The sequence below is a fragment of the Panthera onca genome, chromosome D2 (genome assembly GCF_046562875.1).
Source record: "Panthera onca isolate mPanOnc1 chromosome D2, mPanOnc1 haplotype 2, whole genome shotgun sequence".
NCBI lineage: Eukaryota > Metazoa > Chordata > Mammalia > Carnivora > Felidae > Panthera > Panthera onca.
Window position 1 is genome coordinate 13,157,389 of NC_138349.1, and position 72,089 is coordinate 13,229,477.

A 72,089-nucleotide genomic window follows, 5' to 3' on the forward strand; every position below is an offset into this window, starting at 1 on the left:
AGGGCAGAGAGAGAGGGAGACAGAATCGGAAGCAGGCTCCAGGCCATCAGCCCAGAGCCCAATGCGGGGTTCAAACTCACGGACCGCGAGATCGTGACCTGAGCTGAAGTCGGACGCTTAACCGACTGAGCCACCCAGGCACCCCCCTGGTGGAGGTTTTCTAACCAAAGCCTAGCTCCCCGGGTTCAACGTCAACATCGCCTCTCTGCTATTTTGAGCAGTACGGTATTAGTGGGGGCTGCTGGGTGCCAGGGGAATTTGGCTTCTTCTTAATATGTAATAATTGTCATTATCTTTCAATTACTTAACAAACAGTGAAGCATGGGGCCATGGTATTTCAAAAGAGTCTCCTGGGAGTAGGACTGGAGATTTCCAAACGTTACCCAGAATTAGCTGGGAGAGGGCAGCCCTCTTAGGACATTCCCAGGGGAAAATGCATATATTATGTACTAATCACTCGGGGGGAGCCATGCTTATTTGCCTTTTCACCTTAAGCTCTGACTTCCTGCTAAGAGAGATATAGTTAACCCAGAAAAGGATTTGGTCAGGTCCCTTTTTCTGTTCTCCACCTAGCAGGCCTACCAAATAGTTTGGCAGAGACAAAAAAAAAAAAAAAAAAAAAAGTGAGAAGAAAAAAAAAAATCAATAAAGGAAATAGAGAGGCACCTGGCTGGCTCAGTTGGTAGAACGAGTGACTCTTGATCTCGGGGTTGTGAGTTCAAGTCCCACGTTGGATGTAGAGATTACTTAAAAATAAAATCTTTAAAAAATAAGTATCGGGGGGGGGGGGCGGAGAAGTTAAATCATTTGGTGTTGTGCAAACCCAAACAAACGAAGAAAACTGGATTGGATCCCCTTGGATTCATGGTAGCTACATTCTGTTTTGGGTTTGTCAATAAGCAGGTGTTGTTAAAATATTATGAAGAAGATGCTTGGGGCAAATTAAGCAGAGCTTATTTTTGTTGAGAAATACATTCTTTCCCAGTGCAATTGTTAATGTCTTAAACAAGCACTGCTTCCTATGAGAAAGTGGGACCAAAAAAAAAAAAAAAAAAGACCTTTTAGTTTTATATACAAGATTTGATTTAGATTTAATGTAGGATTGCAACGTTGAAAGGAGCTTTGGTTTTTCCGGTGGCATAAGAGCTAAAATTAAATTTGGGTTTAACTAAAAATCCTCAATGCATAATGAGGATTAAATGGTAGGGATCTGTCTGCCCATGCAACTTTTGATTTCATTTTGATTGGCGTTTTGAACACTCAGGACACAGTTAATTTTCAGGAGCAGAGACCTCAGGTACTCAGCTTACTAGCTTTGCGTGGGTCTTTATGCCAAGTGAATAACTGTGCACTTCTCGTAGAATCAAGGACTAAAGAAGTAAAGGGGAGAGGAGATTACCCTTTCAGAACCCCGATTCCCACTAAACCGAAGGCAAACCCTTTGTAACTATTGATCAGAAAATAAATCCTCTTTATTATTCTACAGGGAAACCTCTTCTCCCTCTGCTTTTCTTCAACTCTTCCTGCAGATACGTGGTTTATACAGACGTGGCATTGCTTCTCACAGACCTGTCAGTGTGGAACTCTCTGACCCTCATTGCTCAATGTTTTCCCCTCCTCAAAACAGGAAGTGAAAATATCCCAGCTGACAAGTTACACATTTCTGTGAAAAAAAAAAAGTTCCAAACCCTTTATCCCTTTCAGTTCACCCAGGAAGAAAGAGTGAGCTATGGCAAGATCGGTCAACTCATTGACCGATAGCTCACGTGCGGTATCTTAGAACAATGTTTTTAAATCTATTCAAGAGGCAATGATGTAAGGTACTTCAGGTTTTTTCAATGAAAAACTAGAGATTACGACTCTGGATGGGTTCTGAACACTTTTTGAGGGAACATAATTTTCCTTATTCACTCAACTTTGCTCAACTCACAAGTCTTTGCCCGTGTTTACTGGTGGTGGGGGGAGGGAGTGATGATTAGCGCATATGTTTATGTTATTTTAGTCGAAAATCCATGTGCCATTGGTAATGAATTGAAGGTTAAGTGACAATTTTTCTTTACAGCCACTCTTGTCGAATAGTCTTGAACTGAAAACTGGATTAACCTTTAATTACCCTCGACGATCTCTCAACCCCAAGACAACATTACCTCTCCTACCAGTAGCATTTGCATATACAATTTAATGAAGGAAACATCTGTTTGCATATTCGCTATCATTAATACTATGCAGATGAACAGATATTCACAACGTGATAGGCATTCGTGCTAACGTCTCATTTTCTTTCTTCATTTCTAGTCTTTCTTCCTCCACCCACGGCTGCAGCTGGATTTGGATTAATTAGAATTAAGGGCTGTCTAGAGCCAACAGCCTTGTGTAGGTAGGTGCACAAATGTCATGTGATCTGAATGCCTGCAAAGCCACATTTTATTCAACTGGGGGAAAACACGGCTGCGTCCCACAAAATGTATACTGTATAGGCCTGTGTGTGTGTGTGTGTGTGTGTGTGTGTATGTACTTGAAACAAAACTATGTCTTTCCCTCTTTAATCGAAGTTAAAAAAAAAAAAACGCTTCGTATGTCTGTTTTTGGAAATACTTGCTTTCGTACACAGCTTTCCTCTCTGATGGCTATAGCGAATGCTTCCTATATGGAGTTTCACGATTTTACCGCTGACAAAGCCCTTGGAGGCCAAGCCAATCAAACCTTTATTTTCTAGCCTGGCTACAGAGATTTGTCTGCAGTCCCCTTAGCGGCTAGGGAGAGAGAGCTGAGTCTGGGGGGCCCGATCCTCGTGCTTTATGACTGAATTGTGTTGCCTTTCTGTACGAATGAAGTTTCAAGACACAACAGGAAGTGACTCCAGTTTCATAGAAATCCTATGTGGTTACCACTTGAAGCCACTTTAAAGGTATCCAGATAGGTATTACATATAGAAAATGCATGGTGTAAACACAACCTTTATCAACAAACCTTATATCTTGTACACATGTCTTGTGATTCTTGCCGATGCAAGGCTTCGATTTTTGCACTGGTCCTAAGATAATGAAAGATTCCTTAAAGATTTTCAGGGCTTTAATTTCACGGTACATTTTTCAATATGTTTTTCAATCTGAAAAAAACCCGTGCTGCTCCTTTATGCTTTTTAAAGTAAAAAACTCTCAGTTCTAACTTCATTTCACCGCCTTCTGATCATAAGCCTTGAGCCAGGCACTGCTACCTTTAGAACTTCTGGCTTCTCAGCATATGCTGTGGAAATGATTTTACAGAGCTCTTCTCCATGACTGTCTTGTCTCATAGGAATGGAGACAATTCTTGGCTTTCATTAGTGAATCTATCCTCATTAATTCAAACTAAATGATGGTGGTGGCGAGGGGGCAGCCAGATTAACTAGTGAGTACTTTGAACCATAGACATTTTTTATGGGAATGTCCTATTCTTACTTCTATGGATGTTCTGCAATTAACGCGGGGCTGTGTCTCTAAAGGTCTTTAGGGCATTTGATTAAATCAATTGGTTTGTGATTTCATATCCATTATTTGCAGGCAAAGGTGTGTTATGAAGCTATAGGAAGTGATTTGTTCTCTAAGCATTTCACGTTCCCCTGAAACCTTACCTCCTTATTTATACACTATTCAGCTACACTATCTATAAAAATAGAACACATTTCTTTAAAAAAAAAATAAAAGGTAGAGCTAGTTCAGAGAGCATCTGGGTTATCATTTCCAAATAAATAAGATTTTTTTTAAACCACATTCTCCAAGTAGAAATGGACACGATGACGGACATAATGTGACTATTTGATTTAAAAAGGCATTTTGGGACACCTGGGTGGCGCAGTCAGTTATAAGCATCCGACCCTTGATCTCAGCTCACGTCATGATCTCTCGGTTCGTGGGACGGAGCCCCACATGGAGCTTTGTGCTGATGGAGACTGCTTGGAATTCTGGCTCTCCTTCTGTCTGCCCCTCCCCCGTTTGCGCGCGCGATCTCTCAGAATAAACATGAAAAAAGCAAAGGCATTTTGAACACCCGATGTGAAGAGAGCACTGATGGGGGGATGAGGTTTCTGTTGAAGTACAGTCATTCTGTACAGTCATTCTAGAAGCTCCAACTCCTGTTGTCTGGCCCAGTACCATTTAAACACTAGGTGATTATATCTATATCTATCTATCTATCTATCTATCTATCTATCTATCTCCACACTATAAATGCTGTGTGTGAATACCTGATACACACTGTAGATATTCAACACCAATAGACATTTGTTGGGTGGATGGATGGATGGATGGATGTGGCAGCATGAGACATCCTGACTCTGTTAGCCATTTCTAGAGTCTAAAGGAGCACACGATTTCCAATGACCTGAGTACCAATACGAGTTCCAGGGCAAAGTTTTGCAAAGAGCCTTGTCACTATGATTCAAGGCTCCTAGCAGTAACTGTTTTATCACGCTTCTTGTGGGCATCCAATGTGGGTTCCTAATCACTCTAGAACCGCTTGGGTCACAGTGACAATTAAGGTGTGTGTACTGGGGGGATTTGTAAAGAATCTATGCAAAACTGCATTTAACAGATCATTCAAATTCAGAAATTAGTTCCCAGCTCCATGGGGGCCTATATATTTTTTAATTGATGCTGAACCTTGTTTCTGTTGTGATTTTATGTTAGATTTGACCCATGGGTGCCCTCGTGGGTTTCTGGTCGTGTTCTAGACCCTAGGGTCTATGATACATGCTCTCAGGTGTGCTGATGTATGGGTCAGGAAGGCATTAGGAGGCGCAGCAGTTTCCCTCGTGGGATGCTAAGAGCACATCTGTCCATCCAGCGGTTATACAGGCTCCTGCTGTAACTGCACTTCACCGGCTTCTGACCTAGTTAGGTCAGAACTCCTGGCAAGCGATCAAGCTTCCGGTTGCATTAGGAAAGTGGATGCACGTACGCCTTACTGAGATGGACAGGAGGTTCTCTGGGGCAGGCCTTGGGTTTCCCTGGGCCCATCAACATTGGGGCGACACCGTCAACATTACATGGAGATGAGGAAAGAAAATGCTAGAGTAACATGTTTCGATCAAAAAGACAAGAAACAGAATAAGCATGACTAGTACTTATTATAATAGATTGAAATCAGTACATGTGTATAATCATAAATATACATACACCGGGGATGATCAAATCTCTTCTTAGGGGTGGGGATACCTGACCGGGAAAGTCTGGAGACCTGTTGTCTATGAGAAGATGCACCATATTTCCCAGGACAGTTGAGTCAGGGGGGGGGGGCTTGCCCACCTTGTTGTCAGTCTTGTCTCCTACTTCTTTCCTCCATTTCCCCGCCCAACTTTGAGGTCCCTGAATATGCTGTGCCGTGTGTCCCTCAGGGCCTTCTATCTTTTCAGTGTGGGGTTCTCTTTCCTTCTGCTTAGGGCATCTTTATTTTACTTTTTTGTAAGAAGTCTCCTGTATTTGTTAGGCAGCTTGGATCTTTCCTTCGGTGGGTGCTACCCACACCCTTCTCATGTCTCTGTTACAGCCCCTCAAGTGTATATCGCCCTTATTGTCTTCTGAGCCCCAGGAGGGCGCAGATTGTTTCTCATGCATTTGTATATGAATGCTTGCTGAACGAATGAAGGAAAGAAGTAGGACTGGGAAAAATCTTCCCGGACAACTAGCTGCACCTGTGACTCGTTTAGGTCACCGGGAGGGGTCGCTGTTGGCGCTTCCTGTAATGGAAAGAGCCCAGCTGTTGGGACTTTCCTGACACGTTTTCTCCCAATCGTGCAATCTAACCTCAGAACCTCCTTCCCCTACCCCTTCTCTCACCCACTCACAGGGGAAGGGGAGAAAGCTGGAGCCAGAAGACAAGCCAGAGCCTCTATGACAAGAGGTTTTTGTGCCTGGGATACGCCGGAAGATAAAGACTGGGAGCCTCTGGCGTAGTCTGTCCTTGCTGGATGGATTCGCAAATGCTCCGGGAGAAGTTGTCGCTGCCTTACTTCTTCCAGACCAGAGAGGCTGTTCTGGAACAGGCGGTGGAACATGAAAGAGGCTATTGAAAACGTCAGTGACTGGGAAACAGCAACCAACACCCACGAGCAGATTTTGTGAGGCATAAAATCACATCGCTGCTTCTGAACGCGGCCCGGCCAGGGACTCATTTGGCTTCCCTTGGAAAACTGGCTAGAAAAACGCACCGAACGAGGCTAGAGCTTTGTATTAACCATAATGTCAGAGAACGCATTGCCATTTGCCTTGACAACTTGAGTTTTTATTTATTTATTTATTTATTTATTTAATATATGAAATTTATTGTCAAATTGGTTTCCATACAACACCCAGTGCTTATCCCAAAAGGTGCCCTCTTCAATGCCCATCACCTACCTTTCCCTCCCTCCCACCCCCCCATCAACCCTCAGTTTCTTAGTTTTTAACAACTCGACTTTTTAAAAGACAAGTAATTATGTAGGAGTTGGTGAAAATAAAAAAAAGGGGGGGGTACAGACTGTCTCAGTCTCATCCTTTAAAATGGCTATTTTTTTTTTACTTTAATTCAAGGATTTTTTTTTTTTATACCTTGGTAATAAATTAACATTTCAAAAGTACTTTTACCTGCTGAGATGGTTCATTCCGCTAATATGGGTAGCTCTGTGGACTCGAATAATTAGTGTAAATTGCCTTTGAATAACACAGAGCTGGGAACAACTCTAACTTGCTAAGGCTTAATGCCCCTTCCCTACAGGATGAAGAGTCCTTAATGGGGCCTGGAAAAACAACTAATACCTACAAATCAAAGGAGAAAAGCCGTTTTTGATGCATTTGTCTGAGAGCGTGAGTTTTAAACTAAATTGTTAACACTTCCTCCCTGCTGAGGGTCATGGATTAGCTAGGCTGGGAGATTCTTTGAGAATCTTTCACACTGACCAGGGGAGGTAGGGGGGTTCCAAATACAAGTGTTTTCCTAACCCTAATCCCTACCTCCCTGACCAGGACGGCTCTGCATTTCCCTCTAATTAGGTGAAGAATTAGGAGGTGGGATAAATGTGTTCAGGGTTGAGGATGAAGTGATTAGTTCACTCCAGACCATGATAGCGATTTCTAGGCGCTGCTTAGTTCCTTTCAAGATAACAACTTTTCTCTTTTTCACAAAAACGTATTCAAGCAAACCTCCAACATGTATGGATGAGCAGTGATAATTATCTCTGGGCAAACAGATTGACAAACTATTTTTACTCTCCTCCGTATTTATTTAATTTTCATAACGTTTTTATCCCGTCGAGGAATGTCTAGAAGTAGCTTTTAATCGGACCCAAGTATTATAATTATTTATGCAATCTGAACAAGATCTAATAAACTAACCCCCCCCAAAATGTATTCACATTTAAATGATCCTTTCAGTAAAAGGGGGGGGGGAGAGGGACATGTTGCTTTAGGACCTGTCTGCAGTAAAACCATTTTGACACTTTTTCTGCATATGAATAGATACTACCTTGTATGCCTTTTTTTTCCCTCCCTGAAGATCTTGTAGATATTCTTTACTGTAGCGTAATTCTAAACTTCGGGCTGATTAAAGCAGTTACTGAATAACTCTGAACTCTGGGGGTGTTAGCAAGCTTCATCCATGATGAATATCGCAGGGCTACCTAGACCTCTAAATCAGTTTCTACATGCGAAAAACCCGGCCAGGGACCGAAAAGAACACATCATCTTTTACACGCAGGCCATCAGTTCCAGAATCGCACCCACCAAGTTTCCCCTCTGCTTGTGCCCTTTTCAGCTCTCACTTGGAGACTGAACATCTTGCCCTTTTGTCTTACCTGGTCTGAATCTTGTGGGCCATAAACAGAACCTCAGGGTAAAGAAAAGCGATAGCAACAAATGACAAAACACAGCGTTCTACCTCCTTTCGGAGCGCGTTGGAAGGCCCGAGGCATGATTCCCCTTGGTTCCGTTGGGAGGCTGGTGAAAGGCAACGATCTAATGGTGACCTTTGGGAACAACTTCTCCCTATTTCGTCCCCTTTGGACGTTCGTCTCTGAGGATTAGAAATGAGCCAGAGCAAGATAGAAGGGAAAAGTGAAACTGTATAGATGCCTGCGTCCCCACCTCCGGGTTTGAATTCTGAGTTAGCCTCAGGAAGGCCCATCAGATTATTATTATCACTGTTATTTTAAACCAAGCTTCTTTTAAACTGCATATGTTTTCCTTTCCAATAGTACAAGTAAAATATCATGGCTGGTTTAAGGTATGATGTCTGCATAATGCCCAATTGCGCTGTATAAGACAGATCACACTACATTAGCCAGGATTATGTTGCCTCTTGATCTTATCAGCTTTGCTTCCTACGCTACGAAAAGATCTAACACACTGCTGGTTAGCAGTTTGGCTTAGACAATCTCCACAGTCATCCATCACTGTCCCTGGTTAGCAGGAGGCATTAGGCACAAAGCTAGGGGACATGACGCAGCTGACAGGCTCTTCCCAAGCCCACTCTCTAATTTCACATTTACAAGGCTCTTCTTATGCTTGTCCTTCCTTCCTAGTGAAGCTTTCTTTTCCTTCGTAAGAGGAAATCGATACCCTTCGCCTTCTGAAATCTGATGCAGACTGTTGGACGTCTCAATCGTTTGTTTGCTTGTTTTTAAGTCCTTAACAACTGTAGATAAGAGACGGAGCAAATGTATAAGGTAAAATATAGTCCTGAGCTAAAAAGAGGGTAGTAAGTCAGATGCCCCAGGGAGAAGAAACTAATTAGTAGATTAAATCTGACCAATCCCATCTTCTGGATAAACCCCGGGCCCACAGTGGGAATCCTCCGCAGAAAGAGTGCGGCCAGTGGCGCAGTTGGGACTTGGCGTTTTGGTTTTTCATCGAATTTGGGATTTATTCCCAACTTCTCCATTTCTGCTTTAAAGTGGCTCTTTTACACAGCCCCAGGAGTTAGCGAGGACATCTGGATTCCGATCCACTCTAAGTCAGAACAGAGGGCACCAGTCCACCAGTGACGCGGGCATCATGGACAGCCTCATCCGGAGACGGGAAACAGCACGAGACCGGAAAACAGAAGCCATTCCCCTATTTGTGGTCACAACCTGATCGGATCGAGCATTACTGGGGCCCCCAGTAGAAATATCTGTGCGTCAAGTAGTAAACTTGATAATTGTAAGAATACATTTAATGCCGCGGGAGAGAATGCCAAACCAGAAGATTAACATTTCTGTTACATAATTACGAGTTCAAGGAGTTCAGCCTCTTATCACTTTACGGTGAGTCTAGAAAAGTAGGAGTGATCCTCTTTAAGTTGTAATTATTTAAGTGAGATGTGAGGTCCGGCGGCCTTATTCTTACCCTTCCGGGCTGGCAGACGTTGGTGTGCAGAATCGGTGCGAGAAGGCACAGCACACCATCACAGGGAGACATGTTTGATTATTCTTTAAAACCAACTAAGAGAAGTTAATCTCATTGAACTTCTTTTTATTCAACAAAAGAGTTGGATGTTTCCAAGTCTAATGTGACTATGATGTTCATTAAATGGACTTCTTTACACCTTTAAATGGATTAACGGCACACCTTCACAGTCTAATTATTATACATGTCATTCAAAAAAATCACAGATCTAATTCAGGGGATGATAAAGGCCTTTCTTTTACAACTCTCGGAAAGACAGTGCAGTAAATGGATTTGATTTTTATCTGTGTCACTTTTTTTTTTTTTTTTAAAGGGCACACGTTGCTTCTAGGAGGTAGGAGGGGAGGACGGTACTGAATGTGCAGAGTTTTTCTGCCCTAGTAATTTTAGTTTGGAGATTTAGGAGCCCCCCATGCCGGACTCGCTTGCCCTTCTGGACTCACTGTGCCAGGTACCTTAGGGGTTCCTCCCGCCTAAGCCTGCTCAGCTAATGACTTCAGTCTGTCCAAGACAGCTCGTAGTCAGATAAGCGATAAATTATGCACGGCCCCCTTTTAGTCTTAGGCCTTTGGGGCTTCTCGGAGTTCCTTTACCAGGACCTTTCTTGAAAGCAAGAGAAACGCTCTCACCAGGCCCCTAGAAACAGCAGTTCAGTTAACACGTACACATCCTATATCAACTATCTTTGGACCTCTACTTGTCTCCTTTTTTTTTTTTTTTTTTTTTTTTTTAATCGGGGGAACATTAAACTTGTTGCACTCTGGAAGTTCGTTGGTGTCCCAAGGATGTCACAGGCCTTGCTTGGCTCAGGTGGGTACAGAATGTTCTAGATGCTATCAGAAATAGGCAGGGACATTTCTTTCCTGAGCATTCAGCCTAAGAGAGATTAACATGTAATTCTGTAAGTCGAGAAAGTCTCTAAATTGTCCATAGGAGAGGGGTTAGAGCTGGCGATCTGGTTAGACGTTGATTCTAGAGGTCTTGCTTTGAGGTTGTGCTTGCTTAGTGAGCTCTCACCCTATTTTTCACTCATGTCGTATCTTATATGGAGTTGTTTTGGAGTGGTAGACGGAGATGTGGGGGGAGAAATGAAGCACCTGTCTTTCTCTTGGGGTCATCGCTGGACATCTCCCAGTCCGGGCTCCTCCAAAGGAGGCTGGAAGGGGGAGGGGGACCCAGGCTGGGTCACAGGTGGGAATGTAAAGTGTGTCTTTGGAGCATCCTTATGGCGTAGTGGAAGGAATGTACACTGTGTCCGTACTACCGGGTGGGAAGGCCAGTGCTCCTGCTTCCAGAGATGTGAGTGGCAACAAGTTACTCACCCTCTTTAAGCCTCAATTTCCTTATCTGTAAGCAGGGATAATTATACCCATCTTACCATGTTCTTGTGGGCATTTAGAAGCAGTAAATATTTGAAGGGTCTAGCACAGTGCCTGGCACACAGTAGGTGTTCAATAAATACAGGTCGCTGTGTCCTTCCCTATCCTCCCCCTCTCCCTTGCTCCGTGCCGCATATTAACCCTCATAATCAGTCTTAGCTAGGTCTTACCTCATAAAGTATAACAGCTCAAAGCCTACCTGTGTTAGAGGTCTTTGCGTTTTGAAAGGAAAATCCTCAACGATTCATTCTAAATCCCCAGGAGCAGTGGAGCGATCGCCAGCCTGGGTGGTCTTTGGGCGGATGGAGGCTCTGTTGGGATGGGCAGAACCACACCACCCTCAATTCTCACAGCCAGAAGCCCCACTTCTGGCTCCCTGGTCTCACTCACGTCCGGTACCTGGAACTCCGTCTGGGGGCTGCCCCGTGTGTGACTTGGTCCGGATTGTGAGCGAGGCTGGTGTGGTCCCGGGCTTAGCACGTGCCGTCCCCAAGCCTGAGCTCACACATGGTGCTCCTGCCCCCATCTCTGCCAGCCCTCTGTTCTCCTTTGTATCTGGCATCCCCCAGGATTTGGCAGCAATGGGTGAGGTTACTCTTAGAGACGCCTGTGCTGAGACAGAGAACTTATAAATCATTTCAGTCCCGTGTTGTACCAACATCGACGATCGGAATTAATTACGCCCTAAACCAGAAGAAATTGTGTTGCAAAGAACCAACATTAGCTCGGAGACTGTAAGCCTCTCCTTCTTGTGTTCTGAAGCAGCACGAGCAGGTACCTTGAAAAAGCAAACATCAGCCCTTTGTTTCGTGTAGGTCCTGTGTCCTTGTTTCCAAACTAATAAATACTGAATGAGTAAATAATTTTGTTTTCTCTTTGCGTTCTAAAGACTGAGTTGTATTTGGCCAAGTAACTTGGGGAATATCATTAAATACTTTTCAAATCGTGCTTTCTCTAGGACATATTCTGCTCTTGGGAAACGTCTACATGTCAGTCTAGAATGGGGAGATGGGATGTGCACCCATCTAACTCTCTGGAAAAGGCCCCTCAAAACTGAGACTGTCCACTCCCAGGAGAGTAATCAGCAGTGGGCAACACCTATGGTCCATTCATTCATTCACTCGCTTATTTGTCTTCTCGTTAATTCCAGAGGGGCCCGGGATTCCAAGGTGTACAATGAAATATCAAATTATAGGAGTTAAAAATCTTACCCAAACAAACACATTTATACATGATAAAATGCCAGAAAATAATTTAATTATAAAAATCTGATGTCAGGATATTTAAGAATAGAATTCTAATATTTTATTATATATATATATATATATATACACACACATACATATATATGTATATATCTATGGATGTAATATCTAATAGCATGAATGTGTGATTTCATATATATAAATAATATGCAGGTTACATAGGAGATGATGTTAATTCCAAAGGTTTATACTCAGTAGCCAGAAAACATAGATTATTACTTCAAGATTTTTCTCTACCAGGGCATTCTGTGATGATTCCATTTCCATCTTAGATTTACTTAATCAGTGAGATAAGAAAAGTTAAACAACCTCATTATATTTTATGTTAATTTTGTCCCCGGCTTATCGGGGAATAGAAAACATGCTTTGATTTGCACTTATTCAGAGGCCTGACATCGGCTCCAGCGCTTGGGAGGGAAAGGATCTTTGTTCAGGAAGTTACTTATTGGACAATTAACATGTGGAAACTATACCAAACAGTATGTGCGAATGGTCAATTCATGCTGAATTTCCAAAGGGCGGAGGCTCATTCGTCTTACAAGACCATGACAAGTCTTGCTGATGGAATAAATGGGATCATTGTGTTTCAGTCTCCAGGTAATTATCAGAAATGAAGCTTCGCGAAGTCTCCCCTAATGGGGCCACCTGTCACCCTTCAGTCTTTGTATATAATGGCATTTTGTTTCTGAAGACCCGGGCCCCAGTTTAGCTCTTCCAAATGTTAGGGACCGTGTCCTGATTTCCCCTTGTCTTGCTGTGATGAATAGATACATTTTCAGCTGGTTCCCCACCCTCCACCCAACACGTGACCCTGCGTGTCCAGAGTGCCTGTGGCAGGCGGGTAAAACTATAGCAAAGCCAGGCGTTCCGCCGTCGTCGCTTGCCCATCGGCGGACTGATCGCTGAGACATCCGGAAGGGGGGTGGGGACCGTGGGTGTTGGGGGGTGATTTACTCACCGCCGCCACGCCCACTCCCTTCCCCTCCCGGTCACCTGCTGCCAGCTGCTCTGGGCTTGTGGTGGCTGCAGCAGGCTGTTGCGGAGACCCAGGGCAGGCAGGCGGTGGTGGTCAGGGCCCGGGGGGGGGGGGGGGGGCGGGGGGGGGGGCTTCTGGCACGTTGCTTAGGGCCTCAGCCAGAACGCCCCCACCACATCTTTTCTACTGATAGGCCGGCAGCGTGTACCCAAGGCTTTTCCTCTGAGGCTGGACAGAGAAGGGAAAATGGCTCTGGGGTCCCTTGTGTGACCCACAGGCTCTCACACCTGCTGCTCTCTGTGGATCTCGGCTCGACGATTCAAGACCTATTGCGACCAGGGTATTCCGTGTCAGCCCTATTGTCATCACGGATTTGTGTGATGTGCCAGATACTGAGAGCTCAACGATCTCCCTATATTTTGTGTTAACTTTGTCCTGGGCTCATCAGGGAACAGAAAACACGCTTTGATTTGCACTCCTGCAGAGACCTTTGTGCAGGACAGGACTCATTGGACAACTAACATGAGGAAACTATACCAACCAGTATGGGAAAATGCGCGGTTCGTGTTGAATTTCCAGAGGGCACAGGCTCGCTCTCCTCGTTCTCAGGGTGAGGGGCTGGCATTGTCGGGTTCAGTAATCACTGCCAATGGCAGACGTTTTTCCGGAGCGTGGGGGCCTCCCCGTACAAATGCAGTACTGGGAATGTATTTTCCTTACGATTTCTTAATAACGTTTTCTTTTCTCTAGTTTACTTCATTGTAAGACGACAGTTGTAATGCATGTAACACGGAAAAATACGTGTGAATTGGCTATTTATGTTATCTGTAAGGCTTCCAGTCAACAGTTGGCCTTAGTAGTTAAATTTGGGGGGAAGAAAAGTTATGCACTGATTTTCACTGTGCAGGGGGGCGGGTCAGCACCCCTAACCCCCACATTGCCCAAGGGTCAACTGTACTTTCAGTGGGTCATGCCTTGTGTTTAGTTGTCTAAAAGAAGGGGAAATAACCTTGAGAGTCTTTTACATTTGAGTGAGGATGCTTTCTCATGTGTTTTTGTTTAAATTTTTTTTTAACATTTATTCATTTTTGAGAGACAGAGTGTGAGTAGGGGAGGGACAGAGAGAGAGGGAGACACAGATCTGAAGCAGGCTCCAGGCTCCGAGCTGTCAGCACAGAGCCCGACGCGGGGCTCGAACTCATGAACCATGAGATCATGACCCGAGCCGAAGTCGGACGCTTAACCGACCGAGCCACCCAGGTGCCCCGGATGCTGTCTCGTTTGAATGAGAAGTACCCTTCAGGACTTGGGATCAAGGGTGGGAAATATCATTTGAGTCCAGGGCTTGGCAATCAGAGGGCCTGGATGATCCAAACACTTTCCTTACCTAGGGAGTTACAGCCTTATAGGTCTGGTCTGTATGCATCGGGGACCACAACACTACAGGGAAGTATAATTTCACGCTAATTAGGACTTCTTACAAACCACTTCCAGATGAAAATTTTAATCAGTAATCAAAAGCATTCACTCCTAATGCAGGAAGGTCTTCAATACATTCTTCTATCACCCAAAGAGTTCCCTGCTGCAAGCTGAACCCAGATCAAGTGCATGTCAAATTGACATCTTAACCTGTCTGAGTCTTAAATTCTCTTGCAAGTGATGGTTCTTCAGAAACATCTCCAACCTTCCCTTCCCTTCCCTTCCCTTCCCCTCCCCTCCCCTCCCCTCCCCTCCCTTCCCTTCCCCTCCTTTCCCTTCCCCTCCCCTCCCCTCCCTTCCTGTCCCCTCCCTTCCCTTCCCCTCCCTTCCCCTCCCCTCCCTTCCCCACCCTTTCCCCTCCCTTCCCTTCCCTTCCCTTCCCCTCCCTTTCCCCTCCCCTCCCCTCCTTTCCCTTCCCTTCCCTTCCCCTCCCCTCCCCTCCCTTCCCTTCTCCTCCCTTCCCTTTCTTTCTCCTTCCCTTCCCCTCCCCTCTCCTCCCCTTCCCTTCTTTCCCTTCCCCTCCCCTCCCCTCCCTTCCCTTCCCCTCCCTTCCCCTCCCTTCCCCTTCCTCTTCCCCTTCCCCTTCCCCTTTCCCTTCCCTTCCCTTCCCTTCCCTTCCCTTCCCTTCCCTTCCCTTCCTTTCCCTTCCCTTCCTTTCCCTTCCCCCGGCTGGACAAGACACAGTCATGCCAGCCCCTGCATGGCTGAACTGTCATTCTCTTTTAGCTGGTGGTGTGATTTTGGCCACAACCCCCAAGTTGACACCTGTTGAAATAATATTGGAGCCACATTTGTAACTAATCGCAACCAACATGTCAACTCAATTAATCTGACAATAGAACAACCCAGGAGAGGAGACTCTATTCAGGCCCAGGCTGATGCTCCCAGTCAAGTCCAGGCTTGTCATCTATTATCTGACAAGCCTAGGACAAAATTAACACTAAATACAAGGTAATTTAATTAACTCCTCCTATCCCAGCAGGCAGGTCCCAGCACCCCGGGTGCCCCAGGCCTTCTAGCAAGCTGAAGAGTGTTGCACCCCCAGCGAGTAAACACTTAGGTTGGGCTTTCATTATTTTAAGTGGGTGATTTGCAACCAAGGATCTCCATGAAATTCCTTAGAGAACTAACGCAAAAGTATAGTCTTTTCTTATCCTTGAGGACTTGGCAATAAATTAAATGAAAATCATCCACAGGAAAACATTCCTTGTAAGAGTCAGGATTCTTCAAGGAATATGGCACTTCCCAAAGAGAGGAAAGGAAGAGTCAGAGACAGAGAGAAGAGAGCCCAAGACCCTGTTTCCAAAGGAACAACAAGAAGATAGTCTGAAAGGTTAAAAATAATAATAATAAAGAAGCCATTAAAAATATAAGAAAAAAATACACTTTGCAAAATTGTTTTATTATAAAGACCTTCCTTAGGAGACACAAAGACCTCTTTTCTTTCCCAGTTTCAACAAAGCTGACCCTTGACTTCATCCCCACTGAATTGAACACCATCTATTTAATTATTCTTCCCATTTTCCTGCTCTCCAATACTAAGCCAACACAAGGGACCTGAATCAACAAGTTATGAGCATACGAAAGCAAATCACAACTCTTCAGTCTGTAGAGGTAAAGTAGACAAGTTGAAAAGTCTGGATGGGAAAAATGAGGCATCGGATGGCTGTAATTGTTAGCTAGCTGAGCCTGTAACTCATAAACAAATTGCCACTGGAGGTCGTGCAGAGAACGTGGGCCTTTCATGGATGTCTGCGGACTAGGGTAGTTTGCTGAAAACCAGGCCTGTGTTCTTACCTGGGCTTCCCGGTGACTGATGACAACCCATGCTGGAGGTGGCTAGGGCTCTGTTGTGTGGCTTTTCTCCACGTGAAGCCAATTAGATTAGGTACCAAAGCAATAGGGAGGTTGATGCCCACATTCAAATGTAGATGAAAAGAGTTATCTGGGTCAGGAATACCAGGTCAATAAAAGCCTGCAGACCTCATTAAAAGGCAGATCAGCAGGATGGGCTGAAATCATTAAATATGTTAATTTGCAGCAAGGAAATGAAAACTTTGGGAGAGGCCAGTGGCTGATGGGAGCCTCAGCCAACTGTAGGCTTTCATCTCGGCTCCCTGGATTCTGTGCTTGGGCAATCAGGTACTGGTTTCCTGGTCTCTTTTGTCAGGGAGTTGGAGTGCATGATCTAAAGTTCACCTCGATTCCATTTACTCGGTACCTCAGGGCTCTGGACATGTTATAGCCGTTACTGCTTAGCCAGGGTTGCGCATTAGAATGACCTAGGGACCTTCTAGATATCCTAATGCCCAGACCTGTCCCAGACCAATTCAATCAACATCTCTGGGGGAATCCAGGAATCAGCATTTGTCAAAGATCTCCAGGTGATTCCACTCCAGGTGGCCGAGACTGAGGACCACCAAAGTCTCCTTCTTTCTAACAAATAGGCACGAGAGACACCTACCTAAACCACCCCCACCCCCCAGCTCCACCATCTTCGAGAAGAGCTGGCTTTTTTTTTTTTTGATGGGAAGGGATCACACTAGTTGTTCGACCTCGCATCTCATATCCCATTCCCTGGCATACAGCTCAGGAAACATTGGAATCAGTGACAGATCACAGGTGTAGAGGACCACAAATTGTCAAGACTCTAAAGCTGGTCCTGATGGACAGAGCTGGAGAAAGCAGCCTGGGCCATCCCAGCTAGCGGGTAAGGTATGGGCTGTTGGAGGACATAGTGTGACATTTCTGTACCTCTCAGACTGGTTCTCCCAGCCCTTATTGACGCATGGGCTGTTCTTACTAGCCTCTTGTCCTTTGCAAAATCACTAGCATGGTGTCCGTTGTCCCTTGGCCTCCCTCCAGGAGGAAGAGGAACGTGGTGGTCCCTAAAAAAGTAGTCGTCACGAAAAGTGGGTTAAGGCAAGCTACTCTTTTAGGCAAAGTGCACTGTATTGAATAGGGTTCTCCTCAAAGTTCGTATCCTTCCAGGAACCTGTGAGCCTGACTTATTTGGAAGTAATGTTGTTACAAAGGTAAGTAGTTAAGATGAGGTCATACTGGAGTAAGGAGGGCCCTTAATCCAGTGTAACTAGTGTCCTTAAAGGAAGAGGTGCAGACAGGCAGACGAGGGACGGTAAAGCCACGTGTATTACTCTGCTAGGGCTGCCATGGCTAAATATCATAGATGAGGTGGCTTAAACAACAGAAGTTTGTTTTCTCACAATTCTGGAAGCTGGAAGTCCAAGATCAAGGTGTCGGCGGATGCAGTTTCTTCTGAGGCCTCCCTTCTCGGCTTGCAGATGGCTGCCTTCTTGCTGTGCCCTCGTATGGTCGTCTCTGGGTGACGTTTTGGGGGCTTAATCTCCTTTGCCAGTCATGTTGGGTCAGAGCTCACCCTAATGGCCCATTGTTACTTGATGGCCTTTTGACAGGCTCTGTCTCCAGGTATAATCACATTTTGAGGTACTGGGAGGTAGGGCTTCAACACATGAATTTTGAGGGGACACAACTCGGCCCGTAACTCCATGCGATGACAGAGGCAGAGAGTAGAGTGACACGTCTAACAGCCAAGGGACTCTAAGGATTGCCAGCAACCACCAGAAGCTGGGAATGGGCAAGGGAGGATCCCCACCTAGAGCATTCAAAGGGCGCACGGACCCGCTGCCACATTGATTTTGGGTTTTCAGTCTCTGAACCCTGAGAGAATAAGTTTCTGGTGTTTCAAGACACCGGGTTTGTGAGAATTTGTTACAGCAGCCCCAGAAAATGTACACAGCCTGTCTTATGCTTTTTCTGCTGTCTGCAACACAATTTAAATGTGTAGGCACGGTGAAAACTCATGCCCTCCAAGTAAGCTTGTGCCATCCCTGCAGACACAGCACAGGGCAGCAGAGGAGCCCTAGGAGTGGACTCCTCACCTGGTGCTGGGCCACCGCAACTGCGACACCCTCCACGACCCTGGGGTTATGGCGAGGAGCGACGTCTCCTATCAGTCCTCTCTTTTTCTTGAGGAGTGGTCCTCTGAGCACAGTACTGGCTGCAAACCACCCATCAGAAATTCTGCCTGGCATCCGCCTCCACTCTGGGACCAGAGTGATGTAAAGGAGATCTGTTGCTTATTTACTGCCCTTAGCATCTAGCCCAACCCCAGGCTCCTGTCTGAGGAGGGACAACTGTTACCAGGGACCACACAGGGAAGATGTCTCGGGAAGGAGCTTCAGCTGCAAACCACAGAGTTCGGTCTCTCCTGTGGGTCTTTCAAGGAGCTGAAGCCTGTGCCTGTGGGTCCCTGGTTTTCTAAAATACATCTCTGTGGATCTAGGGCTGGTCCAACTGTGGGCCAGCTGCCCGTTACCTGCTGAATGGACAAATGAATGGATGGGTTTAAACACAGAGGTGTTTAACTCCGAAAAGCAGCTCCTGTGAGGTATTTTGCACATGGAGGTCGGCAGCCCCGGGTCCCATTCCTGGCTGTATCAGGCCACTGTGGGGCTTTGGAACGGTCACCTGTCCTCTGGGTCTGTGTGAAAGGAGGAATTCGGATGCACGCCCTCCAGTTGTCTAATGACTTAGTCACTTTTCTTTGGCGTATGCCTTTTTTCTCCTGCTTGCTTTTGGCTCCTGACCTTGCAAATGAGCTGAGGTGTGTAAATCAGATCCTTGAAGCCCCTTTGCCAGCAAGTGGGGCCCGAGAGGGGCGGGGAAACCAGCCAGTGTCGGCATTCCCTCCTCTAGATACCTGCAGATAATGAGAAAATAGAAAGTTGTACAGAGCCCAGGGCCTGGGGGCTGGGTTTAAGAATGATTTGTAAACGTAGGAAGAAGGGAAAGAGGGAACAGAGGAGGGAAAGGGCCCCACAGTGAAGAACTGCACCAATTTGATCAACGACAGGCCGCCTTTATCCCCCCGCAGGAAGCACCCCAGCCCTGAGAGGTGCTCACTTTTTCAAAGAGAAAATGCAATTTGTAAACAATCAACATCTTAACAAGCTACCGACAGCCAGCCCTGACTTCCAGCAGATTTACCGATGCTTGAGTGACTACAATTCACAATGTTTTTCCACACCGACTTCTTTCATTTGTGGCCAGGTATTCGTTAGGACAGCAGGTACCCCCCCCCCACCCCCAACCCCCGCACCCCCCAGGACTTCTGGGCTTCTAACCTAAAGAAGTGGGGCCGGGGTCCAAGCACTTTTCCGTCCTCGTGGGTGCGGGCCCAGAGCTGCTCGTCACCACGGCTGGCCCTGATACTCACAGGCTAGGGTATGTTGGTTTTGTTTTAAGATTCTAGCGTTTCAAAAATCGCCCATCATTTATCACTCATCTGAGCTAAGCGACTGGAGGTGGATGCTGGATGCTTTCCTCCAAACTCCTCCCCGCCCCCCTCCCCCAACAGCTCCTCTCCTCCGGGGAAATCAAGAAAAACAAGATTCTACTTGTCCAGGCCCCTCAGAGAGTCCTTGGAATTGCTGGAATCGGCACAACGAGGGGTAGTAATGGAACCGTATACGGGACGTAAATACAAACTGCTCGCTGGAGTGGCAAAAAATAATGAAGTAATTAGGTGAACTATTATCGGCACCTGTGACTGATGGGTACACGCACATTTCTGCCTTAATTATATTATTATTTGTCGGGAACAATAAGCAGATTCTGAAGTTGCGTCCCTTCTGGCCCCGCACCCAGCGTCTCTCTCCCAAGGGTCCCGCTCACCCCAAGGTGCGAGCCCTGGATGGGGGAGACGCCCAAACCCACAGTGGGGAAATGAGAGTCCTGCTCCCCAGCCCATTAGGGTTAATGCCACTTTAATTAGCCATCGAGGTGACTCCTCACCGGGGCTATTTAACGCGCCATTTCTAGGCTAAGCTTGTGTCCTGCAATCAGACCCGAACTGCTTCCCAGACGGTCAGGGAACGGAGGCTTTCTAAACAAGTCGCTGCTGATTCTATATGGAAGTGGCCGTGCAAACGCCCCACCTGTAGTCTTGTACCCAGAAGACTGCCCTGCCTCCTCGCCGGGATTTCCGCACGGAAGTGCCCACTTGCCAGTAATAATAATCATTTGATGATGATAACAAGACTTCACATTTGCGGGGCCCGGGTGGCTCAGCGGGTTGAGCGTCCAACTTCGGCTCAGGTCACCATCTCACGGCCCGTGAGTTCGGGCCCCGGGTCGGGCTCTGTGTTGAGCACTCAGAGCCTGGAGCCTGCTTCGACTCACGCTCTGTCTCTCTCTTCTTCAAGATGAATAAAAAAAAAAAAGAGTTAACATTTATAGTGTTACTGTGCACCAGGCCCTTTTGAGTCATTGTACGTATAGTCACTTATTCACTCCTCACAACAACCCAGTGAGATAGGTATTGTTAACCCCCTCATTTCACAGATGGGGAAACTGAGGCATGGGGAGGTTAAGTGACTTATCTGCGATCACAGGAGCAAGACTCCAAGACCGGGAGTTAGGTGGCAAAGTGCACACACTTTATCTTCTGTCCACTGCACTTGCCCAGTGGATTTCTTATGGGATTGCGGACCGACGGATACCCCCCCGTGTGTCCGGCACAGGCCGGGCTCAAAGGAGAGAGGGTGGAAACGTGGGAAAAGGTCATGTTAAAAAACAAGGCAAGAAAGCAGTGCCTCACAGACTTGCCGACAGACTGGGGTCCACCGCCTTCCGTTAGCGGGAGAAGGCAGCCCTCCAGGTACAACCATCATGCATAGCAAGGCTCACGTCAGCCTTCCCATCATCAGCTAGAGAAATGTGTGATGTCTGCAGGATAAATCCCTTCTCTGAGAGCCACAGAGCCCTCACCTTCTCCTGGGGTTTAATTTTGAAGCCAGTTGAGTCCGTTGAATTGCTTAGCCAGGTGATTTTGTTTTGCAAGTTTTGCCCCAGTGGGAGGCGGAGTCGTTGGTCCCCACCATCCATTTGCCACTTCTGGCAGAAGGAGGTTGAGCGGTGGACCTTGCTGGGTGACCCCAGACAAGTTACCTAACCTCCTTGGGTCCCAACTTGCTGATCTGTAAAATGGGAAGGATGACCTCATCTTCCTCATAGGCTGTGAGGATTAAGCGAATTAATAAACATGAATCACTGATTACTATTATCATATGCAAAGGCAGACTGAATGTGAAGCTAAATGAATCTTACCCTTTGGGCCCCTGGTCTTGCACATTCCCTCCCGCACAGCATCGTATTTCGTATTCAGCATTTTGTCTATTTTTCTTACAGAGGGTCCCAGATTGTATAAGCTCCAAGCCCCTCAAAACCTGGATCCACCCCGTGATTATCTCGGAAAGGAGGCATCTGGCTTGGAAAACTGCAGTCCTGCCGAGCTTTATGTGAAGCTTCTATGTTTTGGACATGAAGACATGGGCGAAGGACCCTCCTTTGCGGACAGGGACATAAACTTCTAAGACAAAGACCCATAGAAAACAGCAGATGCTGGGCTCATTACTGAGTGAGCAACCCGGCCCGATTTGCCAGGGGCTATACCAGTTTTAATGCCTAAGGCACCGAGTCCCAGAACCCCCTCAGTCCTGGGCAAATTGGGATGCTTGGTGACCCTGCTTGCTGAGGACAGCATATCGCCGTCATTCACCGCAAAGCTCCCAGTCAGCTGAGTGCCTGGTGCCTGGTAGGTGCCCAGTAACTACCTGTTGGAAGATGGTGTGGAAACCAACTATGGCACCTGATGGGCCTGGGGAGGAAGAGCGCAGGGTGATCTGGGCAGGCGGGTGGATGTCACGGCAATCCGGTGTGAAACACAGGTCTGCGGTGGTGAAGCTGGATCAGGACGTGGGGAGAGGGTCGTGGAATGTCGTGGTCGTGGACACTCGGGGAGTGTCTGGCCACCTCTGTGTACCTGGTAACAAACAGCAGTTCTGGCATTTAAAATCCCCACCTCTTCGTTTTCTCAGCTCAGGATCGCTGCCCGTGTCCAGGCAGAAGACCGTGAACGCAGCCTGGATCTGGCCGGGGGTAAATGGTGCCCCAGGCAGGTCTGCGGCGGGCTTTGGGCAGGCGGGCGAGCCACTCGGGCCCCGATTCCACATGCTGTGTAGACTCCAATTACCCGAGGACTTAAGAGATCAAACAGCCCAACTGTGTTTCACAATGAAAGAGGAGGTCTTGATTTTACTTTGTGCTACACCCTCCAGCCAGACCGTGCAAAAACAATGCGTTGCATTGATGTCCTCCTGAGCCCCAAAGCTTCCCGAAATTGTCTCCGTCTATCCCAGCAACATCTCCGTAAAGGGGACAGGGGAGAGAGCCAGATGTTTTAAAGACGGGCGCGATTCTCATCGGACTGCTGAGGACATCATGGCAACCCCAGATGTCTTTCACCACATCCTCCTACCTTGCCATGGACAGGGAATTTTCAAAGCCTTCTCTATTTTTATTTTCAGGTATACTTCGAGGTGTCGCGTTGGCATGTGAAGAAAATTGTGTGCATCAGCCCTTGGCTGAGCTGTGGCATAAACACAGGAGACCTGATAGAAAACAGGGAAGTCAGCAAGGCACCAAAGGACAGAGACTAGAATTTTGCCAATTTTATTTTTCTGCTCCCTCCTAACACAGTTAGGATTTACAGTGAGCAACAGCACAGCCCCAAAGTAGTCTGATTTCCTTTTAAGTGAGGATGTCAGTGATTAGGTGAATATTCCAGAAAATGCAAATCACTTTGAACATTTAAGAATGAGGAAAGCAGAAAGGTTTGGGGGGAAAAAACTTTTTTTGTAGACATCTCAATAGGTAGGCAACAATAGAGACCTAAGCCCACAAATCTGTTTTCACATATCAGTATTTTTTCCTAATACTTCTAGCTTTCAGACAATGGATTTTTAATTAAGGATAGTGTACCAAAGCAATGAGCCATTTCAGGATTTTTTTTTGATTGGTGACTTCATCTGTGTAACAATCCGGTTTTTCAGGTTGCTCCTCGTTCATAGTCTTTTCTAAAAACAAATGATACGTACCTTAAATCATTCCATGTTTCCCTTAAAATAAATAGCCCCCTGACAAAGTGAAAATAAATGTTTGAGCTGTGGCTGAAGCTTTATCACAACGTAGAGATCAGGATGATAGTTCAAAAGGCAAATGCAAATACATTTTAGGCTGAGCCTTGTACACCGAAAGCATGTATTTATGGTGGAAATTGACCTTAACATGCAGGGGAAATGATCCTGTAGTATTTTCGATTTTGGAACTGATAGGCTAAATCATTTTGTATTTGATGGTCTTAAAAAGCCGTTCACATTGCTTTGAAAGCAGCGTTTTTCAAGCACTGTAAACTTGCTAAGGTAGAAATCTAGACAAGCAAAATTACTTGCTCTGGGAGATTCCTAAACACTTTGTCTTGATTTTACTCTCAAATATTGAATTCTCTGCCAACCATTCCACTATATACATACACTGCTTATTTAGTTAATTTTTTTTTTGCACAATTTACGCCTAAATGACTTATTGTCTCACTCTGACTTGTCTTGGGGACATTTACCGTGGATATACTGGAAGAAGAACTCAAAGTGCTCACTGTACTTTAGACTAATTGACAATGCAAACTGCAAGCTGGAGACATTTATTTTCCACTACTGACTTGGGTTTCTTACCTCTTTTACTGTAACAGACCTAGCTTAGACCGTTGAATATCAGATTGTTGGTAATTGTGAAATGTGACATTGTAACCCAGTGCAAAACGTCGCAAGTGTGCACATGTGTAAGAATTAAGACGTCTTATGAAGTAGCATCAAATGCTGGATAAAACTAGGCACCTGCCACAGAGTCTCCCCCCGCCCCGTGCAAATTCGGCAGTGGTAAGCAAGTCCTGTGGGTTGTAGAAGTCATGGCCAGATCATGGATTTCTGTACGCAGTGAAAGCTCCCGTGGGGGAAATGTAGCGGGGAATGTCATGCTACTCACCTTGCTTTACACCACATTTGTTGCAGGCAAAGTTTTCTCCAAATTGCTTTCCACTTTTGCTTGTCAGCATCCAGAAAGAAACAGTTTCCCCCACTAGTTACTTCTTTGTTATCCCCAAGGACACAGAGATCTTGGAAGATAATTTGGCATGCTTTCTTCAGTGTTTCCCCTTAGCTGAAAGCCTTAAAGATGGACAGATGTACATTGGTCGCCCGGTAGGCGCTGAAATTTAGAGCCGACAAGCTGGCTCCAAAAGCCTTTCCTATGGAATGAGCACAGTTTCACTTATCGCCACTAGATGGCGTCTGACAACCATTTGTATCAGCCACACTTGGCTTCCCATCTGCCAATAACTCGCCAACGTGTCCTAAAACAACTCCTCTAAGACAACTTCACTCCTGGATTCTTATTATCATTTCAACCTTTATGTAGATATTTAAATGGTTCTGACTTCTGTTTTGGAAGTAGAAGAAATCCCCACCGGAAGAGACTATATCAGAAAGCACACGGTTGTATTTGTTATACAGCAACGTTAATAAACATTGGCACTCACAGCTGAATTAAGACATAAATGTTAAATGTCGATGTGTATCCTACCCATTTATCTCCCAATGCTTCAACACACGTTTATTAAATGCCTATTGGATGCAAAATGTTACTTGTGCTTCTGAAATGTTGAAAGAACATTTTATTGCCAGAAATTAATACGAGTATCAGCAAAGAAAGACACCAATCCCATGTTGTACAGTTGGGCCATTGATATAATATGAAATTATAATATGAATTATATTTAAAGAGAAATATATGCCGGAATTCCGGCAACTCCATTTCTCGATGGATTGATTCAACATCTTGATGATGTTGAATAAATCTGCATGTCAGGGACAGAAACAAAAACAAAAACAAAAACAAAAACAAAAACATACGAAGCACTTTGTAAATTCACTTCCCCCTGCTAGCAAAACATAATCCCCCTTGCCTTAATAAATTGTAAACTCCTGTAAAGAAAATACATTAATAAAATATACAAGCTGTACAGTGGGGTCAGTTTTCTCTTTTGTGTCCTTTGTCACCAAGTATAGGAATGAGATATCTCAAGGCGTAATTTTTTTTTTTTTTTTGGTCTGTTTGCTGACGGGCTTTAAGAACAATACCGGCTTTATCACAAAGTGTTCAGGAGGATGTGAGAAGACTCCTTTAAAAGTTAGCTCCACACCTGTGGAGATAATAAAAATCTCTGAGATTCTCTCCACTTTTAAGAAGCAATGATTTTTTACAAATGAACATTTGAATCTTTTCAAACCGTCTCAAAATAGGTGTGATATTGCTTCTAAGCCAGCCTCTAACCAAAAGAAAAGAATGGTCTCATTTTAGAGTTACTGGCTGTTTGTTTGAACTGAGGAATTAGTTGCATTTCAAAATAAAGACATGCCTAATGAAATGATTAAAACATACAGAGCATTAAATTATAAGCAGATGGGAGTTGGGGGGGGGGGTGAGTTTGCTAGAGAGCTGAGTCCAGGAAAGCTGACAGCTTTGGGTTTTTCTCAACAATACAGAAGATGATTGTTTAAGCAACAGAAGATAAGAAAACAACCCCTGAAAGATAAATCTTTTTTTTTTTTTTTTTTTGATAGACAAGAGCCAGAAAGTAAAGTCCATGTATATCATAAGTGTTCAAAGAGACAGAGAGTCCTGTTGAAGGACGGTGGATATTCACAATGAGGCCTGGAAAAGCAACCAGGAAATTTGCAAGGGTATCAGAGTAGTGAGAGGTCCTAGGAGAACGAGGAGGATCAGACAGACCCAGGATAAGTCACGGTTCAGGGTTTGGATTCTTCATAAGAAAGTCAGACGTCTCCCCCGCTGTTGTCTGGTCCCAGTTATTCATGAAACGCCTTCTCTCTTCCCTCCTCCCTGAAATTTATCATTTTAAATGCTGCTCTGTATAGTTAACAAATACTAGTTTGATGAGATGGAGTTTAGAATGGTGAAAAAAGAAGTTCAGCAAATCGAAGCAGTTCATAGACTGTGCAAATCGTCTGTTAAGTGGCACTTTATGGTTCAGCCGAATCCATGAGAGTTTTATCTTGAATTTCTATCAGGCTGCATTCAGCAGTAGCTGGTTCCCTGGAAACGGGCATTAAAAAAAAAAAAACAAAAAAACAAAAAAAAAACCTGTGTTGTGTCTCTATCTTTCCTGGATATACAATGGCAGTTTCGACCCATTTGAGCTGCCTTCCCAGACAGTAGCACTGATTGTCTTCGACTGTGGGTTAATGGATGTAGGTCTAGAGATCAAGGAAATAAACCCTCTAAGATTTTGTCTAATTTTTAAAAGGCATCTCACCTTCCTAAGTTGTGTGTCTTCTTTGTCCTGGATGTCTGCAGGGGAGAAGACAGCACCGCCATGGTGACCGTGGCTTTCACCCAGGGCCACGGCCAGGTTCACAGTGGGGGCTCGGGTCGTTTTCAGAATTGAAATCACCTCTTGTCTTAATCACAGAAAAAAAACACGCTGAAGAGGAGTGCGGCGCACGCACACACGCACACACACACACACACACACAGACACTCTCTCCAGGGAGGAATCTGCTGTCCTCGTTCTATTTCGGGTGAGACCTTGTCCCCCGTCCACGCAAGCTGCCCGTGTGTGTCTACAGCACTTTCCTGTCTGGCCTCATGGCAGAGAGCACGGCTCCGAAAACAGACGGATTCCAGGGGAATCTTGTTTCTCCAGCACCATCTGCCGACACCGAGCAGGGCTCGAGCCTAAACTCGGAGGTGCAAGCTATCGATTTCACCCTGCCTCCTGCCTTATTAAAACTCTCCACGCCACCTCTGCCCGGAGACAATGGCTATGTGTTCGGGAATCGAGGGAGTAGGTCTCCTTCCCAAATAAGTTGTTCCATTTACTGGGAAGGGTGGGGTTCAGTGGAACGCTTAGCTACACCGACCACGTGGCCCTGGCTAGGGAGGAGTCGCATCCCTTCCCACATTCCCTCCCCAGCTCCCGACCACCGTAAGATCTTACTCTTTTGCCTTTGATTCTTAAAGGTCTGTTGTGGGAGCCTCATCCAGTACTTGGAAAGTGATGTACAAAGTTAACATTTATATGTAAAAAAAATATAAGGGCATACCTACTGGAATTCTACCTAGAGAGATGCACTCTTTGGAACTTTGACACTGTTTCCATGCCTCTGTGAGAAAATAACATTCTTGAGGAGATTCACAACTTTTGCCTTTATTAGCTACTGGCCAGTGGACGGCGGGGGCCCAGGAGCTGGGACGGGGGTGGGGAACCAGTTGGCAGCTTGGTGAGGAAATGAGACGGTACCCACCGATGTGGGGACAGGTGTGGAGAGAGTGGTGTTCCTGGTAGGGACAGACGTGACGTCGGTCGCCTTTCCATCTGTGGGTGCTTGGCCCTGCACGCCTCTTCCTGGTCCCTCCGAGGTCCTACAGGAGCAAAGGGATAAGATAGCACCTCTGAAGGAGCCCGAGTCCTGGTTAGAGGTTCCGGCCCCATCTGTCAGGCGTACCCGCGTGAAGACCTCGAATTATGTTCTCGAAACACTCTGTTGAGGGATGCTCCCCACTGTTGTCCTCCTCCTCCTCCTCCCCATCATCATCTTCATGGTCACAGCAGTAGCAGAGGCTAACATAGGGAGAGCTTTCCACAGTCAAGGTGCCTTTCTGAGCACTTCACGCGCACCAAGACTTCCGGTCACCCCGTGCAGCGAGGGCCGTGTCCACCCCAAGTCCTGGGCGGAACAGCGCTGGCCCATAATGAGAGCTCCGGGACGGAGAGTCGTGGCCACTCTTCTGTGTGATGTGCTTGCGCGGCAGCTGTCCTTTGAAAGCGGATGGACCTACCGGAGGCTGATTCATCAACACTAGTTCACCGAGCACCCGAGCGACGTCCCTGTGGAAAGTGCTAGGCTGCTTGCGCCGTAGGCCTCACTGTGCCTGGCGTGCTACATCGGGGTGACTCAGTCGGTAGGGGATTCCGAGACATGGGCGGGCTACCCCTTGTCCTGGAGACTCACCTTAGGGGGAGGGGGAGGAGACGCAAAGTGACAGACAAGTAGAAGGAAGAGTAGCATGAGGGAAATGCCAAAGACCCCCCCACACTCTCAGCTCCGAGCAGTGGTTCTGGGCCAAGGAGCACCTCAGGAAGTGGTTAAAGATGCCGATACCGGGCCCCAGCCCCAGAGATGCTGATTCGCTGAGTCTGGAGTGGGCCAGGGAATTTGCATTTTTACCAAGTTTCCAGGTGCTGGGGGTCCACAGACCTCACACTGAGAAACAAAGGCCCTGTGACAGGTCAGAGTGGACGAGGGCTGTGTTGGGGTGGGGGGCAGTCTTCCCAAAGGAAGGGGAGGTTTTGAATGGGCCCTGACCTTTATCACAACTAAGATCATTGATCTCAACTCCTCACCTTATAAAAATGGGACTGCGATCAGTTGAAATCAGTCCATGAAATCAGTTGAAATGCGATCAGCTGAAATCACCCCTTCCCCACATTTTCTGGGAACAAAAAACCCAGCTCTTCAGGACCGGGTGCCTGGAAGGGGCAGCAGAGGCAAGGCGAAGTCACGCCTCCTGCCTCGGGAGCCGATGCTGGGGAAGATGGGACGAGGCTCAGATTAGCTCTGAGGTCCCCCGAGTGCACGTCGTCGGGGCTCTGACTGGCCAGGAGGGGGCTGAGGGGGACGCCTCCCTCAGCCTGTCCTCCAGCTGCCTGGATGGAAACAGCTGAACTTCAAAAGAAGCCTGGGGTTTACCCAAGGGCAGCTGTGGATGTGTGGGTGGGTGAGGCACCCAGGGGAGCTGAGAGGAGGGCTGGAGAACAGGAAGGGGGAGCAAAGGGGAGAGCTGCAGGGAGGAGACGAGCAGCCTCGGGGTTGGGCCCTCTTTCGGAAGCAAGTGGGAACACTTCGAAGTGTCTTCCACGTTTGTGTTTTGATCGATGCTGAATCGTGAAATCGTCTTGAGAATCCCTTGAATATCCACGCAGAGAAATTGTTTTCATGAGAATTCCACCTGAAACCCTTTCCTGCACTTATGCTTTCAAGGCTTCCACGAAAACGTCCTGAGGGTCGAAGGCCAAGAATCTGAAGCATCCCTGTGCCCCCCCCCCCCCCCAGCAAATGCTTCTGTGAGCTGTTTTTTTTTAAAAAGATGCAGCAGCTTTAGAGGGGCGCCTGGGGGGCTCCGTCAGCTGAGCTGCCGACTCCTGGTTTCAGCTCAGGTCACGACCTCACGGTTTGTGGGTTCGAGCCCCGCGTCGGGCTCCGCGCTGGCAGGGTGGAGTCTGCTTGAGATCCTCTCTCTCTCTTTCTCTCTCCTGCTCCTCCCCAACTTGCTCTCCGTCTCTCAAAAATAAATCAATACACATTAAAAAAAAAAAAAATGCAGCAGCTTTGGAGAGTTTGGCTAAGGGGCAGAGAAAACCCCCAACCAACAAAAGAAAGCCACTCGGATTTGGAAGACAGAACTGTGGTGAGCCTGAGCGGGTGTTGCGTCTTAGGAAGACAACAGGAGACAGGGCCCCCAGCCCTCTCACAATGGGTGAGAAGGTGTTATCAGAGGAATCGCTTCCCGTGGCTTGAGTTACAGGAGGGAAAACATGGGCTCAGAGCTTGAGGAAGTAAAACAAAACAAAACAAAACAAAAAAAACCCAAGAAAACAAAACCACAGGGATTGTAGAGAACAAGTTAAACAGCGAATGAACTGCCAAAGAAAGTGGAATTTCCATCCCTGGAGCTATTCTGGGCGAGAGGAGGGACCTCTTTATTACAGGTTGTTTAGAGTCATGAACGGAATCCCACCGCGGTGCATGGGACCGGGCCTGGTGACCCCGGCGAAGTTCCTTCCAGTCAGCAACTCCATAATTATTGACCCAGGTGGCCAGGGTCGTCTCCGAGGAGGAAGAGTCCGTTTCCAGCGGACTTGCAAGGGCTCCGTTTGCCAACAGTGCTTTGTCATTGGGTCATTTTCAAGTCATTTTGTTCGGCAGAAACTCCAACGGGAATCCCCGCTCAGCGACCGGGTAAGCATTTGCCGAGGGTCTTTCTGGCCAAATTGCATTCCCGATCGCCTGTGCAGGTTTAGGAGAGGGCTCAGGGGTCCCCTGAAGAATCCGGGGGCTCCCAGGAGAAAGGGAGGCAGCAAATACCCTCCGTGTTTTCTCTTGCTAGAAAGTTCCTTTGAATGGCTTCTAAGGCTGGTGGATGGAGTTTCTCCCTCGCGGACTTGAGCAGAATCTACCTCCGTCCTGTTTTCAATCACTTCGATGTAAGGTTGAAATTACTCTGGCTTTCTTGTCTACACGTTTGCTGTGTTTTCTCATGAGGGTGTCCCACAACCCCCGCCCGCCCCCCCGCCAAAAAAAAAAGTCAAAAGAGGTTCCCAATTGGTTTTAACTCTCCGTGTCTCCCTTCCTCTGCCCGTCTCAGGGAGACCGTTTTAAAAGGAGTTTTAGGAAACCAGTTTCCACATTTCACAATACACATTACATTACCCAATTTTACAATACACATTGTACAATGAATATCTTGTGATGATAATTTAATAAAAGAAAAGCATCAGCCCTGATTTTCTCAGGCTTCACCAGCTTGGGAGGGTACATGACTCTACGTTAATGAATAAACCACACATCCCTGGCTCCGTGAGGCCGTCATCCCCAGAAGGTTCTCGAATGACCACATTCACAAATAGTCACAGATAGTTCTTCCTGCCTCTTCCCCAGGAAGTCACACAGAAGGGACGGTTCACCACCACCCCCGCTGCCAAGACCCACGGTTAGCGACAAAATGGATTCCTCGGCAAGAGTGCTGGTTCCACATGGCTGCAAAGTGGCAAGGCCAGCGGCCGCCATTATGTTCCCCACGATGCTCCCCACGCTGCAGACACGAGTTCAAATCCTGCCAAAGCACAACTCCCAGCCCTGTCTCTAGGTTTCTGTACTTGAGGCTCAGACACTAGCTGCCCAGCACGGACGAAGTATTAATACTCAAGCCCTGCTTGTCTTTCTCCCGACCAAGAAGCAAGAGTGAAATTCCCTGCTGTCTTGGGCTCCCAGGGCCTCCACACACAATCGCATACAGCTAGTTGGGTCCGAATTCAGCTGTGGTTCTTAACGGCATTTTCCAACGCCAAGACTGTCACACTTTTTTTTTTTATAATTGTTTTTAATGTTTATTTATTTTTGAGAGAAAGGGAAGGACAGAGCATGAACAGGGGAGGGGCAGAAAGAGAGAGAGGCACGGAATTCAAAGCAGGCTCCGGGCTCTGAGCTGTCAGCACAGAGCCCGATGCGGGGCTTGAACTCACAAACCGCGAGATCATGACCTGAGCTGACATTGGACGCCTAGCCAAATGAGTCACCCAGACCCCCCCACTTTTTCTTAAATTATACCCTTCGATTCAGTAATTACTGCCAAGTCACTTTTCTTTTTCTTTTTCTTTTTTTTTTTTTTAGGGAAACAATTGAGTACAGAAAAGCTGTTAGGCACAGGATATATATTGAAGCATATATTGGAGCGAGGAAGCAGGTATCACTGAATGCTCTATCATTAGAGCATGGTCAGGTGAATAGTGCATAGACAATAAAAACTATGCTTATGGAGGGAAGATGTTTGTCACATAGGATAAAGTGAAAAAAACCAATCAGAACATTAAGTTTTGTACTTACATGGCTATAATGGTATAACATTAAAATAAAGTATGCATAAAAAGTCAGGAAGACTGTAGAAATAATCATTACCAAAATTTGTCTTTCAGTAGTAGAATACTGGGTGGTTTCAAAAATATATTTCTTGGGGCACCTGGGTGGCTCAGTCGGTTAAGCGTCCGACTTTGGCTCAGGTCATGATCTCGCAGTTGGTGGGTTCGAGTCCCAGGTCGGGCTTTGTGCTGCCAGCTCGGAGCCTGGAGCCTGCTTCTGATTCTGTGTCTCCCTCTCTCTCTGCCCCTCCCCTGTTCGTGCTCTGTCTCCCTCAAAAATAAATAAACATTAAAAATATATATATATATTTCTTTCGGGGCGTCTGGGTGGCTCAGTGAGTTAAACATCTGACTCTTGATTTTGGCTCAGGTCGTGATCTCATGGTTTTTCTTATTGGGTTCTGTGCTGACAGTGCGAACCCTGCTTGGGATTCTCTCTCTCTCCCTCTCTCTCTGTTCCTCCCCCGCTTGTGTCCTCTCTCTACCTCTCTAAATAAATAAATACACTTAAAACGTTTTTTAAATTTTTTTTTTTTAACGTTTATTTATTTTTGAGACAGAGAGAGACAGAGCATGAACAGGGGAGGGGCAGAGAGAGAGGGAGACACAGAATCTGAAACAGGCTCCAGGCTCTGAGCCGTCAGCACAGAGCCCGACGCGGGGCTCGAACTCACGGACCGCGAGATCGTGACCTGAGCCGAAGTCGTCCGCTTAACCGACTGAGCCACCCAGGCGCCCCTAAAACGTTTTTTAAAAATATATTTCTTTCTACTTTGCTGAATACATCAAATTTCATCCAATGGGGATAGCTCTCAAGTTAATATTTAAAAAAAGCATTAAGAAAAAGAAAAGACCCCTCCCAGCCCCATCTCCATACAGGTGAAAAGGAAGTGGGGGATCAGTTAGGGAGGACCACAAGTTCGGCATCCCCACTGGGCATCTGGCTCCCTCCTAAGTCAGCATGGCAGGGTCTAAACGCCAGAAGATTTGTCTTCAGAAATGGGGTCCCCCCGTCAACTCCGTGCCTATTTATTGAGCACCTATCGTATGTCCAGCATGATCTCACTGACAAGGCAGAAAATGGACATAAGTTAAAGCCCATCTAGGAACTCCTTAGAATTCCAGAACTCTCAGCTCTGCGTCTCCTCTTTGATACTCAAGGTGGGACGCTGGGGCTGGGTTCGGCCCAGCCTGTTCCTGAACTTGTCAGCAGCTCCTTCTAAAGCTCTGCCAGCAGGGCTGGCTCGAGGGGGGAGGAGGCGGAAGGACAGACGTGGTCCTAACTCCCGCTTCCTGCTTCTGTCAGCCTCGCCAGACCTCACTGCTCTCCTCTGCAGCTCCCCTGAAGTTCCTCTCTGAGGCAGTGGCTAAATCGAGTTCACCATTTTCCTAGCACTGGCAGTGCTAGGCTCACGGTGCCCCTTAGGGACACGCATTTTTCCCAGGGCTTCCTCCTCAGAGGCCTGGGTCCCACCCCACCTGTCCTCTCTTGGAAGCATCCAAATTTTCCTGATCGAACCTCTTCCCTTTGTCCCACCAGCCCTGGGATGGGGGTGGGGGTGATTGCCTTCTGCAGTAGCTTCCTCCGTGATGTCTTAAAGTTGTCTTTTTAAACCTTTCATTTACTGAATTAATACCGTTTTGTGTTATTAACACTTCTTTGCGTTAAATCTGCCCCGTTTGAAGAGCTGGGGTGGCTTCTGTGTCCCGACAGTAGCTGAAGGGGGAAGTCACTTGGGTGGGATTGCAAATTCCCCGACAGCAAATACCCCTCAGCCCTCCAGGCCACACTTCCTCCTGCTTCACAGAAAATTTGGACACCTTCAGCTGAGAATCCCCCATTTCTCACCCTCTGGATGTACAACCTGTTCTCTATTCTCGCCTCCTCTCTTGTTTAAGACCAAATCGTAAGGGAGCAGGGTGGTTCAGTGGGACAAATGTCCGACTCTTGATTTCGGCTCTGGTCATGATCTCACGATTCATGAGTTTGAGCCTCCTGTCGGGCTCCGTGTTGACAGCATGGAGCCTGATTGGGATTCTCTCTCTCTCCCCCTCTCTCTCTCTGCCCCCCACCCCCACAAGACCAAATCCTACACATGTGTTTCCCATCCCACCCCCCTCCTGGCCTCTCCAGGAACCTCCACTGTTAACTGACTGCCCCATCCCCCCCACAAACTTGACATTTCTCAAATGGATCCTTCCTATTGGCTTTCAAATCTGCTCAAATCTCACAGAAGATAAAGAATCTTTCCTTGGTCCTCAATCTCCCCTCCCCCAGCGGCCACACTCCTGTCTTTCTCATGATCTCAGTAACCAACTTCTCAAAATTAATTCATCTCTGGGTCCTCCACTTGAACTTGCTCCTTGTTTCCTCCAATCTGGCTTCTGGTCCCACCAGTCTGCTTTGCTGAAGTCACCAGTGAGTGTTAGGTTTATAATTAAGGGGACTTCTTTTCAGTCCTCATTTTATGGGACCAGTGGGTCACATGCCTTTTGCACACTGTTCCTTCGTCCTCTGGGAGGGCACCTTTCCTAGTGTTCTTCCTGTCTCTACAACCACTCTTCTCACTGCCCAGGCCCCTCCTCTTCCAGAATGTTAAATGCTGACGTTGCCTAGGGCTCAGGCTGAGGTCTTCTCCCTTCTCACCACTGCTCGGATCATCTCATCCACACCAAGCCCCGCTGCAGGCCATTTGTACACTATATCTTCGGTCGGGAGTTCCCTTCCACTCCGAGCTGCTCCTTGACCTCTGTGCTTGCTGTCTCCCAGGGGACCTTCAACTCAACAGGAATAAGACAAAACTCAGGCTCTTTCCCCCAAAGTGGGCCATCTTCCAGGGTCCCCTATCTTAGTCAAAAATACAATCTTCTATCTTACGGCATAACCCAAAAACCCAAGAGTCACCTTCCATGATTCCCTCTGCTTGTATTTCCAGTATGCTATACCAAACTTGTCTGCTTTCCTTGACACGTATTTCTTAAAAACATCTCCAATTGTTGCCTTACTACCATATTCTTTATCTGCTGCAGTGGCCTCCCAACTGATCTCCCCTTTCCACTTTTCCTTCTCCCAGGGTATGCTCTATGTTACAGCCAGGGCAATCATCTTACAGTGACGATCTGAGCACGTCACCCCTCTACATAGAACACGTTGGTGGCTTCTTACTGCTCTTAGAAAAGACTGAAGTCCTTCCGGAGGCATCCCAGCGGCTTTGCCTTTCACCCTTCTCTTTCCCATTTTCTGCTCTCTGGCTGCCCGAAGTTGCCCTGCTTCCCCCTGTCCCAGGACCTTTGCACAGGCTGGTCTCATCGTCTGGAATGTGTATTCATTCTTCATACCTCAGTATTATGGCCATGCCTGAGGGAGGCTTTCTCTAAATCCCCCTCCCACCGCCCCAGACTTGGGGCATAGCGCATAGTGCACGGCGTGGTGTGCCTTTCTTTGGAGGCCCTTCTACAGTTGTGATTTTACGTTTACTCATGTGATTGACTGGTTGATGTTGGTCTCCCCACCAGTGGTATGCTCCAGGAGATTGGGGACCATATCTGCCTTGCTATGCTCTTGAGTTCTCAGAGTCTGGTCCAGGATCTGGCCCCTTGTCACATAGATGAGAATTTGTTGAATGAATCAGTGAGTTTTGACTGAGGACTGCTGATCTCAGGACATTGTTTTCTCAGCACCTTTATGCCATGGGATCTTTCCATGTGTTTGAATGGAAAATGTTGTCTGAATGTTATGACGTGCCCTTTTACACTGAAAGACTACAGGGTAAACTGCTATAGCCTGAAAAGGAAAATCCATGATAGAAGTTAATATTTTTCTGATTTAAAACCAAAAGAAATCTCTTAGTTCATATTGTTTCATCAAAAATATATCTCCAGACAAGAAGAAGACAGATCTGTGTTTTACTTGCTGTCTAAAGCAGAAAAGTTAGACATGTTATGGTAACGGAAGTGAAACCTTGTTGAGAAACAAAACTCTAAAATTTGCTCCCTAAATCCAGGAGAGACGACTGGCTGATATGAATGGGGAATAATTTCTATTAATAAACAATAAGAGTAAAAGTGTTTTATTTTAAAGTTTATTTAAAAAAAATTTTTTTTTTTTAACATTTACCTATTTTTGAGACAGAGAGAGACAGAGCATGAACGGGGGAGGGTCAGAGAGAGAGGGAGACACAGAATCTGAAACAGGCTCCAGGCTCTGAGCAGTCAGCACAGAGCCCGATGCGGGGCTCGAACCCACGGACAGTGAGATCGTGACCTGAGCCGAAGTCGGACGCCCAACTGACTGAGCCACCCAGGCACCCCAAAGTTTACTTATTTTAAAAGAGAGAGAGAGAGAGCCTACACATATGTGAGTGGGGGAGGGGCAGAGAGAGAGAGAGAGAGAGAGAGAGAGAGAGAGAATCACAAGCAGGTTCTTCACTGTCAGTGTAGAGTCCGATGTGGGGCTTGATTTCACGAACTGCAAGATCGTGACCTGAGCTGAAATCCAGTCAGATTTTTTTATGGATTTTTTTTTAAATTAAACTTTTTATTTTGAGAAATTATAGATTCAAAGAGTTGCAAAACATAACACAGATTTCTTGTATCCATTACCCTGTTTCTCCCAATGACAGCATCTTGTAAAACTATAGTACAATATCATAAACAGGAGACATCGATAAAGTCAAAACACAGGACATTTCTCTCACTGCAAGGATGCCTCACATTGCCTTTTTATAACTATATCCACTTTCCCTGTCATCCCGATCCTCCTTAATCCATGGCAACCACTAATCTGTTCTCCATGTTTGTTATTTTGTCGTTCAGGAATGTAACATAAATGGAAAGATGTATGTATGTAATCTTTTGGGACTGGATCTTTTTAATTTAGCATAATTCTCAAAATATTTATTCAGATAGTTATGTGTATTAGGAGTTCCTTCCTTTTTATTCCTGAGTAATATCCCATAGTATGGGTGGACCAGAGTTTAATCGTTCACCTGTGGGGAACACCTGGGCTGTTTCCAGTTTAGGTTATTACAAATATAGCTACTATAAACCTGAACTCATAGGTTGTGTGTCAACATAAGTTTTCATTTCTCCAAGATAAATGCCCAGGAGCACAACTGCTGGGTGGTATAGTAATTGCGTGTTTAATTTTTTAAGAAACTGACAAGCAATGTTTTGGAGTCGCTATACCATTTTACATTCTCATTAGCAATACACGTGTGACCCAGTTTTTTCTACATCATCTCCAGCATTTGCTGTTGTTACTATTTTAATTTTACCTGTTTGGGTGGGTATGTAGTAACAGTGCATGGTTTTAGTTGGAACTTCTCCAACGGTTAATGATGTTGAACATCTTTTCATGTACTTATTTGCCATCTATTTTTTTTTAGAGAGAGAGAAAGCATGAGTGGGGGAGGGGGCAGAGAGGCAGAGGAAGAGAGCACAAATTTTAAGCAGGTTTCACTCTCAGTGCAGAGCCTGACCTGGATGGAGTTCAGTTCCACGACCCTGGGATTATGACCTGAGCTGAAATCCAAAGTTGGATGCTCAACTGACTGAGCCACCCAGCTGCCCCTGACATCTGTGTATTCTTTCAGTGAAATTTTTATGTCTTTTGCACATTTTTTTTTAAAAAAAGATTTTACTTTTAAATAATCTCTATGCCCAACCTGGGACTTGAACTCACAGCCCCAAGGTCAAGAGTCATATGCTCCATCGACAGAGCCAGCCAAGTGCCCCTTGCCCATTTTTAAATTGGATTGTTTGCTTTCCCACTCTTGAGTTTTCAGAGTCTTGTATATCTTAGATACTAGTCCTTTGTGAGGTGTGTGGTTTGCAAATAATTTCTCCCATTCTGCAGCTTGTCTGTTCATTCTCTTAATGGAGCTGGTTCCACAGCAAAAGTTTTAAAACTTTGTAAAGTGCAATTTATCAGATTTTCCTTTGCGGTATGTGATTTTTGTCATCAAATCTAACTCTTTGACTAGTCCCTAGTTTCTCTATTTTTTTCTCTATTTTTCTCCTGGAAGTTTTAGTTGTACCTTTTACATTTAAGTTAGTGATCTCTTTTGAGTTCATTATTAGGAAAAGTATGAGACTTAGGTCAAGATTTACTTTCCTCACTATGGATGCTCAATTGCTATAGCACCAATTTGTTGAAATGGCTATCTTTCACCCATTGAATTGCTTTTGCAAAACATCAGTTGGGTATATTTGTGTGGGTCTGTTTCTGGGTTTTCTATTCTGTTCTACTGGTCTATCACTGTGCCACTGCCACATAGTCTTGATTATTATAGCTATATAATAAATCTTGAAGTAGACTGATCCTTCCTATTCTTTTTTCTTTTTAAAATTTGTTTGAACTATCAAAGTCCCTTTGTCAATAAATTTTAGGATGATCTTGCCTATATCTACAAAAAATTTGCTGAAATTTTGATGTGAATTATGTTAAATCTGCCCATAAATTTGGGTAGAATTTGCATCCTTGATATTGTGGGTCTTGCAATTTATGAATAAAGTATGTCTCTCCATTTATTTAGACCTTAATTGGTTTCTTTCACCAGTGTCGTATAATTTTCAGCTTACAAGTCCTGTACATATTTTGTTAGCTTTCCACTTAAGGATTTTATTTTTTGAAACAGTAATAAATAAATAAATGGTATTGTGTCATTAATTTTGTTGTCATGTTCATTGCTAGTGTATAGAAATACAGTTGATGTTTGCATATGTATCTTATATCCTGTAACTGTACTGAACTCACTTATCAGTCCTAGGAAGGTTTGTGTGTGTATGTGTGTGTGTGTGTGTGTGTGTGTTTGTTTTGTTTTGTTATTTTAGATTTCTTGGAACTTTCTACATAGACCATCATACCATCGGTAAATAGGGGCAGTTTTATTTTTCCTTCTGATCTGTATGCTTTTTATTTCTTTTTCTTGCCTTATCACACTGGCTAGAAATTCCAGTATTATGTTGCAAAGAGCAGTAAGAGTGGATATCTTAGGGGGAAAGCATTCAGTTCTTCACCATTAAATAGAATATTAGTTGTAGGTTTTTGGTAGATGCTCTTTATCAAATTGAGAAAATTCTCTTTATTCTTATTTTTATAAGAGTTTTTTTTTTTTTTATCATGAGTGGGTGTTGAATTTAGTCAAATGCTTTTTCTGCATCAGTTGATGCGGTCAAGTGATTTTTCTTGTTTAACCTGTCATTATCACAGATTACAGTGAATTTTCAAACACTGACTCAGACTTGCATCCCTAAAATAAGTTCCACTTAATCATGATATATAATTATTTTTATATATTGCTAAACTCTACATGCCAATATTTTGTTAAGGACCTTTGAATCTCTACTCATAAAGAATATTGGTCAATAGTTTTCTATTTTTGGTACTATATTTCTCTGGTTTTGGTTTCGAGGTAATTATATTAAGTTTATAAAATAAATTGGGACATGTTCCCTCCTCTTCTATTATTTGTCTATTACAATTTTATTGTGTAGAATTCATGTTAATTTTGAAACTTTTGGTAGAATTCTCCAGAAAAACCATCTGGGCCTGGACATTTCTTTTTGGATTTTTAAAAAATTACAAACTCAATATTCTTAATTCTTATAGGGCTATTTAAATTATCTATTTTATATTGGCTTAGTTGTGGTAGTTTCCTTTTCTCCCCCATTAATTGCTACATTTCATCTAAATTGTTAAATTTATGTATACAGGTTTTTTTTGTTGTTTCGTTTTGTTTTTTGTACAGTAAAACCTTGGTTTACAGTCATAATTCATTCTGGGGGAAAATGCTTGTAATCCAAAGCACTTGTATATCAAAGCACATTTCAAGAACCATTGGCTAGGTTGTGATCATGTGACATTCGGTGTTACTACTTGTATTGCAAGACATCACTCGTTTATCAAGTTAAAATTTATTAGAAATGTTTGCTTGTCTTGAAGAACATTTGCAGAACAGGTTACTTGCAATCCAAGATTTTACTGTATTGCTTTATTATTTTTTTTGATGTTTTTGGTGTCTATATTGATATTCCAGTCTTGATATTGGTCATTTTTGTTTTTCTCTTTTTTTCAGTCTTCGTACAGGTTTGCCAATTTTAATTTTTTAAACAACCAGATCTTAGTTTCATTGATTTTGTCTATCATTTTTCTGTTTCAGTTTCACTGATTTCTGGTCATGTTTTTATTATTTGCTTTCTTTTAGTTTATTTTATTCTTCTAGGGTCTTGAGGTGGGAGCTTAGATTATTGATATGAAACTTTTCTCTTTTCTAATATATGCATCTAGTACTATAAATTTCCCTCTCGGACTACTTCATCTGTGTCCCACAAATTTTGATAGGCTGTATTTTCATTTTATTTAATTCAATGTGTTTATTGATTTCCCATAAGACTTTTCCCTTGACCCATGGGTTATTTAGAAGTATGTTGTTTGGTTTCTCAGTGTTTGAAGATTTTTTTTTCTTATCTTTCTGTTATTGATTTCTAGTTTGAATTCATTGTGGTCACAGAACACCCTTTGTCTGATTTAAATTCTTTTAAATTTGTTGAGGTTTGTTTTGGCCCAGGATATGATCTATCTTGGTATATGTTCCATGGGCACTTGAAAAGAATGGGTTTTCTACTATTGTTGAGTAGAAATTTTCTAAATATTGATTAGATCTTAATGGTTGATAATGTTGTTGAGTTATTCTATAGACTTGCTGGTTTTTTGTCCAGATGTTTTATCAATTATTGACAGAGATGCTTGTATCCAACTATTATTGTGGACTTGTCTATTTATTTTTTCAGTTCTATCAGTTTTTGCTTCATGTATTTTATAGCTCTGTTATGAGGTGCATACATGGTTAGCACTTGTGGATTGACCCTTTCATCACTACATAATGTCTGTCTTTGTCACTGGTCACTTTTTTCTTTGTGAAGTCTTGCTTGTCTTTGACTAATATTTGCATCTTTTTCAATCTTTTTATTTTCACCTAGCCTATCATTTTAAATTTGAAGTGAGTTTCTTGTAGACAGACTATACTCGGATCATATTTTCCAATCCACTTTTTCATTCTCTGTGTTGTAATTGATGTACTTAAATCATTTGCATTTAAAATTATCATCGATATGTTAGGTCTTCAGCTTGTCATTTTCTTTTGCTTGTGCTTTCTATTTTCATTTCTTGTTTTATTTTTCCTGACATCCTGTGACCCCCATAAACATTTTTAAGAATTCAATTTTGATTTATTTGTGGTGTCTTCTCTTTCCAGAGCTTTTAAAGTGGTCGCTCCAGGTATTACATTATATATACATCATCTATCAGTCTATCAGTATCATCATTTTGCCAGTTTGAGTGAAGTTTTCTTTCTTGCTAGACTGCCCCTTCTTTGACCTTTGACTAGAGAGAGCAAGCTTTTTGTTGGGGCTCTTTGGTCTGCATCTGTTGGCCTTTCCAGGTTACCAGCTTCCCCAGCACCTCATTTAGGGTATATGAAGCAAAAAGGAAATTCAGGGGACTCATCGCTGTGCTGTTCTTTACATCCTGTGGGTCCCAGTGCATCTGCCTTATTCTCTCTGCCATTCAGAGTTGCCTTACGCTTGTTTTATATGTCATATCCAAGATCGTTAGCTATATTCAGAGGGAAAGATGGGGAAAAGTACCTCTACTTCATCTTCCCAGAAGCTGAAGTTCTCACTTACTTTATTTTTAAAGAAAATAAATATTTTTATTAAAAAATAATAATTTCAAAAGTATATACTGCAGAGTAGGTAAACAAAGCAAACTTAGATGTAAAACCTAGAGATAAGTAGTCAACAAGTTCTTCTAAAGAAATATTCAATCATTAAGACTATCCGAAACCTTCACTGAATAAAAACAACGCTCCCTTATATTTAGACTTCTTTATACACTCTCAGTACTTTCTTATCTTTTATCCTATTTGATCCTGCTGGGAACCCTATAAAAGGGGTAAGGCAAATACTATTATCCCAGTTTTATAGAAAGGGAAATGGTACTATAAAAATCAGAAAAAACCCAGGACTCACCAAAGATTTATAAGATTTACATGAACCAATTGGATTGTTTGTTTCCCTTTGTGAGATAAATAATTCTTTTATAGAAAATTATGTGAACTAATCTTTTCAGAAGGCTTTCTTCCCTAGCATCTAAATGGAGACTATTTTACCTGCTCTAATGTTTCCAGGTTCCAGCCATGAGAAGACTTGTTTGGAATCAGTGAGAGAATGGGAATTTACTACTTCTCCACCCCCTTCAAAAATCCCACACCATAACTCCTCCAACTCATGAATCATCTTTTGAAAGTCTTGAGTTATATTCTGAATCCTCATCTGGACCCAAGCTGGAGAAATGGCATCTTCTTTGAATTTCAGATTCCTTCTGTGCAATGGAGGCCAAATCCTGTAGTGTTTCTTCTACCTGCCTTTGCATGTGCCGCACTCTGAAACATGGAACCCTTTGGAGGAATGTGTAATGATGAAATGAGATGGTACCCGTTCTGATCCCGGATTACAAAGTACACCGCGGCTGAGAATTTGGGGGGGGGGCACCAAAGAATCTCACATGATGGAAACATTTCTCGAGTTTGAATCTGTACCATCTGCCTACATAGTTTTCTGCAAGAGGCAGAGAGCAAGGAGGAAGTGGCCATGGAGCTTTCTCTTGGGGATACAGTGTAGGGAATGTCTCTGTTTAATCAGATTGCTGCGTGCAGATTTAAGAGAATCAAATGTAAAACTACTGAAGATGAGGGTGAAATAAGGCAATACGATGAAAGACGAGATACCTTTTTATAAAACCATAATAAAAAAGGAAGTGTTTGAGAACAAGGAATTGAGATCTGGCAGATGATAACACCGACGCCACTGAGATCATCAATAATGGTTCACTAACAGATCCAAGGCAGTATAATGAGGAGAGGCCATTTTCCCAAGTAGGTCAGGGTCTGGCTGACCTGTCCTGTTTCTTGTCAGGGTTTATCTGTTGCCTATTACTTCTGTCCGAGGCAATCTCTGGGGACAAGAAGACTCAGTCTCTGTCCTCAGGGAGTTTCCTATCTGACTGAGGCGACCAGCCCTGGAGATGAGAAAATGAGACGGTGCTAAGTGAATGGTACAAACAGGTAACTGCTTCTGTTATTTTTGGGCTAGGTTGGCCTGGGAAATAAGTTTAAGATGTAGAGGGAGAAGAGATTTCAGCCAAAGAAGAGAAGGAAGGAAAGCCCTAGGGTGGGTCTCCACCTTTTTTTTTTTTGAAGGACATTGAATAGACATGCCTTCAGCACCCTCTGCCAAGGAATGCTTATAAAGGGACATAGGGGGAAGGGGGACCCAAGAGGTAGGACAGGTGAGACTGGGACTTTCTTTGGCCAGGAAGGAGAGCTCGTAAATGTCATGGGGGGGAAAGAGTAACACGAGGAAGGAAAGGCATTAGAAAGACGGATCCAGCATTGGAGCCCAAGATGGATTGCGAAGGAGAGACCCGGGGAAAGTGGCGACAGGTCATTTATTGAGAAAGAACTACTCCTTTTTGGTTTAAACAACAAACCTCTGCGAGGGAATAATTAATTTGCATCCTCTTGATCTGTTTACAATTAATACGGGCAAGTAAATGTCTAAAATCCAAATTCGGCCAAGTTGAAGTTTTGTCAACCCTGGGGACTCCCTAATACAATCACAAAGCCATTAGTAACATCCTCTGACCATGCTCTGTGTCCCTGTGCTGAATTATGCTCCTACATCCAATTTATGATGCAGAACCGAAACTATCATTTTCTTCAACTCACACACAAAAAAGAAATATCTCACAATTTGAATGCTACATTCACTCAAAACTATAAAATTTTGTTGCACGTGTGTGTTTGGTACATTAGCCGCCTGTTCTCGAGGGAGAAAAGGAAGAAATTCACATGGTTAAAAACAAACTAAAACACCCAAGTGCAAAACCTACACAAGATGAGAACGAGGCTGGTGGGGTTGGCCTCAGAATTCAGAACTAGGAACACGCTGTGAGACCAGATGTTGCAAATCTTTCACTTTACAGGTCCGGCTGTGGAGACCAGAGGGGTTTGGGGGCCCGCCACCTGTCTGGTTAGTGTTCTGGATCCACTCCACAACTCCACCTTCTGATGCTTCATGGTATGGGAGCTCACATCCTTGGTTGTCCTGGTCCTCGCTGGACCTATCAGACCATAGGTTTAAAGCGTCAGATTCCTGTTCTGGGGTCTAATGGACAGTGACTAAGCTAATTTCCGGAGTAAAGCCCCGTGAGGAGTCTATTCCCTGACTCTAGGACAAGTTCATTTGCTCTTTCTGGCTCTGTTTTTTCTTCTTTAGAATGGACTAATAGCCACTTCACTTACTTTACAGAGCTTTGGTTCAGATCAGAGGAGACTGTGCATGTGAACTTGCTTGAAAAATAGTAATTCATGATATGAATATTTCCATATCAACTGATTTATCCTCCAGTCGATAGTGGATAGGTTTGATATAAAAAAATTCAAAGTAATTTTATCCAATTTCTTTGGAGGAAAAAACCCCAAAATTGTGGATTGGTTTGATATAAGCAGTTGGGTAATAACATTTTTTAAAAATGTTTATTTATATATTCTGAGAGAGCCTGTGAACAGGCAGGAGTGGCGAAGGGGCAGAGAAAGAGAGAGAGAGAGACAGAGAGAGAGAGAGACAGAGACAGAGAGACAGAATCCCAAGCAGACTCTGCACTGATGTGGGGCTCGATCTCATGAACGGTGAATCATGACCTGAGCCGAAATCAAGAGTTGGATGTTTAACCCACTGAGCCACCCAGGCATCCTGGGTAATAACATTTTTAAGGCGCGTGGTTAGGTGTTAGCATTCATACTGAAATCTTTGATCAGACTCACAGCCCCGGCCCAGAGGTATTAGGAGACCATGATAACTATCCTAAATGTCCTCCATCTTAAATACATTAAGTATTTCTCGGGACAGAGAGGAGCATCTTTCTTTTTTTACTCTCAGATATTTGATTCAACCAACTTTACTCATGGGGAGAATAGGAAGAATCACGCTAAGTGCCGAAGAGGTAAGTGACAAAGGCACGTTGCCCAGGGAAAACTCACAGCCCACCAAGGGGAGGAGACGAGAATGGAGTTTACAAATCTCAGGCTGAGTCAAACGAGAGCTACCCCCTAACCCTGGCGGGCACACCCACAGGAGAGCCCCGTGTGGGGTTGCCCTTCTGAGAGGCAACTGGCTGACAGATCAGTCTGGATCTGGGGGCAACTGTGTCTGTAACTTTCAGGTTAGGGCTATTTGAAACCATTATCTGTGTGCTCTTAAAATGCACGTCTCACCCCTCCCCATCAGCAGTCATGTTGGCCTCTTGTGGCACCCAGTTTTGGCGACCACGTCCCACCCTAGCCTTTTCTAGAGTGGTTTTTCACATAGGCCACGCGCTCCGTGTTTTAAGCCAGAACTTCCTACGTTGAGGGGAAAGGTATCTTTAGCCACTTTCTTCTAAAACTGTCAAAGAAATTTAATTTTACTTATATACATTTTTATCTCATTTCTTTGGGGGAAAAACAAAAAGAAACAAAGATTAAGGCGCCTAACCATGATCCAATGGGATAACAGAGTTAAAAAGCGAGAGTACTGATTTCCCAGAACTGCCATAACAAAATGCCACAAGCAACAGAAATTTATTCTCTCACCGTTGAAGAGGCCGGAAGTCAGAGACCAGGGGGCAACTGAGCTGCCCTTGGTCTCAAGGGTCTAGAAGGAGCCATTTCCTGTCCCCCACTAGCTTCCGGTGGCTCCCTACAGTCGTTGGCTTTCACCAGATTGTAGCCGCATCAAGTCTTTGCCTCCACTCTCATGTGGAATTTTCCCTGGGTCTCACCTTACTCTTTTTGCAAAGACATCAGTCATTGGATTCAAGGACCGATCCCTGATCTAATATGACTTCATCTTAGTTTACCTAATTATATCTGCAAAGATCTTTTTCCTAAATAAGATCACATTCCAAGGTTCCAGATGGGACATGAATATCACGGGGGAACACTATTTGGCCCACTACAGCAAGCAAGAGGGAAAATTAGCAATGGGACAGAGGAAACAGCTCGCCAACTAAAAGGAAAGGTAAGGCCGATATCCAGATATTGGCCCGGAGTATCTCACCCTCTGTTAGAAGACAGGTTGAAAACGTTTCATTGAAATTTCTTACATGGTAAAGTTGCTTTGACTAGAGCTTGAACTCTAGAATCTGACCAGCGGGGTTTGAATTCTGGCTGATTTCACTGACGTGATTTGGGAGAAATGATTTAATATCCCTGTGCTTTACTATCTTTATCTCTAAAATGAGATGAATGGCTGCCACGGAATATGTTAAATAAATGCATGGAATGGATTTGTACATTTGGAGACGGGTGAACAGGTGCTCTATCTAGCCAGTTAAGAAAACATAGGATTTGGGGAGGGACAGGGACCAATCCAGGTCGGCTGGAGTACGGAAAATAAGAGAGGAGGCGCGTGGGACTGACTGGAAAGAGAGGCAGGGCCCACCCGGGACGTCAGGGTGAAGAAACTGACCCGACTGGCCCCAGTGGTCATCGTGCCATCTGCCCAAGTTCTGACACCATGCTGGCATAGGCTCCCCTGTACAGAGCCAGGCTGCACGGCTTGCCGTGGTCCGCAGGAGCCTAAATCGGCCAATATCCTGTATCTCTGTATCCCCACTGCTGTTCCTCCTCGTGTCTGTGGGTTTTCAACCCTATTGTAAATTTTGTGGCTCTGCTTGGATGTACCTCAAACCTTGCCCCATCTCTTTTTTTTGGTAGAAGCAGAACTGCCCACCGATGTTTTCTCCCAAACTCGCAGTTTTACAGCCTTGTATCTTCTGTCTGTCCACCCCCTCACTTCTTTATCTACAAGCAGGGTTATATATGTGACTCTGTGTCTGGTCCACTGTGACCCCTGGATCATTTCCAGCCTGTCTCTGTGATCTTCAGGCATTCTAAATCTTATGGCGGCCTCATTTGCTTCTTCCTTCTCTGTAGGGCATGCGATGCGCTCGCGTAGGGCTGCTCTCTATCAGCACCATGGCAGGCTGCTCTTCCCCCAGCAACAAACCATAAAATGAAGAATGGCAAGACTCTCTTGATTAATTTCGTTTGCCTGTCTTTAAATCCATTAAAGAAAATGCCTCTTTAAATCATGCCTTTGCCAGCATATTTGTAAATAATACTTAAAAAACACTTCATCTAATTATTCTCGCCACAGCTGAATGTTAACAGATTGAAGATGAGATTTATGTTTATACAGCGTTAAAGGTACTAATTTTTTCTCAACAATGGGCGCCGCAATTGACAAAATTAAAACGGAAAACGTAGACTAACAAAAATTAATTCGCGCCAGGCTTAATAGTTTCTCTAAGTAAAGCCAGTCTCTCCTCGGCTGCCCAAGAAAAGCCATAAAAATTTCTGAGAAGAATCTGGAGTTTAGGATTCCACACTAATTGCTTCCCCTCCTCTTTCAGCTCATCCCCTTTCCTTGTTCATCTCGACTGCAAAGGGATATGCAGTCTCCATATCCAAAAATGCCTTCGGCTCTGCTGGGGTAAGGAAGTCAGGGGGAGGAGGGGGGCAGGCCAGGGAACCACATAAATAAATGGGAATTTCTACATGGACGTGAGGATTTTCTTTTTCATTTTTTCAAAATGAGAATAAGGCACGAGTATAAATTCCAAAAAGAGCAATTTATTTAAGTCTATCGTTTTCTGGCAACACAAGAGAACGCACATTGGGGTGAACAGTCACAAATCACGTCCCTTCCCACTGTCTGTTTTCTCCACCATATGTTGTGGAGAATACAATTCACATGCTGAAGTTCTGCCTCGTTTCAATGTGAGAAAGCATATTGTGATATCAGCAGCCTGGTCACCGAGCCAATGTTTTTTGGAGCAGTGGGGGTGGGAAGAAAGAGGCGGCAGGAAACACAACTAACCCTTCAGAGAATATTTTTTAAAGCTTGGAGAGCCTTCTCAATAGTTTACTCTCCAGTGTGTGGGTTGAAGGGAGCTTGCCTGGGCATTTCCTGTGGTGTCTTTCACGGACTCCCGGAACTTCCAGGCAGGAGAGAACTTGAGATGCCACCAGGGCGGACATGTGGCATCGATGTTCTATCAGTGTTTCTGCTTTTCAAGTTGCCATTTTACACACAGGGGTAACTCTCTGTCACCCATACCCAGTGACATGTGTGAGTTCAAGTATTCACTTAGTAGGCAGGTTATGATATTCTCCCCCCGCCCCCCACCCCGGCCCCCATGGACTCATCTAGTCCTCCGTGACTGATAAAAAACGGGACGGCATGTGTTGGTGAAACAGAGCAGAGGTGATCCCGTGGTACACTGACTTACAGCCCCAACCTCATCGGTACTTAGTTGTAACCCAATGAGCTGACATACCCACGATGCATCTGCACACCCAGAGCCAGACCAAAGCTGTGGCTCATCCTTCAATGCCAATCTCCGCTCATCACAAAAATGAGGGTTGGATTTTCTTTGTATCATAACTTTCGTGGTCTCCCTTCCTTCCGTGTACAGGACACAGATGGCCCTGTTGCAACGAGGCTTTCTGGAGACATTCTAAGCCGACTCAGTATGAGGTCAAATATTTTATTAAGCCCTGCTCTTTCCATTGTTAAAGAAAGAAAAGAAAAGAAAAGCTTGTGTTTTCATTTACAGCATGACAGTGTTCGAAACAGTGTTCGAAAAGGCTTTTAATCAGTGGCAAAGTGCAAGTTAACCTGTATGAAACTTCGTGAAGAACAGGAAAAAATCTTCTTTTGGCTCCTGAGAATTATAAGAATCGCAGGTAAAAAGTGAGTTTGATTCCTTAAATTGTGCATCAAACTCCCTGTCTAAATTAAACTGAACAGATGTGGAAAAATGAGTCAGGGGCTCCCCATATAATTCGAAATGAGCTTTCAGGTTCCGCTTCCTATGGCTGATTTCAGCCTAAGCCGCCTTATTGCCTAAAATCTGCAACTTGATACTAAAAGCTTGTCAAAATTAAGTGCATGCTTTATAAGTTTACATTTTTACAGTCTAACTGTTTTTCTTTGATATTTGACAGGGACACAGGTTCCCATGTCATCTGGCCTTGAAGTACTTTCAGAACTTTCTCCCGGACCAATTTGAGGGAGCTCAAGGTTGCGGTGAATTATGGGCCTTGAAGCCTCCTGCCCAGCAGCCAGCCGCTGGGCCCACACTTGAGGGCTAACACCTGTTGGCTGGACAGAGCAATTAATTTTTTTAAAAACGCGGTAAGCCGCCAAAAATCAAAGCGAAAGGATAAAAATATAATTTTACCTCTTGAGCTTCCAGGGATGACCTTTGATCTCATCCAATGTCTGTGTGGCAGGAGGCGCCGATCGCGCATTTTCTTCCCCAAGAAGCACTTTTGAAAGACACAGGCTCTGAGTGCTGACTGAACATTTCTATCTTCTGTCGTATCACTCGTGCGTGATGACTCACCCGGAGACCTGCCTGAGATAGTCGCTCGCGACAAAAAGGCAAATCTACCGAATGCCCCCTTCTTCAAGAAAATCGTAATTGGAAGCTTTTGAATTATACCGCAGTCTATACCGCAGGAGAGATCAAATGTTATTTCTTTAAGAGGCGACAGTTGGGTTTTCCTGTTGATGACTGTAGTGTGGTATTTGTTTCGGAATATGTCTGTACATTAAAGAGATAACTGTGAACTTCAAAGCACTAAATACCAATCATGGGCTGGGGCATGGCCACACGTACAGCCTCCCTCCTTCTCCGAACCCTTTGGTAGCCAAGACAAGGTCACTGATCAGGGTAATTTGCAGGAAAAGTCAATTTCTCAAGTCCCGAAGCAGGTGTTGTGGCACTCTATGACAATTTACTGAATCTAAATTGAGGAAGTTGAAAAAAGCAAAGGTCACGATCCACAGGAAGAAAGGAGGAAAGGAAATCTCTTTGACTGTATTTGTAACTCCTTTTCAACCAAGACGTACTCACCAACTGAGACGATTAACGCTAAAAATAAATAAATGGAAATCAGAATATCTCGCTCCAATCAGTAACTTATCTGATTTCTTTAGCTATGGGGAGAGCAATTCAATTTCGCTTGCATTCACAAGGAAATAAGCCCAATTTATAGGAGCTAAAGAGCAGCGGTTCTTTCTGCACATGAGTGTTTGGAAACAAAAATCAAACCAAGATGTCAGGACTTTCCGTCTTTAAAAACCTCAAATATATAACATATACTTCTTAGCATAGAGTATAAAGTGTAGTTTAGAGTATAAAGAAACATAAAATATATAACCCTGGATATTTTCTTCTAAATCAGCACATTACCCCCTTCCCCAGCCCTAGGGAAAGAGAACACAGCCGAAATGGAACGGGTGTTTAGGAAGAGAAATGAATCGTGAGCCTCAGAGTCTGTGATGTTGTTGGGGTAGCAAGGAGACAGGGGATAAGGAGTTAGAAGATTTGAACGTGAATTTTAGTCATTCACGAATTATCTGTGTAATTAATTACAGCAAATCGTTTACCATTTTTTAGGCTTCTATTTTTTCATCTGTAAAATTGGGGGTTGTTGTAAGGATTAAATGAGCTAATGTGGGAACATTTGGCGAACCATAAATAGTAACTATCATTACTAACCTTTAGGGCATCGTTACCCCCAAAGGATGATACGCATACCCCTGGTATGCGTGAGGCTGTTGCAAGCATTTAAGGTTCAGAAGATGAATCAGAGGAAAAAAATGTTAAGTAAATAATAGTACCGGTGGAAAAATATTGAAGGGGGCATGTGAAAGACTGGCATTTGGGTGACTTTTCACGATTTAGTTAAATTCTTCTTGGGAGGGAGAGCAAAGAGATGGAACTAACCAAATCCTCCAATGATGTTTCCAGGATGAGACATTTCTTTCTCTGAATGTGGACAAAAAGCAGGAAGATGAGTTATTTTTAGTTAATCTAAACACGCAACCTAAGAAGAAACTACAATTGCTTGCAGGTCAAGTTCTCGTATTATAAAGAAAATTCTCATTAAAACAACACTATTGACATAACGCAAAGACTTCTGAGTGCTAGCTGGTAGCTTAACATTTTCAAGCAATATTAAGTGCCATAAAATTCCCGTCCAGTGTAATCTGAATGCTCCCCTTGGATTTCTTGTCCTCTAACTAGATAAGCTCATAGATGTTGCAGGCCAGAGGGTGATAGCCACAAGTTATCATAAATGTCATGTACGCTAGCCTCCTCATTTTATAGATGGGGAAACTGAGGACTAGAGAAGGGTAGCAGTTTAGGGACTCTGCATATGTCCCAGACCCAGGCCTGGAACGGGGTTTGGATCCACTAAGTACGGAACTGTTCCTAGTCCCTAAATGTCAAGTTCTTAATGCCCCAGCTAAGTCGGGAGGGACCACGAGGATGCCAACACTATTTGTAACACGTCGGCATTTGTGTCTTTTCCATTCATTTGTTTTTTTTTTTATTTATTTATAGGTGCTAGTGAAAATTCTCGATCAAACACAAAGGGCAACCTGAAAAAGCTTTAAGCACTCAGTACATTAAGAATTGAAATATAGGTTGAGTATTACTTTTTCCAGACTCGTACTCTCACCTGCTCTTAAATTTTATAGTTCTTTCACATTCTCAGTCTAGTTCTGAAGTTACTTTCCATGTGTGTGTGTTACCTTCCCTTAAGTATAAAATACACATTCACAAAGACGCTTCTTACTCTTCACCCAGGTGTTAGTACTCGTCCTACATTTATTGGGATATTTTAATATTTGGTATTGAAAATTGAAAATTCAGCGCACAGAAACATTTGTCTGTAAGGAAGACAATAATGTAATCGTTGATACAGATTATGGTCCTTGGAGCAGTTAATCTGAAAATAGCGTGCTTTTTTATGCTGGTATGCACTGGTGAGACATATTTTCTGGTGGCCAAAAAAATGGCTGGGAAGTGGATCTTCTTCTAGCTCTCAGGAGTCTATGGTCATTTTGGCTTCCAGGAACCAAGCGCCAGACATGTGGAGAAAAACCTTTCTCGCGGTGATCAGTCTCAGAACACTTGAGCATTTTCCTTACACCCCTGCCATTGTGCCCTCCGGAACCGATGTCTAGTCTAGAGGCTCGCTTACTTTACAGTTTCTATTTTTGTTACATTTTAAAGTTTGAAATAATTTCACATATATGGGAACGTGGCGAAAACAGGACAAAGAGTCCCCTATACCCTTCATCCAGACTGCCAAAATGTTCACACTTACCACAGTTGCTTCGTTGTTCTTGACGGATGGATGGCTAGATAGATGATAGAGATATGTTTATTTTTCCCTGAACCATTTGAGAATAAATTGTAGACGTGATGTCCCTTTACTCCTAAATCCTTCAATGTTTATTTCCCCCATGGAAAGACATCTTCGGACAAAGCCGCAGTACAATACTCAAAACCAGGAACTTCACATTGGCACAGTACTATTCTATAATCTATAGACCTTATTCAAATTTCTCCCCACTGTTCCATGAATTCATCCTACAAGACTGTCAGTATTTCACATCATCTTCTAAATGCTTTGCTCTGCTCTACATATGGTCGGTTCTATAGACCGAAGGCTCCTGGAAGAATTAGTTTATCTTTTTAAAGTAAATACAGTTACAATAAATTGTTTGGATTAAAGGGATACTCATATTTAAATTTGCACCCCAGGTCTGTAAGAGCCCAGTCTTGTGACTTGGTGGGAATCACATGATCTTGTCTCAAAAGTGTGTTTCCTGCTACCATGGTTGAACTTTACTGCGAGTTTATGCTTTGCGGGGGTGGGTTCCGTAAATGTGGAAAGTTAACCATGCACTCACGCCTAAATGCTCTGGAGAAATATTGCCAGCTGCATTCTTGAAGGCAGCTTCTTCGCTGATGCCCAGCGTGCTCAGGCAAGTTGCTCTCAGAGCCTTGATTTCCTCCCCTGGTCAACGTGACACACAAGATCTTTTTTCCGTCTTCATTATGTGAATTACACGAGATAAATAACGTATTAGGATGGAGCTAGCTCATTAGGTGACCAGTCACCGATACACATAATTGATTTTATTATTTAAATTAACAGGCAAATACACTTTGCTTCGCATGAAGCAGGAAGTAACTTATTTCCAATTCAATTTGAAAATTCGCAGTGATTGGCACATTCATTTCCCACAACTTTTCTAATCAAGCTGAAGGGATCCTAGGCCTCCTCATCAAAGAAAAAATAATCATCGTCTTGTCTCAGAACTTTTTGAGTGAAGTGAATATATTAAAATAAGAGCACAGAACAGGGGCAGGGCTATTTCTAAACTGCAGTGGACACATTGCCTATAACGTGTTGAACAATGCACCTATGTGCTTTCTAAGTGGTCGTCAAATCATGTTTTTATTCTTTGCCTAAGAGGCCTTAAAGGAAGATATTTTATCGGAGAAATTACGGAAAATTAGAAGTCTTTCTTTCCTTTTTCCCCCTCTTTCTTTCTTTTATGAGGGAACAAAGAAGGGACACATCTAGCTTGGGAATGTGATCCCGAGCTGATTAGCCAGGCAAATAAATAAATACAGCAGAATACACAAATAAAGGTGGCCACACCTGCAGGCATGCGAATTGGGTGAGACGGGCTTGGTCCTGGGAGGACCACACTGGCCCCCTTTCTACCACCACTGACCATCCCATATGTGCAGCTGTGACACCACTTGGCCTCCAGCAAGGTCAGAGCGCAGGGAACAGGAACAGAGGCAGCATTGTCTCCATTCTCCCACAGAACACCGTCAAAAGTGCTCTGATCTGCAGCTGCAACATGGCCTCCCCCATGGCGGCTGCACCAGGGTCTCCCTCGAAAGCCATCTGCCTTCACCTATTAGCCACCTTTCCTCCATGGACTTGCCTTCCAGAAACTGCCTTATCTTGGCTTTTAAAACGCTTTTCAATCTTTGGTGAATGTGAGGATTCTAACCTTTCCTATTTGTACAAATTGCCTTTAAATGAGAAGTTATTTGGCTCGTGGCGGGCCCTGTCACCCAGAGCCGAAAGCTCAATGGAAGCTATGATGAATGAATTATAAAGCCAATTCATTGAGCCGTGACATTAGTACAGCACTGTCGTAAGCAGGAACTAATTATATATGGAAATAATCATTCAACCCGAGAAAGGCATTTCCTATCTATTAGAAAATACTATGAAGAGATAATACTTTAGAAAAAAAAAAAAGCTTCCTATACTATTGGCCAAAAGAAAGGATTATTCCATCTTTCTAATGAATTTGTTGAAAAAACCTCAATTCTGAATTTTGGCTTGGGTATAGGTTTTGCTTTTTTGGTAAAAGGAGTGCTCCTTGATTACTTGATTATAAGCAATTTAGTACATGAGTAGTTCTTGAAAAAAAAACCAAATTATATCTTTAAATTAAAAATTCTCAATTTGTATTTCATTACTGAAAGGCTCCATGGGAGGAAAAAATATTTTAAAGACTGTAATACAAGTTTAGGGGAAAATTTTGGTCATTATTGTTTATTTATTTTCCTTATTGAGCTAATTTAATTATCATAGAGACACAAACATTAGCTCCAATACTGGGCTTCTCACATCTGTTAGTAAAGATTTGATTAGGGCTACACAAATGTGCTAGATTAAACTATCTAGTTGGTGAAATTCAAGCCACCTGGATATTTTAGCAACATCAATAAGAATAATTCTCTTTTTCAAAATCAGTAAATCCAAGCTATATTAAAAAGAATTAATTAATGAGTGCCAGATAGGCAAAACAAACATTTGACAATGAATCATATTATCAAAGGTTTTGAGGGAGATCCCTCTCAGCTTATGTTTAGATGTCAAATTATATTACCAAAACTAAACAATCTGTTAAAACGATGTCTTAATGCAATAAGTCTCCTGTGCCATACAGGGTTTTTTTGTTTTTTTTTTAACTTCCTCAACAATTTTAGTAGAAGAAAAGGTAGGCTCTACTTACCAGTGATAATCAGATCATAAGACATTTGCCCCAAAATATTGTCCAAGAGCTGTTAATATAATTTAAATCCTATAAGAAAAGAAACTATTACGAAGTTTGGTTAACGTATCATATATATCTTTTGAAGCATTGTTGGGCATACTTCATAGGAGAAACTCAGTAAATATATGGAGATTGAAAGGATTGCTATATAACAATTAGGTGTTTTAGAGAAATACATGAAGAATTCTAGACTTGGAAAAGACCCCCAAAAATGTCTAGTCCAGAGCCGGCGAACTTCTTCTGTTAATGGGCAGGCAGTAAATATTTTAGGCTTTGTCGGCCAGATCATCTCTATCACAACCGCTCGAATCTGCCCTCGCAGCCGCAGATAATAGTAAACTAATGAGCATGGTTGTGTTTCAATAAAACTTTATTTACAAAAGCAGGCAGCAGCCTGGATTCGGCCCCAGGGTTGTGTTCTGATGATCTCTTCCCGAGTTCAACTTTCGTATTTGAAAGATCAGACATCTTGGGCCTTCTGTGGGAAAGCAACTAACCCAAAGTTAAACACCGGGTTGTACAAGTGGCAGAGCTGGAGCTGACATAGGCCCCTCCAGCTTCTGGGCAAGTGCTCACACCGGGCTGAGTTAATTGTAGCGACGTGTGGACGGGTGGCCATGTCTAAATGGAAGGTCTGCCTCTGTGTTAAAGCACATCCAAATGCTTCATGCATTTGAAGTCTGTAGAATTGTGATGTGTGGATGATTCCTGAAGTCTCCAGAGAATAAGTTGCTCTTCAGAGACCTAAGCAGAGTCACAAAGAATATTTTTTGGGAAAGGAACGTGAACGTACTGACAGTTAGCCAAGCATGAAAATGCTTGACTGAAAAGCCACACATGGCTTGCTTCATTAAAGACCATTTCAGTCCTGGAAAACTGCATTTCTATTGAATATTTATAACAAATATGATTGAATAAGGAGAATTTAAAGCGGAAAAAAACCCTGTGTGTTGTGATTCCAAATTAAATCTTATTTTCATGGTTGGCAGTGTTTTGTATTCCTGACGTTTGGATTGTATAAAAAAACCCATCTTATTACAATGCCCTTTTCCAGCACCAAATAATAAGAATTTCTAGATTAACACTTGAGTCACCAACATCCATTTTCCAGTGGAGTTTTCCACCATTCGCATAACTCACTCTTTTCATTTGGAAGGAAGTGGGTCCTTAGGAAATCCTGAACGGAGGAGTGGATCTGGGTCTCTGTCCCAGAATGTCTGTGGGTGTCTGCGTGGAAAGGGTTGGTAATCATTGCTCTGAAACTGACAGTCCAGAAAGACATGATTGATGAAAGGGAATTGGATGTTTGAGACAAAATGGACCGTCATTAACTAACTGAACCAAGTAAACGAAATGGCGTTTCCAAGGGGGCAGTGGGGCACATTCTTCTGGAAAACATGGGCCCGATGTTCAGGATGTGTTTCACCGAAGGGGGTGGGGGAGTGGAGGGAGCCATTACTTAATGGCTCCCAGCTTGCAAAGGTGAAATAACCCACACTATATTTTTTTTCTTCAGCAGTTCTACATTGATGCTGATTTGCACACTTCTCACCAAACAGACGAAGGTGTATCTTCTCATGGGCCATGCGTTTCCGGGTCCTGAAATCACAACGATCTCCTTACTAATAAACGCAAATAAAATTCTGCTACTGTAATCGTTTTCTAGCTCAGGCATTTGAAACCCGGTTAGAAGTAAATTAAGCTGTATTATTTGCTACTTTAGCTTATGCAGGCAAATGAAATTGTATACACGCATAAAATAAAATGACACACTTATGTGTAATCATATTTTTATGCATAAATCTTTTTTTATCAAAACGACAGAGTTTTATAACTTTTATTTATTTTGCAATACTTCATGTTAGAATTAGCTTACAAGTAATATCATTTTATAATCAATAAAATCCATACAATTATCGAAATATTAGAGCATATGTGATTTTTGGTTTTTTACCTTTTCAACTATGAAGTTGGACTCCCCACTGTTCGCAAAAAAATGTACCAGATTTCTTTAGGTCAAGGATAACAAAAGCATGAATGATTCAGATGAACACCTTTTGAACTTTCCTCAGGAAGACTTGAGTGGTAGGATAACTTAGCCTTAACCAGAATGCATGCAGGTGGCCATTTCTTGGCTTGAAACATCTTGAAACAGTTTCCGTGCCTAGCAAGGAGGCTCCTTGTGTCAGAGTGTGGCTTGCTCAAGAGAGAGGGAAAGAGAATATGCAAATGAGTGCATATGTATTAGTTCAAGAGCAAGACTGAGCACCTTAAAGGTTAGGAGCGCAGAATCTCATTACCCTCTTCTCAGAAGCTGGCCAGAGTACATAAAATGACCAAAAAATGAATTTTCCACTATGTTTCATTAACCGAAGGAATTTCTGTTTTGGTTTCTGCAGTGGCCAATTAAGGAACCTAGGACAGCCTGTAACACATTATTTTGCAAGAATGACAAACAATTAGCAAACTACTGAATTCAAGCGCATTTACAATGATGGGTGTTTAAACGAAAGTCTGCGCCTTGATTTTCATTGGCTGATCTCTCTGCGCTCTCCCTGCTTATAAAATCAAACCTGAGACAAGCGTGTAAGACTTTGCTGCACACATATTTATATGAGCTTCCTTCCCTGCTCCAGGTTATGCTCTTACTTTCGTTCTTCTCTCAATTTATGCTGTCTTGAAGTATTTTATGCATCTTTAGAAATAATGTCAGGTCTTTTTGAAAAACAGAAAGTTATACATATAGTGTGAATTTTAGACAATAATAGAAATTTGAAGACGTTATCATTCACTGATAGGCACAAATGATTATAAGAAAAGCTGAAGTCATTAGCCCAAATAAAGGATTAGAGTTAACAATGGAATTGAACCTAGAGTATAATTAATGAATTCTCTAATTGTTCTTCCTGTGTTAGTTCATTAAGCCTGACTATCGAGTGGATATTTGAGCATCTGTCTCCAACATCTGTCATCTCATTGATTCCCCGGGTTGATAACATCAACGCCTGGGAAGAAGGGCATGGCTTCCTCCTCTATTCTTTTCTACATTTTCCTCTAAAACCTGAACCTGCTGTAAAAGCAATCACCGTTCCTTAATATGACAGTACGACAAAGAACCGCCTTGAGGTTCAAGTTGCATGTAAAACTTACATGAAAAGGTGGAAGGGTATGTTAAATAGTATCTCGGAGTACAGTACACTAAAATGAAAAGTATATGATTTTCCCAAGAAACCTATTTTGTGTTCAAATTAGCTGAATGCAATGGCAATCAAAAACACCTAGAGCAGCTGCTCTGCCCAGAATATTCTTGGTTAATGCCACAGATGATCGACTGAGTACTTACCTTGTGCCAAACATGATGCCATGTATCTTACATACTTTAACCAGTCGAATTGACTCTGGCTCTGAGGACAAGAATTGTTATTTCCACTTAGAAATGAGTGGAAGCTCAGTGAAATTACACAACTTGCCTAGTTTTAACCAGTAAATGACGAAGTGAATTTCCCAAGCTGTGTAGGCATGCTTCCAGTACTGAGCTTTTTATCTGATACTCTGGTCATAAGATCTGCCCCTCCAGAAAGCTGCTTAACGAATGTCTTAGTCTGTCAGGCTGCTATACCAAAAATACCGTAGGGGCGCCTGGGTGGCGCAGTCGGTTAAGCGTCCGACTTCAGCCAGGTCACAATCTCGCGGTCCGTGAGTTCGAGCCCCGCGTCGGGCTCTGGGCTGACGGCTCGGAGCCTGGAGCCTGCTTCCGATTCTGTGTCTCCCTCTCTCTCTGCCCCTCCCCCGTTCATGCTCTGTCTCTCTCTGTCCCAAAAATAAATAAAAAACGTTGAAAAAAAAATACCGTAGACTGGGGGACTTAAACAACAAACATTCACTTCTCACAGTCCTGGGGGCTGGGAAGTTCAAGATCAAGGTGCTGGCATGTTCAGTACTGATCGGGGCTGCTTCCTGGTTCATGGATGTCTTTTTGCTACAGCTTCTCATTCTGTCTTCACATAGTGGAAGGGACAAGAAAGATCTCTGGGGTTTCTTTCTTTTGTTTTTGATTTTTTTTTTAAGTTTGTTCATTTTTGAGAGAGAGAGAGAGAGAGTGAGTGAGCTGGGGAGGGGCAGAGAGAGAGGGAGACACAGAATCCAAAGCAGGCTTCAGGCTCTGAGCTGTCAGCACAGAGCTCCATGCAGGGTTCAAACTCACGAGCTGCATGAGATCGTGACCTCAGCCGAAGTCAGCGCCTAACTACCTAACCGACTGAGCCACCCAGGCGCCCCATCTGGGGTTTCTTTTATAAGAGCACTAATCCCATTCGTGAGGGCTCCACCTCACAATCTAATCACCCCAAAGGCCCTGCCTGCTAATACCATCACCTTGGGAGGTACAATTTCAACATATGAGCTTGGGGGGAGGGGAATCATAAGTATTCAGTCCATAACACAGAAACTGCAGAATTTTCTTCTCTTTTTTAAAAATTTTTTTCATGTTTATTTATTTTTGAGAGAGAAAGAGAGAGAGACAGAGCATGAGTGGGGGAGGGGCAGAGAGAGAGAGGGAGACGCAGAGTCGGAAACAGGCTCCAGGCTCTGTGCTGTCAGCAACAGAGCCTGACATGGGGCTCGAACTCACAGACTGCGAGATCTTGACCTGAGCGGAAGTCGGACACTTAACCAACTGAGCCTCCCAGGCGCCCCTCTTCTCTCTTCTTTAATGGCCAAGGAATAAAAATGTGAATAAGGAGTTGGGGGTTTCAAAACTAAGAAACAAAAATCGATCACTTGCTACTGATAGTCTGTGTCAGGGAAGGACAAAGATATTTCTAGAGATGTGCCCAACTCATTAGGCTCATTCCAGCCTTTGCTTATGTAGATTGTACATTGTTCACCATGTGGCAGCCCCTGGCCATTCCTCATCTTCAGGTTCAGAGCTTTACTGGTGATGAGACAGTAGACGGGTGGGTGACTGTTCCCAGTGTTATGGACTCATTGTTCGGGAACAAGAAATTCATGGCCGGTGTGTGGGCAGCGCCACGGGACCTCTCCCAAGCGGAAAGCTTCTAAACAGTCTAGCTGTGCTCAGAGGCTAACAGTGTAGAGAAGAAGTAAGCTTATCTTGTTCTTGTTTTATGATGACCTCTATTGGACTGGTGTTCTAGATAACATACTTATTAAGAATTGGAGGAGCAGAAAGTCCTAGAAGAAAGCAGAGGCACAGAAAGAAGCAGAGGATGTCTCTATCATTTAATCAGCTTGTTAAGTTCCGGGACTTTACATTAAAAAATGAATTGTTGCTTAGGCTATTATTAAAAAGGAACAATAAAACTTTAGCTGAAGAATAGTTAGCAAAAGCAATTCCAGGATAAGTTAAAAGTTGGGGGCAGCGTGCTGGGTTAAAACACTTTCCCTGCAAATAAAGCTCACTGCTACTTTTCAAATAGTTTGGCTTCAGCTTGCACCTGCAGATGGCTGTATGCAAAAGTATTTGCTCGTGGCCATTACTATTATTAATGTATAACATTTGGGATGTTTCAGAGTTCCAGTTGCAGGGATTTATTAGGATATGCTCTCCTGTATGGAAGATGTGCATTGCTACAGTTTTTCCCTTTTGCAGAAAAGCAAGTCCAGCAAACTAGTGGCACTGTTACGGCCAGAATTTATTTATGGGGCTCCGTTTCCCCAGGCTATATTTCAAATTGGTCTAGGAATGGGGGGCAGTATGGAAGTTGGGGGCTGGTAAGAGCACGAGAGAGAAAATTAGGAGGTTTTGTTTCTAGCCCAGGTTCTGCCCAGCAAACAGCATGGCAACCTCAACAAGCCTTGCTTATGTTTCATCTCTGTAGGAAAAAGGGACAAACCCGTTGATTTCTAAAGTTTCCTCCCAATTCTGACTTAGGAAATCGTGTTCTTTTCCCCTCTGGAGAAACCAAGCTTTTTTTCACACGGTGGTGGACCCAGGAAATCACGCTCAGTGAGTAAATCACCCTCTACTCCCTGCTGTGGGAATCACAACCTCCTTTCAATTCAAGTTGATAATGTTTTCGCATCATAAAACTACCGAGACAAACAGAACACTTACCAAGAGCCAACGGAGTGATCAACCAACACAGAAGATCCCATTTTATCATCTTCTATGGGAATAATTCATTCATTCCTGGATTCGTTCATTGATCCGTTCTTGTAACAAATGTTTATTACGTACTCACTGTGGTCCTGCCTCAACACAGGGAACAAAGCGAAGACAGAACAAAGTAGTCCCTGCCATCCTAGAGCTTAGAATTGAATGGAGGACACAGATTTTCAAAAAGAAATCCTTACAATTAAGAGGATGCAATGAAAGTGATAAGGAGTTAGAGGAAGCCATGGGAATATTTGAGGGAGGTCCAATCAAATCTAAAGGTTAGGAGAGGTACTCTTGAAGAAGCTGACATTTAAGCAGAGCCCCTGAAGGATGGAACATAGCTAGTAAGCTAAAGGACGTGTGGTGGGAGCACAGAGGGTGAAAGTCATTTATCCAAGTGTGTAAATCACCTGAGAGGTAGAGGCATCTGCCACAAGTAACAGGATCTTAGTGGGAAGTTCAAAGGGAAGAAGAGCATTTGAAACAGGAAAAGACGGGAAGTCTGGTTCTGCCCTTTGGAGAGAATGATGGATTCAAACAGGATGCATCAGAGGAGTTCTTAGTTGCTAAGCAATAGACCTTGACTCCAGAGGATATTTAGAACAAAAGATATTTATTTAAAAGTGTATTGGCAGGGACTTTCTTTTGCAGTCAAAATGGAATAAGCGAAACTGAATTTACTCACCTGAAGCAACCAAAAAAAAAAAAAAAACTAACAAAATACATTAAACAACAATTTTCAAAACACTGAATATAGGCAATGAAGGACAGTGATCCTTGGGAGACACGTGAGCCCTACGATTGCCCCAGCTTACTCCCTCAAGAGAGTTTCTAGGTTGTGGTTCAGGAGGAGACAACCTGGGAGAGTCTAGTGGACTCCTGAGTTGAAGACATAGACTTGAAAATCAGTGTAGACCAAAAAACAAGTGTTCAAAGGACAGAATGCCAGGGAACAGAGAGCAGCACACAAGGAGAGTTCCAGAAACCTGCACAGTCCCTTGCAAATATTTAGCTGATTAGTAATTATTGTGTGTATATGAAGAAACTATTCAAATCCTACCACCACCCCTGCCCCCCCACCCCACATAAAAAAAAAAAAAAGCCAGCTGAAAGGATTACAGGTGACAGTGTTCAGTATGCATTCAGGGTTGGGAAAAACGTCCATTTCCAACAGTCAGATTGGCAAAACTCCTGCTTTACAGGGTCTAGGATAGAGTGCTCTGAAGGGTCTTACATGAGTTCTAGAAAATAAGCATCTCTGGACTGTGTATATCTCTGGTCCCACCTAAAAATGTTTAAAGCAAGATCTAGAAGGATCTTTTCAGGGAACTTAACTGTGTCACAGAACAAAGCCCAAGAATATTTACAGGCGTATAAAAATATCAAGGATCTGTGAAGGTGAAATGTGTAGAGTCTGGCATTCAAGCAAAAATAAGCAGGCATGCAAAGAAGCAGGAAAATATCACCTGGAATGAATAACCAATCACAACCAACTCATGGCTGACACAGATGTTGGAATTAGTAGATAAGAATATCAAAAAAAGTTATTATATGTATTTCATATGTTTAAAAATTTAAGATGTACATTGAAGTTATGAAAATGACTCAAACTGAACTCCAAAAAGGGAAAGTGCCAAGTGTGAGATGAAAATACTTTGGATGAGATTAGTAGTAGATCAGACCTCGCAGAAGAAAACATGAGTGAACTTGAAGATATCAATAGACATTTTCAAAGTGAAGCACAAAAGGAAAAATGATTTTTTTTTCTTAAATGAAGAAAGTATTTGTGAGCTGTGGGGAAACTTTAGAGGCTGACTATAACAGAAACTGGAATGCCCAGAGGAGAAGAAAAGTGGGAAAAAGAGAAATGTATTTGAAGAAATGATGTTTGAAAATTTTCCCAATTTCATGAAAAGTATAAATCCAGAGATCCCAAAACTCAACAAAACCTAAGCATAAAGAAAACTACACCAAGACATACAGTCAAGTTGCTTAAAAGTTAAAAAAAAAAAAACCCTTGAGTAAAAAAATCTTAAAAGTGGCTAGAGAAAAAAATTACATTTTAAACAGAGGAACAAAGAGATGAATCATTGCAGATTTCTTGTCAGAAGCAATGTAAGTGACAAGAGAGTATAACAACATCTTTATAGAGCTGAAGGGAAAAAAAAATCTGTCAACCTTGGGTTCTACATCATAAAAGATGTCTTTCCAAGCAGAGGTGAAATCTGAAAATGTCAGATATACAAATGTGGAAGGAATTCATCAGCAGTAGACATTCATTACAACAAAATACTGAAAGAGGTTCTCCAGGCAGAAAGAAATGATAGCAGAGAAAAATATGGATCTTCACAAAGGAATGAAGAGCATGGAAAATTGTAACTAGATGGTTAAATAAGGGTTTTTTTTCATGATACTTAAATGTCTTTAAGCAATAATTGACTGTTTAAACAAAACAATAATGCTATAGTATGAGGCTTGTGACATGTGTGAAAGTAAAATGTATGACAACAGTCAAAGCCTGGAAGGAAGAAATAGAAGCATGCTGTTGAAAAAAATCTTGTAAGTGAACTAGTATAATGCCACTGGAAGGAAAATTACAATACTTTGAAGATGTATGCTGTGAACTCTAAATAAGTCACTAAAATAACAGCAAAGAGTTAGGACTCAATAAGAAAGGAGATTAAGTGAAACAAAAAGGAGATAAAGTGAAATAAGAAAAATAGTTCATCTAAAAATAAGGCAGAAAAAGTAGAGGAAGGAGAAAGGAACAGACAAAAAGTCACAAGATGATAGACTCAAGTCTAACTTTGTCATTAGACATATCAAATATAAATGACATCAACGCCTCAGTTAAAAGCAGGAATTGTCAGATTAGATCTCCTGCCTACAAAAACCACACTTTATATAGAAGTATACAGAGGGGTGAAAGGTGAAAGGATAGAAGAAATAGACTATGCTGACAATAATCAAGAGGAAGTTGGAATGGCTAAATCAATATCGGACAAGGCAGATTTCAGAGCAAAGAATATTATGAGAAATAAAGAAGACTGTGTCATAATGGAAACAAATGGCCATTTCATCAAGCGCCATGATGACCCTAAATGTTTCTACCTAAAAACAGAACTTCAAATTACGTGATTAAAACTGAGAGTAACTGTAAGGAGAAACTGAGAAGTCCACAATGATAGAGACTTGAATATACTCCTGTTAACAATTGAACAAAGAAATAGACAGAAAGTCATGAAAGATGGAGAAGATCTAAAAAACACTGTTAACCAACTTTATCTTATTGGCACTTAGGGAAGACTCCACCCAATAATAGCAAAATATATATTAGTTTTTAAGGACCCATATTACATATTCTAAGGAACATATTCTAGCCATAGGAAATTCTCAATAAATTTAAAAGTATTCAAGTCACACAAAATATATTCTTTGACCAAAATGGAATTAAGTTGGAAAAAAAATGATAGGATGATACCTGGAGAATCACCAAATATTTAGAAACTAAACAACAGACTTCTCTATAGATTAATGGTTAAAAAGAAATCAAAAGGGAGATGAGAGAATAGTTTCAACTGAATGAAAATGCAAATACAGCCTATCAAACCTGGTAAGATGCCATTAAACAGTATTTAGGGGTAAACTTATAGCAATAAACACCTACATTGGAAAAGAAGGAAGGTCTCAAACCAATGGTCTCATCTTTCACCTTAAAAAACCAACAAAAAAGAGCAAATAAAACCCACTATAAGAAAAATAAAGGAAGTATATGGAATGAAGTCAGCAAGACGACAGAATAGGAGGTTCCGGCCCTCACTCCCCCCACCCCACTCCCCCAACCAGAAAAGCACTGATCTTGGCAACCGCCACCCAATGAGAATGCTTTTGTGGGGGATTCTGGAGTTTGGCTGAGATTCCAGTACCCTGGTGGTGCAAAACAATCTCAGTGGATGCAGTGAAGGGCGTAAGGAGAGTTTAAAGAAAAACTTCAGGGGGCGCGTGGGGGGCTCAGTCGGTTGAGCGTCCACCTCTTGGCTTCAGCTCAGGTCCCGATCTCAGGATTCGTGAGACAGAGCCCCGCTTTGGGCTCCACGCCGACAGCACAGAGCCTGCTTGGAATGCACTCCCTCCCCCTCTCTCTGCCCCTTCCCCGCTTGCATGCACTCTCTCTCAAAATAAATAAACTTGAAAAGGAAAAAAAAGAAAAGAACAACTTTCCCCTCGTCGCCCCTTCCCTCGGGCGGTACGTCTTTGGGGTTTCTCCCATGGGGGAAAATGAGAGCAATGTGAGCACTAGTCTTCCCCAGCCTTGCAGGGTGATGCCCAGGAGGACCACTATGGCCCTGTCCCTTGCAGAACATGGAGGGGATCAGCGTTGTCTGGGGAGAGTCAGGAACAGCCAAGAGCCGAGAGAAAGGGCGGGGAATCACTTCGGCCAGCCTCTGGATGTCAACCAACAGAGGCCCCAATCCTCCCAACTGACTTCGCAGACTCCAAGAAGAGGCTTATCCGTGAACACTGCGGGACCCCTTGCCTGCCGACCTCCCAGCCAGCCGGTGCACACTCCCGGTACCCCGTGAGCCCCAGCGCGTGGCACTCTCGCGTCTCTGCGGATGCCGCATGCGAACCCGCATAGACAGCACACAGATCTCACTAGTAGGTAAGGATCTGAGCGGCCAAAGGGACTCCGCTGGACTGGACTCGGGCAAGGGGACCAACCTCGAGCACCTCAGGACACTGCCCCAGTCGGTTCTCAGCACCCGACCCGGCTTTGTGGGATCAAGAGAAGGCACACCATGCTGAGACATTTCCCGTAAGAGGGAACAAGGCGGGCAGAGCTGGGGCGTCCATACAGAAGATCTGCGAACTGGTGATTTGCCGTGAGCCAGCCTCGGGGCGTGGGGCTGGAGTCTGAGTGAACGAGCGTACAGGGGTCTCTCTCATTGGAAGGTGAGACTAGCCCTCGTATCAACAGATAAATGCACATTTACCCCACGGGCGTATCCATCTCTAAGCCAAAAGGACAAATAAGTTCGGAGGAACAAATGAACAGATCAGACGCAGATAGTCTAACATTTCTTCGAGCCCAGGAAATGCTTACCGTTAGCTCAGAGAGAAGTGAGAACATGGCACTGGAAGGGGCCACTCTGGATGCTATGAACTTATCACGCGTTTATAACCAAGTTCAATCGAACAGGAAGACTGAGGGTTTTACAACATCTCGGAAAGTCAGTCCTGAACGGGTCACAAGTCTACTCTCATGGGAAGATTATGTCGCCCTAGCAAACATGTTGACCCCAGAGTACATCCTCCCTACCTCCAGACGTCCTGCCTGCCTGTTCCATCCTAGACTTTTTTAGGGTGAGGACTCCAGAAAAAGCCCACTGCTTCAGACATTCATCGGGAAAAACGTGCTAGCTGCCTTTATAGCCCAGATCAACATTGTGCTTCTGATTTAAGCCTGAAAAAGAGAGTCTATTTTGATTTTTTTTTCTCCTATGAGTAAAAAGCGATCATTTGATGATGGTTCCTTGTGCAATTCAAAAAGAAGATTATTCGATGTATGTAGGCAAGTATCAACTTGCAATGTCAGTTTCAGCAAAGATGTAGAATATATCAAAAAATACGTTGCTAGGAATTTTCTGTTTGTTTTTGGTATCTAATGCGCACTGGGTTTGTGGGAGGTGAGGGTGTATATATGTGTGTTTCCATGTAGGGAGAAAGTGCAAAGTTATTAACTGTTTCATCTGCAGCAACTGATTGAAATTGTGTTCGCTGACTCACAAGTAAGATCCGTTACAGGGCGCTGGTTGGCAACGTCTTGGGAAAAGCACATGGTGGATAAGAAATTGTCATGCTGGGACGGCGAACAGTAGTGGGCACTTCTGAGACCAGGGTTTTGAGGGGTGGTTTTAAAGGGGCTTGGCTGGAACCGGAGGACCCTCCAGGCTCAGGCGAAGGGTTTGACAACAGTTAATAGGTCACACTCTGGCTTGTCACATCCTCAGGAAAAGCTGATCTGTTTTCTGAGCCCACGAGTGACAGGATTATTGTGTAAGTGCTTCCGAAATGCTTTCATCTTGACTGTTTTTGTCTGAGGCTGTTAGAAGGGGCTTTGCCAAGAAAAGCAAAGGATAAAATCGAAACATGCCCTGTGCTAATGTCCTCGATTTCACACGTGCAGGGCCAGGGACTTCTACTCTAAACCAGGCGACCTCGAGACGTTACGGAGCTGGGGGAGAAGCTTACCTAGCTGAAGGAAACAGAGGGTAGAAACCACTTTTTTTCGCCCCGTATGGAGATTTTCCACTCCAGCCCAGGAGTGTCAGAGCCTCTGTGGTGACAAATCATCCTAAGGGTACATTCTGGGCCAGGGCAACGACCCAATTTTGTTCACGATCCATGGGGTAAGTGTGTTTTGTACATCATCGCTGCTCCTCTCCAGAGGCCCACGGCTTCCTCTGTGTTCCTCGCTCAGTCCTAACACTGACTGTTCCCTAAGTGTTGGCCATGGTCCCTCCACACCCACGTTATCAGGAACAGACGTTGAAGGCGAAGATTCTGAGTGTAGGGGAACGAGTTTTCTTTTCTTTTTTTTCTTCCAGTGTTTATTTATTTATTTTGAGAGACAGAGAGAGAGACAGAGAGAGAGAGGAGGGGGAAGAGAGAAAGGGAGAGAGAATCTCAAGCAGCCTCTGTGCCACCAGCACAGATCCCAACCTGGGGCTTGATCTCATGAAGCATGAGATCATGACCTTAACCCAAATCAAGAGCCGGATGCTTAACCAACTGAGTCACCCAGGCGCCCGGAGGGGATCCAGTTTTCTTAAGCACACTGAGGTGTGAGTGTCCCTGAGAAAGACCACCAGGTGAGGTTTGACTTCTTTTTTCCAATCCTGCCCTGTGTTCTCCTCCTCCGGCCCCCAAACTGGAAACTGGGGACACTGGGGCGGAGGGTCATGAACGTAGTACCTGTTTGCATCTAACCATCTCCTGGGACTCAGAGTAAGCACCTTTAGGAATGTCTTTGGGAATCAAGTATGGCCTGTCCATCATGCCTGCCCACCTCAGCTTCCGTCCGTTCTGTCTTTTGTCTCTCCCCGACAGCAACCTGAGGGGCTCTGACAAAATCCTTTTCCACTCACCCCTGCCTGCCCTACACAGCGGGACCAGGGGTACCCTTCTTTTGTCGTGAACAGACTCACTGTAGTCATTGATATTTTCTTCGGACATTCCTCTTTCTATCCCTGTTATGATTTCTATTCCAGCCAGGAACGTCAGAATCTCTGGAGTGACGAATCCGTCCGGAGAGCACACGCCGGCCAGGGCCCGCTGATGGCAAGATATATGAAGTGGGATGTTTGTCTTCAGCATCTCTCTACCGCCTCTCTGACAGTCGTCCTGTATCCTCACGACTGCACAAGTTGTCCCAGCCAAGCAGTGTGCTTGGGACACTCGCCTCTCTCCTTCCTTTTCCCTCCTTAAAACTCACACATCCTGGGCACCAGTCCCTCGGGGCCCTCTCAGGAGCGAAACTTAGGGTGGTTTATAAACCATTTGTGTATTACCCTCTCCCTGGACACTTTAGAATTTCAACAGAGGCGCTCAACACTTTCAACTAAAGGCTGGGCGGGGCGCCTGGGTGGCTTAGTCGGTTAAGCGTCCGACTTCGGCTCAGGTCATGATCTCACGGTCCTTGAGTTCGAGCCCCGCGTCGGGCTCTGGGCTGATGGCTCGGAGCCTGGAGCCTGTTTCGGATTCTGTGTCTCCCTCTCTCTGACCCTCCCCCATTCATGCTCTGTCCCTCTCTGTCTCAAAAATAAATAAACGTTAAAAAAAAAAAAAAAAAAAAAAAAAAAGGCTGGGAGCAATGTTGGCCTTTCAGGTTCCTAGGAGACCAGCAGGGGAAAGAATGTGGAGCCCTGGAAGGAGTATAAGGGCTGCTGTCCAGTGTCTTTTACATCACGCTTTGAGGTGGCTGTCCAGGAAACTACTGCCTTGAGAAAACTGCAGCAAGTCCAGTACATTTGGCACGATTTCTAAGAAAATCACGCAGCTTTTAGAATGCCTCAAAAAGTGAGCCTCAGCCCCAAAGTGTGTGTGTGTGTGTGCGTGTGTGTGTGTGTGTGTGTGTGTGTGTGTGTGTGTGTTAGGGTCACTCTGCGCGGTTGTGCAGGTTGTGAACTGCAGAAGGGCCATGTATAAGGAGGCACATTCATGTGGCAAAAATCGGTGGATATATTTATTGTCACAATCCCCCAGCAAATGTGTCCGATTCTATTGTGACAGTACATTAAAGACGGGAGTATAGATAGTGTCTTGAGGCAGAAGCTATTTCTAATCTGGAGATGAGAGAGGCCAGTGCAGGTTTCAGTGAGAGACAGAGGCAGCTTCCATCTTGTGCCTTTTGACACCTACCCCTTTCCAACTTTGGGTCCCTCGTTCCTTCCTGATCTCCTGCCCCGGACCCTCAGACTCAGCCGAGGAAGAAACCGTCATCTCGAGTCTGTTTCACCTGCTCGTGAGATTGCTTGTTCTTCCCTATTCCTCATGAGGTCCTGCTTGTCGGCTGGAAGCTGACTGATATGCCTCCTACCTGGGCTGGCCACACAGCCTCTGGCCTCTTTGCACACCAGACCTTCCCCCCCCCGCCAAGCCATCTTTCAATTCCTGGAAAGTGCCCCCTCTGTTCCCTGCGGCCAGCATTGGTTAATTTCCTGGCTGCCTACCCAGGAATGCTCCCTGATTTTGCGTATTTGCAAATCCTCCCCAGCTTTCAAGACCCTGTGCCCATACCCCTTCTTCCATGAAGTCTTCCAGAATCCTCTTTCTCTCATCCCGGCCCAAAGGAATAATCCTTCCTGCCTCTGCTGTTCCATAGCCCTTTGCCTGTTTTTCTCTCACACTATGGATCAGTGAGGACGTTGTTCCGGTTCTCCAGTTCTTCAGAATAAGAATAAAGCCTTTGTTACATTTGTGCCTCCCCAAAGGCCTTGCACAGCATCTTACGCACCACAGGTTCCTAGCAAAGTCTTGGCAGATGAGCACTGAATTAGCTGAGGTAGCTGGGAGTAGACGATGTTCTCTGTGACTCCTTGCCTAACTGTGCACGTGTGATTATATTCTCTCGTTTCCTTTATGGTGAGGAAACTGAGGCACTCCCTACCGGTCGGGAACTTGAGAGAACCGGGGCGCCTGGGTGCTCAGTCAGTCCAGCATCCATATCTTGTTTCAGTGCAGGTCATGGTCTCATGGTTCATGAGTTCGAGCCCCGCATCGGGGCTCCATGCTGGCAGGGCAGACTGCTTGGGATTCCCCTCTCTCTGTCCCTCCCCTGCTTGCACTAAATAAATAAGTAAGTAAATATACTTAAAAAAGAAGAAACCTGAGAGAACTTTGTCCAGTAATATCACACGGGCCTACTCCTGTCTTGTAAACAACAGCTAAAAGTACCATGGCTGTGTTAGTGTGGGTTCTCTAGAGAAACAGAGTCAATAGGATAGATATATAGAAAGACATCTATTACGAGGGATGATTCACACAGTGATGGAGGCTGAGGAGTCCCACCATCTTCTGTCTGCTAGCTGCAGGCCCGGGAAAGTTTACGGCGTAGATCGAGTCCAAGTCCAAAGGCCAGAGCACCAAGGGAGCTGACGGTGTTAAGCCCTGGTCTGACCGCGAAGGCCCGAGTGCCAATGGAGCACCAGGGTTTGAGGGCAGGAGAAGATAGATGTCTCAGCTCAAGCAGAGGGCAAATTGGCCCTTCCTCTGCCTTATTGTTCTATTCAGGCCCTCGACAGATGCGGTGATGACCACCCACACTGGTGGGGGGCGGGGGAGGGACATCTTCTTTACTCAGTCCATTGATCCAAACGCTAATTGCTTCCAGAAACGCCCTCACAGACACACCCAGAAATAATGTTCTACTACCTCTCTGGGCATCCCTTAGACCAGGCAAGCTGACACATAAAATCCACCATCGCAATGACTTGAGGGGATAACAATGAACTCGCGGCACAGATGCACGATGTGGCTCAATTACATCCTTAAGCACAACGCAGTTTGGAGAAATCTATGAGTTCTCAGTAGTGAGACCAATCCTTTCATGGCCCTCCGATTTCAGGACGACACCCAGGTGAAGGCTCGGAGCCCCCCACAGCTCCACTTCTCGCGTCTCCGTGACACCAAGCAGGAGAAAAGAGCGTAAACACAGTGATGCTCCTGGGTGGCCACCCAGCTTTGCGGAGCTGGAGAAAGAAGAGGGGAATGAATCAAGGGAGCAGGTGGGGAAGAACAACGAATGAGCGAAGACTTTCATGTTTCAGATCGAGATGAAACGTTGAGGCAAATCAAGCAAGTGAACAGGGCAGATTTTTGTCCAGACCCTTAACATTCTTACAGGAATATTACAGGAGACATGGAAAATTCGAAGCATGCCAGGCCCCAATGAATGGAGTCATGTCAGCTGATTTAAGAGATGCAGAGTTATTGACCATTTTCTTTCTAGCCCATGAAATTAGTTGGCTCTGGATTATGTCTTTGTTAAGGTGAAGTGAAATGTTTGAGTTCTTTGGGGATAGGCCAGAAATTCACCATGCCTTTTGGACACGTTGCTTAGGCCATCTCCTCTCACCTTGCATTGTGCCTCAATGGTCACAGAATGTTCCATTTGGAAAGAAACCTAAAAATTCTCTTGTGTGTCAGTAACTATTTTAGTAAGCATGTGGCTTTTTTTTTTTTTTTTCAAATTGCAA